This window comes from Leuresthes tenuis, unplaced genomic scaffold (assembly GCF_036924035.1).
Source record: "Leuresthes tenuis unplaced genomic scaffold, fLeuTen1.0.hap1 SCAF_63, whole genome shotgun sequence".
NCBI lineage: Eukaryota > Metazoa > Chordata > Actinopteri > Atheriniformes > Atherinopsidae > Leuresthes > Leuresthes tenuis.
Genome location: NW_027325417.1, coordinates 100 through 72,188, shown reverse-complemented (window position 1 = coordinate 72,188; position 72,089 = coordinate 100). Strand labels below are relative to the sequence as shown.

General features: G+C 42.0%; 6 non-coding genes across 6 annotated transcripts; 4 read left to right on the top strand and 2 right to left on the bottom strand.

Moving 5' to 3' along the window:
• Positions 1-5,021: 5,021 nt before the first annotated feature.
• LOC140285891 (U5 spliceosomal RNA) lies at positions 5,022-5,135 on the bottom strand. Its single transcript, XR_011910831.1, has one exon. It is a non-coding gene; the product is annotated as a U5 spliceosomal RNA (small nuclear RNA).
• A 43,444-nt stretch (positions 5,136-48,579) lies between these two features.
• Positions 48,580-48,693, bottom strand: LOC140285890 (U5 spliceosomal RNA). Its single transcript, XR_011910830.1, has one exon. It is a non-coding gene; the product is annotated as a U5 spliceosomal RNA (small nuclear RNA).
• A 12,820-nt stretch (positions 48,694-61,513) lies between these two features.
• Positions 61,514-61,627, top strand: LOC140285916 (U5 spliceosomal RNA). Its single transcript, XR_011910854.1, has one exon. It is a non-coding gene; the product is annotated as a U5 spliceosomal RNA (small nuclear RNA).
• A 295-nt stretch (positions 61,628-61,922) lies between these two features.
• LOC140285879 (U2 spliceosomal RNA) lies at positions 61,923-62,106 on the top strand. Its single transcript, XR_011910819.1, has one exon. It is a non-coding gene; the product is annotated as a U2 spliceosomal RNA (small nuclear RNA).
• Positions 62,107-69,351: 7,245 nt separating this feature from the next.
• LOC140285888 (U5 spliceosomal RNA) lies at positions 69,352-69,465 on the top strand. Its single transcript, XR_011910829.1, has one exon. It is a non-coding gene; the product is annotated as a U5 spliceosomal RNA (small nuclear RNA).
• A 316-nt stretch (positions 69,466-69,781) lies between these two features.
• On the top strand, positions 69,782-69,972 carry LOC140285876 (U2 spliceosomal RNA). The gene has a single exon (XR_011910817.1). It is a non-coding gene; the product is annotated as a U2 spliceosomal RNA (small nuclear RNA).
• Positions 69,973-72,089: the final 2,117 nt, after the last annotated feature.

Sequence of the window (72,089 nt, the reverse complement as noted above, 5' to 3'; positions counted from 1 at the left end):
CCGCCCTAAATTTTGTTGATATTTAGTCGGACATTCGCACCTTACCCGCTTTTGGAAAACTATGGCCTTCTTGCAGCCAAACACCTCTGATCTCGCTTTTGATGATGTAAGGTTGGGCATTCAGACCTTGCTTCACCTGCTTTTCACCAAATATAGTCGGACATTCACACCTTCTTGCAGCCGAACTCTTCCGCTTTTAGTGTTCTATGAGGCATTCACATATTTTTTTTCACCGTATTTTATAGATTATGGTTGGAAATTCTCACCCACTCTCATCCGAAGACCTCTCCTCCCGCTTTTGTTAATATTCGAACCTTTTCTTACCCGCTTTTTACAAATTATAGTCGAACATTCACACCTACTTGCAGCTGAATACTTCCGCTCCACCTTTTAGGTATGTATGGTTGGCATTTGCACCTCTTTTTATACTGATTGCTGAAGATTAAGTTGTACTTTCTCAAACTACAACATTTTTTTATTTGTTGAAACTTGATTTGAAGTGGATAAATAAGGAGGACAAACAGTTTTAAGTCAGGCTGATAGAAGGAATTAATTTTATAGCAAAATCTGTACTTCGTCATATGTCGAGAGATGCTTATTGCTGAAGAAGTTCTTTCTCATTCTACAAAGTACAACGTTGTTTATCGTTGAAACTTGATTAGACATGAATAAATATGAAGGACAAAGCAGTCTTAACTTGGTTTGAGTTAAGGAATTCGTTTTATAGGAGAATCCGAATTCGTGCATAACTCATAAAATAGAGCTTATTTTCGGATTCCTGAAGAATGATTCTGGCCTATCAACAAATGTGGGATCTAAACTCTAGTGCTTCCTCTAAAATAATTTCCTTTCTCAATTTAGAAATGTGTGGGTGTAAGTCACAACACCTGTGACACCAAAATGGCTTTCTTTTCTCTACACTCTGCACTATGAGCACACACACCAAATCAGAAAGGCTTTTTTCTCTCTTTTCTGCATTATGGACTGTGGGGACACAAAACCGCTCTCTCTCTTTTTTTTTTTATCGTGTGCCAGGGCGTTGTCTCATGTATTAGATTATGCTTAAGATACGAATGGGTTTATCAGTCACATCAGAATCCATACATACTGATCCTCCCGTAATAAAATGGTCGGATCTTATCAAACACACTTTGTTTCTTGTGACAATCAAGTCAGCAAAACAGCGTATACACGTCAAGACACTGAATCAAGTTTGCCACAAGAACTCATAAGTTTGGCAGTATTGCTCTGCCATCAGCAATGATACACCCATTTTATTTTCGTGAGACATGTGCAAGCACCTGTTCATCTACTGTTCTATCACTATGAATTAGTGATCTATTATCAATAAGGATACTTCTACAACTACTATCAAAGTATGTCCGGACTTCTTATGTTGTCAGTTGCTATATATGAATAAGTGGGTAGCTACTGACAAGCATTAAGCATGTCACACAGCCCAAACATATAACATTTCAGGACACACCACACAGTTAACAACCACAGTGAAGCGTGTCAAAGCCCAAACATGTAACATTCAACAGGACACTTACACAACACATTCAAATCAAACAGTCAGACAACATACAAGAACATATACCCCAGCCGGCATTGCTCCCTGCCTATTTTCGTACAGCACACTATGTGTGCACACACCTTTATTCACAAACTCTTCAACTTATACTCTTTTACCGAAGCTGCTACAGCTCGATTGGCCAAATACCCTTAGATCCTATTTCGGTGAATTTGACATCTGCCTTGTATGTAACAGATTAGCGGTTTAGCAGTTTTAATTTAGTTTGAGTGAAGGAATTCATTTTATAGCAAAATCCGAAATCGTGAAGAACTAAGCTTATTCTCGGATTCCTGAATCTTTAGATTTGCTCTTTCTTTTACTGCAAAGTACAATGTTGAGCAGCACTAATGAGTTGTTTCTATTTTTGGCAGGCTTTACCTTTGCGGGTGAAGCCCTTTCTGTCTGTGCAAAAGAAATCTTCTTACTGTGCAGAGTGACTTCTCTGAGTAGAGTCGCCTTACTTGTTGCGACTGTGCCGATGTTCGAAGCTGGAGTGCAAAGTTGTTGCTTGAATGGTGCTTGCTGGAGCGTGCGGGAGTGCAAAGTTATACCATTTAAAAGGGCTGAAGAGTGCTCAGTGCAGCGGGTGGGCGACACTCTGGCCACCTTGAAAACCGAGGTTACATCCACTACCAGGGGCAGCCCAAGTTCTGCCGCAAGTGTGGTGAGCATGGGCACCTGGTTGAGGCTTGTACCAATGTGGGAAGAGCAGAGAAATTGGGCAAACTTTTGGAGAGTGTCCAAATGGCAGGAAATCTAATCTCTGTGGAGAATTAAATCACCTCTTCAGAGATTGCCCTAAATCTTTTGCCAACAAATTAAAGACGGTAAAGCCACAGTCAAGCCAACAAAGAGAAGGACCAAAGGTGGCAGTTGGTGAACAAAGTGAAGAGGTTGACCCAATAAATTCAAACTTCCCGCCAAAAGCTTGGATTGGAAGTGAGGAGCAAAAAGGGGAGGGGCCTGTAGAGGCCTCACCACTCAGTGTTGAAGTCTGTGAGAATTCACAGGCAGAGGGTGGAGCTACGCTAAATGAGGAGGAAGAGCAGACAGGTGAGTCTAGTGAAGATACTCACCTCCCCGAAGGTCAACAGCCGAAGAGGACGGCATCTGAGCCTCTGATTCCCCAGTGGTATCAGAGAAGAGGGGAAGGGTTAGGTCCCTTTCAGACAGTTCTTCAGTGGAAGAACCTAGAGTCTTCCCCTCCGACTCACCAAATGAGGTCTCCTTTTTAACTTCAGCTCTGCACTCGACCCCCAGGGACTCAAAGTTAAATGCAACATTGCGTCAGAGGCCAACACCAAGAGTCCGAAAAGGAAATATAGATCACCCTACTCACTTTTCACCTAAAGAAATGAAGGAAGAGCTAGTTTCCCAAGAAATAACCTGTGTGTAATTTGTTTTGATAACTTAGAAAAACGAAAATGACATACCTACTTTCCTTTATGCTTTTAATGGTTCTCACCTTCTCAACACTAAATGTGAGAAGTGTGAAATCAAAGACAAGAGCCCAGAGTATTTTATCCTTCTTAGACTCCATAAAATCAGATGTGTTTTTAATACAAGAATGTGGACTACGTTTTTTAAAAAACCATAGACAATGGGAGGAAATGTGGCCCCATTTATCGATATGGAGTGGCTCAAATCAAAATAAAAATGATGGTGTGGCCATTCTAATTAAAAATCCGCATGTTCTGGTGAAAGGTAGCACAGTGGTGAGAGACGGACGGGCACTTTTAGCACACTTGAATTTTATGGGGCAAGACTTTAACCTCTTAAATATTTATGGTTTCAATGGAAAAAATGAAAGGTATGACCTTTTAGAAGATATACAGCTTTACATGCTAGGGCAAGTACCTTTAGTTGTAGGAGGGGATTTTAACTGTATCTTGAGCAGGAAAGATAGAAAAAGAGCAGGGGTAGATTTTAAAGTGGATAAGACTTCGATTTTACTTCAGGGCATATGCAGGGATTTTAAGCTTACTGACTGTTTTAAAACCATGCATCCCAGAGAGGAGGGCTTCACCTGGTTTAGTCATGATGGCACCAGAACCTCTCGCATTGATTATTTCTTTACTAGAGATTGCCCACCCACTGATGTTAGATTAACCCCTGTTTTCTTTTCAGACCACCTTATGCTCTCCTGCACCCTTTCACCCCCTTCTGGTGTGACGGTAGGAAGTGGTCTGTGGAAACTCAACTGTTCCCTGTTGGAGGATGAAATCATAGTCAGTCAGTACAGGGAATGTTATAAAGAGTGGCAGACCCTTCAAGACCTCTACGAAACACATGCACAATGGTGGGAAATGGTGAAGGAAACGACCCAGACTTTTTTTAAACAGCAAGGTAAACGTAAAAAAAGGAAAGAGAATAGATGTATGATGGGACTACATAAACGCTTACAGCGCTACTTTAAACTAAATCAGTGTGGCATAGACTTTAAAGAAGAAATCAAAGATGTCAAAAAGGAAATGTCAGTTTTAGCAGAAATAAAGAGTAAAGGAATTTTTGTAAGAAGCAGGGAGCAGGAAATTGAGGAAGGTGAAAAAGAAAGAAAGTTATAAATAAAAAGGAGTGTATTCAAAATCTAAAAAGAGAAGATGGGTTTTTAACAAAATCCACACAAGAGATGATTGAAACTGTACATACCTTTTATAGTAACATGTACAAAGAGAAACCAGTGCACTTGGAAACATCGGCAGAAATCTTAAAATTCGTTGACAAAACCGTAAAAGAGAATGCACACTTGACACAGAATTTTACTGCTTTAGAGTTAAAAAAAATGCCTAACAGGTTTTAAGAGAAGTCGAGCTCCGGGTTTAGACGGGCTTCCTGCAGAATTCTATCTGACCTATTGGGACCTTTTATCATCAGACATTTTAGATGTTTTTAAAGATTTTGAAAAACTCGACCGACTGCCTGACAGTTTTAGAGTGGGAATAGTGACTCTACTTTATAAAAAAAATGATAAGACTGACCTAAAGAATTGGAGGCCCATCACACTTTTAAACTTTGACTGTAAACTTTTTAGCAAGGTTTTAGCGACACGGATGTCCTCTGTTTTAGAGGAGGTAATTCACCCAGACCAAGCTTGTGCCATCTCAGGGAGACAACTCACCGACAGCCTCGTACTGATTCGAGACATCATTGATTACGCTAGAGACAGAAACACCCGGCTTGTCATCTTAAATTTAGACTTTGAAAAAGCATTTGATCGGGTCTCGCATCAATATCTCTTTCAGGTGTTGCAGCCATCGAAAAGGGCCCGATTGTTCCTACTTGGTGAGCTTTGCTTGGTTGAGACGCTTGCCCCCCCCCCCCTGCTCCTCGGCTGACCAAGTAGAAACAATCTATTCGATGGCTGCCTTGTCTTGTAAGGCGACTCTACTCAGAGAAGTCACTCTGCAAAGTAGCAAGATTTCTTTTGCACAGACAGAAAGGGCTTCACCCGCAAAGGTAAAGCCTGCCAATAATAGAAACAACTCATTAGTGCTGCTCTCCACGGAAGTCTTTAGTAAAAGGCGAAAGACTTGTATGTTATGAAGAGAAACCAGAGTACGATTATCCGTCACTGCGGGAGCAGGGCATCAGGCTAGTTGGTATAGCCACCTTCCCCATGGTGAGCTTTGCTTGGTTGAGACGCTTGCCCCCCCCCCCCCCCCTTGCTCCTCGGCTGACCAAGTAGGAACAATCGGGCCCTATTCGATGGCTGCCTTGTCTTTTACTCTATGCAAAAGACAAGGCAGCAACAAAAACACCACGAGAATCCCGTATTGAGGCTTTGTTCTGACCGCTCATTCGGTGTCGCGTTTCTTTCAAGCAATTCTCCCGGTTAGCCGACACTCGGCTCGCTCCCATAGCCGTGTTAAAGTCTACTTCGCATTCACTCTCTTTTCTCTGCAGACTCTTGGGATTTTATCTATAAAATGAATTCCTTCACTGAAACTATGTTAAAACTGCTTTGTCGTTCATATTTACCATGTCTAGAAAGATTTAAACAAAAAAAACAACGTTGTACTTTGCAGTAAAAGAAAGAGCAAATCTAAAGTTTCAGGAATCCGAGAATAAGCTTACTTTCATGAGTGCTTCACAATTTCGGATTTTGCTATAAAATGAATTCCTTCACTCAAACTAAATTAAAACTGCTAAACCGCTAATCTGTTACATGTAAGGCAGATGTCAAATTCACCGAAATAGGATCTAAGGGTATTCGGCCAATCGAGCTGTAGCAGCTTCGGTAAAAGAGTATAAGTTGAAGAGTTTGTGAATAAAGGTGTGCGCACACATAGTGTGCTGTACGAAAATAGGCAGGGAGCAAGGCCGGCTGGGGTATATGTTCTTGTATGTTGTCTGACTGTTTGATTTGAATGTGTTGTGTAAGTGTCCTGTTGAATGTTACATGTTTGGGCTTTGACACGCTTCACTGTGGTTGTTAACTGTGTGGTGTGTCCTGAAATGTTATATGTTTGGGCTGTGTGACATGCTTAATGCTTGTCAGTAGCTACCCACTTATTCATATATAGCAACTGACAACATAAGAAGTCCGGACATACTTTGATAGTAGTTGTAGAAGTATCCTTATTGATAATAGATCACTAATTCATAGTGATAGAACAGTAGATGAACAGGTGCTTGCACATGTCTCACGAAAATAAAATGGGTGTATCATTGCTGATGGCAGAGCAATACTGCCAAACTGCCAAAGTTCTTGTGGCAAACTTGATTCAGTGTCTTGACGTGTATACGCTGTTTCGCTGACTGGATTGTCACAAGAAACAAAGTGTGTTTGATAAGATCCGACCATTTTATTACGGGAGGATCAGTATGTATGGATTCTGATGTGACTGATAAACCCATTCGTATCTTAAGCATAATCTAATACATGAGACAACGCCCTGGCACACGATAAAAAAAAAAAAGAGAGAGAGCGGTTTTGTGTCCCCACAGTCCATAATGTAGAAAAGAGAGAAAAAAGCCTTTCTGATTTGGTGTGTGTGCTCATAGTGCAGAATGTAGAGAAAAGAAAGCCGTTTTGGTGTCACGGGTGTTGTGACTTACACACACACATTTCTAAATTGAGAAAGGAAATTATTTTAGAGGAAGCACTAGAGTTTAGATCCCACATTTGTTGATAGGCATTCATTTATTTCTTCACTTCTGATGAAGTTTCAACAATAAACAACAAACTTTATATTATGAGAAAGAACCAGAATCATTCTTCAGGAATCCGAAAATAAGCTCTATTTTATGAGTTATGCACGAATTCGGATTCTCCTATAAAACGAATTCCTTAACTCAAACCAAGTTAAGACTGCTTTGTCCTTCATATTTATTCATGTCTAATCAAGTTTCAACGATAAACAACGTTGTACTTTGTAGAATGAGAAAGAACTTCTTCAGCAATAAGCATCTCTCGACATATGACGAAATACAGATTTTGCTATAAAATTAATTCCTTCTATCAGCCTGACTTAAAACTGTTTGTCCTCCTTATTTATCCACTTCAAATCAAGTTTCAACAATTAAAAAAAATTTGTAGTTTGAGAAAGAACAACTTAATCTTCAGCAATCAGTATAAAAAGAGGTGCAAATGACAACCATACATACCTAAAAGGTGGAGCGGAAGTATTCAGCTGCAAGTAGGTGTGAATGTTCGACCATAATTTGTAAAAAGCGTGTAAGAAAAGGTTCGAATGCCCGACTATATATTAGCAAAAGCGGGAGGAGAGGTCTTCGGATGAGAGTGGGTGAGAATTTCCAACCATAATCTATAAAATACGGTGAAAAAAAATATGTGAATGCCTCATAGAACACTAAAAGCGGAAGTGTTCGGCTGCAAGAAGGTGTGAATGTCCGACTATATTTGGTGAAAAGCAGGTGAAGCAAGGTCTGAATGCCCAACCTTACATCATCAAAAGCGAGATCAGAGGTGTTTGGCTGCAAGAAGGCCATAGTTTGCCAAAAGCGGGTAAGGTGCGAATGACCGACTAAATATCAACAAAAGTGGGGGCGGAGGTCTTCGGATGCAAGTGGGTGTGAATATCCCACCATACAAGTATGGTGGAGAGGAAGCTGTGAATGGCCGACCATAGTAAAAGGCGGGTGAGAGAAGGTGCGAATGTCAAACCATACATAATCAAAAGAAGGAGCGGAGGTGTTCTGCTGTAAGACTTTCTGAATGTCCATCAATAATTGCTAGAAAACATGAAAGAAAATTTTCGAAAATCAAACCACACATGATCATAAGTGGGAGAGGAGGTGTTCAGCTGCAAGAAGGTGTGAATGTCCACCCATAATACCTGAAAAATGGGTAAAAAAAAGGTGCGAATGCCCAAACATACATCATCAAAAGCAGGAGTGGAAGTGTTCGGCTAAAAGAAGGTGTGAACGTCCAACCAAAGTTTGTAAAAAGCAGTTAAGAAAAGGTTCGAATATCCAACCATACATAATCAAAAGCGGGAGCAGAGCTGTTCGACTGCAAGTAGGTGTGAATGTCAGATCATAATTTGCAAAAAGCTGATGAGAAAGGGTGAGAATGCCCGACTATACACCATCAAATGCGGTAGCGGAGTTGTTCGGCTGTGAGTAGGTGTGAATCTCCAACCATAATTGCTGAAAAATGTGTTAGAAAAGGTAAAAATGCCGGTCCATACATAATCAAAATCGGGAGAGGTGGTGTTCAGCTGCAAGGTCTAAATGTCCATCAATAATTGCTAGAAAACATGAAAGAAAATTTTCGAAAATCAAACCACACATGATCATAAGTGGGAGAGGAGGTGTTCAGCTGCAAGAAGGTGTGAATGTCCACCCATAATACCTGAAAAATGGGTAAAAAAAAGGTGCGAATGCCCAACCATACATTATCAAAAGCAGGAGTGCATGTGTTCGGCTACAAGAAGGTGTGAACGTCCAACCAAAGTTTGTAAAAAGCAGTTAAGAAAAGGTTCGAATATCCAACCATACATAATCAAAAGCGGGAACAGAGCTGTTCGACTGCAAGTAGGTGTGAATGTCAGATCATAATTTGCAAAAAGCTGATGAGAAAGGGTGAGAATGCCCGACTATACACCATCAAATGCGGTAGCGGAGTTGTTCGGCTGTGAGTAGGTGTGAATCTCCAACCATAATTGCTGAAAAATGTGTTAGAAAAGGTAAAATGCCGGTCCATACATAATCAAAATCGTGAGAGGTGGTGTTCAGCTGCAAGGTCTAAATGTCCATCAATAATTGCTAGAAAACATGAAAGAAAATTTTCGAAAATCAAACCACACATGATCATAAGTGGGAGAGGAGGTGTTCAGCTGCAAGAAGGTGTGAATGTCCACCCATAATACCTGAATAATGGGTAAAAAAAAAGGTGCGAAAGCCCAACCATACATTATCAAAAGCAGGAGTGCATGTGTTCGGCTACAAGAAGGTGTGAACGTCCAACCAAAGTTTGTAAAAAGCAGTTAAGAAAAGGTTCGAATATCCAACCATACATAATCAAAAGCGGGAGCAGAGCTGTTCAACTGCAAATAGGTGTGAATGTCAGATCATAATTTGCAAAAAGCTGATGAGAAAGGGTGAGAATGCCCGACTATACACCATCAAATGCGGTAGCGGAGTTGTTCGGCTGTGAGTAGGTGTGAATCTCCGACCATAATTTCTGAAAAATGTGTTAGAAAAGGTAAGAATGCCGGTCCAGACATCATCAAAAGCGAGAGAGGTTGTGTTCGGCTGCAAGTAGGTGTGAATGTCCAGCCATAATTACTCGCAAACAGGTAAGAAAAGGTAGTATTGCCAGACCATATATGATCAAAACAGGGAGCGGAGGTGGTTCAGCTGCAAGAAGGTTTGAATGTCCGAATAAAGTTCAAATATATTAACAAAAGCGGGAGGAGAGGTCTTCGGATGAGAGTGGTTGAAAATTTCCAACCATAATGTATAAAATGCGGTGAAAAAAAGGTGTGATAGAACACTAAAAGGTGGAGCGGAAGTGTTCGGCTGCAAGAAGGTGTGTATGTCCGACTATATTTGGTGAAAAGCAGGTGAAGCAAGGTCTGAATTCCCAACCTTACATCATCAAAAGCGAGATCAGAGGTATTTGGCTGCAAGAAGGCCATAGTTTGCCAAAAGCGGGTAAGGTGCGAATGTCCGACTAAATATCAACAAAATTTGGGGCGGAGGTCTTCGGATGCAAGTGGGTGTGAATGTCCAACTATATTTGGTGAAAAGCAGGTGAAGCAAGGTCTGAATGCCCAACCTTACATCATCAAAAGCGAGATCAGAGGTGTTGGGCTGCAAGAAGGCCATAGTTTGCCAAAAGCGGGTAAGGTGCGAATGACCGACTAAATATCAACAAAAGTGGGGGCGGAGGTCTTCGGATGCAGGTGGGTGTGAATATCCCACCATACAAGTATGGTGGAGAGGAAGCTGTGAATGGCCGACCATTGTAAAAGGCGGGTGAGAGAAGGTGCGAATGTCAAACCATACATAATCAAAACAGGGAGCGGAGGTGTTCTGCTGTAAGAAGGTGTGAATGTCCAACCATAGTTGGTAAAAAGCGGGTAAGAAAAGGTTAAAATACCCGACTGTACACAATTAATGGCGGGAGCGGAGTTGTTCGGCTACTAAAAGGTGTGAAAGTCCGACCATGGTTTGTAAAAAGCGGGTAAGAAAAGGTGCGAATGCCCGACAATGTATGATCAAAAGAGGGAGTGGAGGTTTTCGGCTGCAAGAAGGTCTGAATGTCCAACCATAATTTGTAAAAACCGGGGAAGAAAAGGCTCGAAAGCCCGACTATACACCATCAAAAGTGGGAGCGGAGGTGTTCAGCTGCAAGACGGTCTGAATGTCCATCAATAATTGCTAGAAAACATGAAAGAAAGTTTTCGAATATCAAACTGCACATGATCATAAGCAGGAGAGGAGGTGTTCAGCTGCAAGAAGGTGTGAATGTCTACCCATAATTACTGAAAAATGGGTAAGAAAAGGTGCGAATGCCTAACCATACATCATCAAAAGAGGGAGCGGAGGTGTTCCGCTGTAAGACGGTGTGAATGTCCGACCATAGATGGTAAAAAGCAGGTAAGAAAAGGTTAAATTACCCGACTGTACACAATCAAAAGAGGGAGCGGAGTTGTTCAGCTAAGTGAAGGTGTGAAAGTCCGACCTTGGTTTGTAAAAAGCGGGTAAGAAAAGGTTCGTATGCCCGAATATACACCATCAAAAGCGGAAGCGGAGGTGTTCGGCTGCAAGATATTGTGAACGTCCGACCAAAGTTTGTAAAAAGCAGTTAAGAAAAGGTTTGAATATCTAACCAAACATAATCAAAAGCGGGAGCAGAGCTGTTCAACTGGAAGTAGGTGTGAATGTCAGATCATAATTTGCAAAAAGCTGATGAGAAAGGGTGAGAATGCCCGACTATACACCATTAAATTGCGGTAGGGGATTATTCGGCTGTGAGTAGGTGTGAATCTCCAACCATAATTGCTGAAAAATGTGTTAGAAAAGGTAAAAATGCCGGTCCATACATAATCAAAATCGGGAGAGGTGGTGTTCAGCTGCAAGAAGGTCTAAATGTCCATCAATAATTGCTAGAAAACATGAAAGAAAATTTTCGAAAATCAAACCACACATGATCATAAGTGGGAGAGGAGGTGTTCAGCTGCAGGAAGGTGTGAATGTCCACCCATAATACCTGAACAATGGGTAAAAAAAAGGTGCGAATGCCCAACCATACATCATCAAAAGCAGGAGTGCATGTGTTCGGCTACAAGAAGGTGTGAACGTCCAACCAAAGTTTGTAAAAAGCAGTTAAGAAAAGGTTCGAATATCCAACCATACATAATCAAAAGCGGGAGCAGAGCTGTTCAACTGGAAGTAGGTGTGAATGTCATATCATAATTTGCAAAAAGCTGATGAGAAAGGGTGAGAATGCCCGACTATACACCATCAAATGCGGGAGCGGAGTTGTTCGGCTGTGAGTAGGTGTGAATCTCCGACCATAATTGCTGAAAAATGTGTTAGAAAAGGTAAGAATGCCGGTCCATACATCATCAAAAGCGAGAGAGGTTTTGTTCGGCTGCAAGTAGGTGTGAATGTCCAGCCATAATTACTCACAAACGGGTAAGAAAAGGTAGTATTGCCAGACCATATATGATCAAAACAGGGAGCGGAGGTGGTTCAGCTGCAAGAAGGTTTGAATGTCCGAATAAAGTTCAAATATATTAACAAAAGCGGGAGGAGAGGTCTTCGGATGAGAGTGGTTGAAAATTTCCAACCATAATGTATAAAATGCGGTGAAAAAAAGGTGTGATAGAACACTAAAAGGTGGAGCGGAAGTGTTCGGCTGCAAGAAGGTGTGAATGTCCGACTATATTTGGTGAAAAGCAGGTGAAGCAAGGTCTGAATGCCCAACTTTACATCATCAAAAGCGAGATCAGAGGTGTTTGGCTGCAAGAAGGCCATAGTTTGCCAAAAGCGGGTAAGGTGCGAATGTCCGACTAAATATCAACAAAATTTGGGGCGGAGGTCTTCGGATGCAAGTGGGTGTGAATGTCCGACTATATTTGGTGAAAAGCAGGTGAAGCAAGGTCTGAATGCCCAACCTTACATCATCAAAAGCGAGATCAGAGGTGTTTGGCTGCAAGAAGGCCATAGTTTGCCAAAAGCGGGTAAGGTGCGAATGACCGACTAAATATCAACAAAAGTGGGGGCGGAGGTCTTCGGATGCAGGTGGGTGTGAATATCCCACCATACAAGTATGGTGGAGAGGAAGCTGTGAATGGCCGACCATAGTAAAAGGCGGGTGAGAGAAGGTGCGAATGTCAAACCATAGTTGGTAAAAAGCAGGTAAGAAAAGGTTAAATTACCCGACTGTACACAATCAAAAGAGGGAGCGGAGTTGTTCAGCTAAGTGAAGGTGTGAAAGTCCGACCTTGGTTTGTAAAAAGCGGGTAAGAAAAGGTTCGTATGCCCGAATATACACCATCAAAAGCGGAAGCGGAGGTGTTCGGCTGCAAGATATTGTGAACGTCCGACCAAAGTTTGTAAAAAGCAGTTAAGAAAAGGTTTGAATATCTAACCAAACATAATCAAAAGCGGGAGCAGAGCTGTTCAACTGGAAGTAGGTGTGAATGTCAGATCATAATTTGCAAAAAGCTGATGAGAAAGGGTGAGAATGCCCGACTATACACCATTAAATTGCGGTAGGGGATTATTCGGCTGTGAGTAGGTGTGAATCTCCAACCATAATTGCTGAAAAATGTGTTAGAAAAGGTAAAAATGCCGGTCCATACATAATCAAAATCGGGAGAGGTGGTGTTCAGCTGCAAGAAGGTCTAAATGTCCATCAATAATTGCTAGAAAACATGAAAGAAAATTTTCGAAAATCAAACCACACATGATCATAAGTGGGAGAGGAGGTGTTCAGCTGCAGGAAGGTGTGAATGTCCACCCATAATACCTGAACAATGGGTAAAAAAAAGGTGCGAATGCCCAACCATACATCATCAAAAGCAGGAGTGCATGTGTTCGGCTACAAGAAGGTGTGAACGTCCAACCAAAGTTTGTAAAAAGCAGTTAAGAAAAGGTTCGAATATCCAACCATACATAATCAAAAGCGGGAGCAGAGCTGTTCAACTGGAAGTAGGTGTGAATGTCAGATCATAATTTGCAAAAAGCTGATGAGAAAGGGTGAGAATGCCCGACTATACACCATCAAATGCGGGAGCGGAGTTGTTCGGCTGTGAGTAGGTGTGAATCTCCGACCATAATTGCTGAAAAATGTGTTAGAAAAGGTAAGAATGCCGGTCCATACATCATCAAAAGCGAGAGAGGTTTTGTTCGGCTGCAAGTAGGTGTGAATGTCCAGCCATAATTACTCACAAACGGGTAAGAAAAGGTAGTATTGCCAGACCATATATGATCAAAACAGGGAGCGGAGGTGGTTCAGCTGCAAGAAGGTTTGAATGTCCGAATAAAGTTCAAATATATTAACAAAAGCGGGAGGAGAGGTCTTCGGATGAGAGTGGTTGAAAATTTCCAACCATAATGTATAAAATGCGGTGAAAAAAAGGTGTGATAGAACACTAAAAGGTGGAGCGGAAGTGTTCGGCTGCAAGAAGGTGTGAATGTCCGACTATATTTGGTGAAAAGCAGGTGAAGCAAGGTCTGAATGCCCAACTTTACATCATCAAAAGCGAGAACAGAGGTGTTTGGCTGCAAGAAGGCCATAGTTTGCCAAAAGCGGGTAAGGTGCGAATGTCCGACTAAATATCAACAAAATTTGGGGCGGAGGTCTTCGGATGCAAGTGGGTGTGAATGTCCGACTATATTTGGTGAAAAGCAGGTGAAGCAAGGTCTGAATGCCCAACCTTACATCATCAAAAGCGAGATCAGAGGTGTTTGGCTGCAAGAAGGCCATAGTTTGCCAAAAGCGGGTAAGGTGCGAATGACCGACTAAATATCAACAAAAGTGGGGGCGGAGGTCTTCGGATGCAGGTGGGTGTGAATATCCCACCATACAAGTATGGTGGAGAGGAAGCTGTGAATGGCCGACCATAGTAAAAGGCGGGTGAGAGAAGGTGCGAATGTCAAACCATAGTTGGTAAAAAGCGGGTAAGAAAAGGTTAAAATACCCGACTGTACCCAATCAATAGCGGGAGCGGAGTTGTTCGGCTACTAAAAGGTGTGAAAGTCCGACCATGGTTTGTAAAAAGCGGGTAAGAAAAGGTGCGAATGCCCGACAATGTATGATCAAAAGAGGGAGTGGAGGTTTTCGGCTGCAAGAAGGTCTGAATGTCCAACCATAATTTGTAAAAACCGGGGAAGAAAAGGCTCGAAAGCCCGACTATACACCATCAAAGGTGGGAGCGGAGGTGTTCAGCTGCAACACGGTCTTAATGTCCATCAATAATTGCTAGAAAACATGAAAGAAAATTTTCGAATATCAAACTGCACATGATCATAAGCGGGAGAGGAGGTGTTCAGCTGCAAGAAGGTGTGAATGTCTACCCATAATTACTGAAAAATAGGTAAGAAAAGGTGCGAATGCCTAACCATACATCATCAAAAGAGGGAGCGGAGGTGTTCCGCTGTAAGACGGTGTGAATGTCCGACCATAGATGGTAAAAAGCGGGTAAGAAAAGGTTAAATTACCCGACTGTACACAATCAAAAGAGGGAGCGGAGTTGTTCAGCTAAGTGAAGGTGTGAAAGTCCGACCTTGGTTTGTAAAAAGCGGGTAAGAAAAGGTTCGTATGCCCGAATATATACACCATCAAAAGCGGAAGCGGAGGTGTTCGGCTGCAAGATATTGTGAACGTCCGACCAAAGTTTGTAAAAAGCAGTTAAGAAAAGGTTCGAATATCTAACCAAACATAATCAAAAGCGGGAGCAGAGCTGTTCAACTGGAAGTAGGTGTGAATGTCAGATCATAATTTGCAAAAAGCTGATGAGAAAGGGTGAGAATGCCCGACTATACATCATCAAATTGCGGTAGGGGATTATTCGGCTGTGAGTAGGTGTGAATCTCCAACCATAATTGCTGAAAAATGTGTTAGAAAAGGTAAAAATGCCGGTCCATACATAATCAAAATCGGGAGAGGTGGTGTTCAGCTGCAAGAAGGTCTAAATGTCCATCAATAATTGCTAGAAAACATGAAAGAAAATTTCCGAAAATCAAACCACACATGATCATAAGTGGGAGAGGAGGTGTTCAGCTGCAGGATTGTGTGAATGTCCACCCATAATACCTGAAAAATGGGTGAAAAAAAGGTGCGAATGCCCAACCATACATCATCAAAAGCAGGAGTGCATGTGTTCGGCTACAAGAAGGTGTGAACGTCCAACCAAAGTTTGTAAAAAGCAGTTAAGAAAAGGTTCGAATATCCAACCATACATAATCAAAAGCGGGAGCAGAGCTGTTCGACTGCAAGTAGGTGTGAATGTCAGATCATAATTTGCAAAAAGCTGATGAGAAAGGGTGAGAATGCCCGACTATACACCATCAAATGCGGTAGCGGAGTTGTTCGGCTGTGAGTAGGTGTGAATCTCCAACCATAATTGCTGAAAAATGTGTTAGAAAAGGTAAAAATGCCGGTCCATACATAATCAAAATCGGGAGAGGTGGTGTTCAGCTGCAAGGTCTAAATGTCCATCAATAATTGCTAGAAAACATGAAAGAAAATTTTCGAAAATCAAACCACACATGATCATAAGTGGGAGAGGAGGTGTTCAGCTGCAAGAAGGTGTGAATGTCCACCCATAATACCTGAAAAATGGGTAAAAAAAAAGGTGCGAATGCCCAACCATACATTATCAAAAGCAGGAGTGCATGTGTTCGGCTACAAGAAGGTGTGAACGTCCAACCAAAGTTTGTAAAAAGCAGTTAAGAAAAGGTTCGAATATCTAACCAAACATAATCAAAAGCGGGAGCAGAGCTGTTCAACTGGAAGTAGGTGTGAATGTCAGATCATAATTTGCAAAAAGCTGATGAGAAAGGGTGAGAATGCCCGACTATACATCATCAAATTGCGGTAGGGGATTATTCGGCTGTGAGTAGGTGTGAATCTCCAACCATAATTGCTGAAAAATGTGTTAGAAAAGGTAAAAATGCCGGTCCATACATAATCAAAATCGGGAGAGGTGGTGTTCAGCTGCAAGAAGGTCTAAATGTCCATCAATAATTGCTAGAAAACATGAAAGAAAATTTCCGAAAATCAAACCACACATGATCATAAGTGGGAGAGGAGGTGTTCAGCTGCAGGATTGTGTGAATGTCCACCCATAATACCTGAAAAATGGGTGAAAAAAAGGTGCGAATGCCCAACCATACATCATCAAAAGCAGGAGTGCATGTGTTCGGCTACAAGAAGGTGTGAACGTCCAACCAAAGTTTGTAAAAAGCAGTTAAGAAAAGGTTCGAATATCCAACCATACATAATCAAAAGCGGGAGCAGAGCTGTTCGACTGCAAGTAGGTGTGAATGTCAGATCATAATTTGCAAAAAGCTGATGAGAAAGGGTGAGAATGCCCGACTATACACCATCAAATGCGGTAGCGGAGTTGTTCGGCTGTGAGTAGGTGTGAATCTCCAACCATAATTGCTGAAAAATGTGTTAGAAAAGGTAAAAATGCCGGTCCATACATAATCAAAATCGGGAGAGGTGGTGTTCAGCTGCAAGGTCTAAATGTCCATCAATAATTGCTAGAAAACATGAAAGAAAATTTTCGAAAATCAAACCACACATGATCATAAGTGGGAGAGGAGGTGTTCAGCTGCAAGAAGGTGTGAATGTCCACCCATAATACCTGAAAAATGGGTAAAAAAAAAGGTGCGAATGCCCAACCATACATTATCAAAAGCAGGAGTGCATGTGTTCGGCTACAAGAAGGTGTGAACGTCCAACCAAAGTTTGTAAAAAGCAGTTAAGAAAAGGTTCGAATATCCAACCATACATAATCAAAAGTGGGAGCAGAGCTGTTCGACTGCAAGTAGGTGTGAATGTCAGATCATAATTTGCAAAAAGCTGATGAGAAAGGGTGAGAATGCCCGACTATACACCATCAAATGCGGTAGCGGAGTTGTTCGGCTGTGAGTAGGTGTGAATCTCCAACCATAATTGCTGAAAAATGTGTTAGAAAAGGTAAAAATGCCGGTCCATACATAATCAAAATCGGGAGAGGTGGTGTTCAGCTGCAAGGTCTAAATGTCCATCAATAATTGCTAGAAAACATGAAAGAAAATTTTCGAAAATCAAACCACACATGATCATAAGTGGGAGAGGAGGTGTTCAGCTGCAAGAAGGTGTGAATGTCCACCCATAATACCTGAAAAATGGGTAAAAAAAAAGGTGCGAATGACCAACCATACATTATCAAAAGCAGGAGTGCATGTGTTCGGCTACAAGAAGGTGTGAACGTCCAACCAAAGTTTGTAAAAAGCAGTTAAGAAAAGGTTCGAATATCCAACCATACATAATCAAAAGCGGGAGCAGAGCTGTTCGACTGCAAGTAGGTGTGAATGTCAGATCATAATTTGCAAAAAGCTGATGAGAAAGGGTGAGAATGCCCGACTATACACCATCAAATGCGGGAGCGGAGTTGTTCGGCTGTGAGTAGGTGTGAATCTCCGACCATAATTGCTGAAAAATGTGTTAGAAAAGGTAAGAATGCCGGTCCATACATCATCAAAAGCGAGAGAGGTTTTGTTCGGCTGCAAGTAGGTGTGAATGTCCAGCCATAATTACTCACAAACGGGTAAGAAAAGGTAGTATTGCCAGACCATATATGATCAAAACAGGGAGCGGAGGTGGTTCAGCTGCAAGAAGGTTTGAATGTCCGAATAAAGTTCAAATATATTAACAAAAGCGGGAGGAGAGGTCTTCGGATGAGAGTGGTTGAAAATTTCCAACCATAATGTATAAAATGCGGTGAAAAAAAGGTGTGATAGAACACTAAAAGGTGGAGCGGAAGTGTTCGGCTGCAAGAAGGTGTGAATGTCCGACTATATTTGGTGAAAAGCAGGTGAAGCAAGGTCTGAATGCCCAACCTTACATCATCAAAAGCGAGATCAGAGGTGTTTGGCTGCAAGAAGGCCATAGTTTGCCAAAAGCGGGTAAGGTGCGAATGACCGACTAAATATCAACAAAAGTGGGGGCGGAGGTCTTCGGATGCAGGTGGGTGTGAATATCCCACCATACAAGTATGGTGGAGAGGAAGCTGTGAATGGCCGACCATAGTAAAAGGCGGGTGAGAGAAGGTGCGAATGTCAAACCATAGTTGGTAAAAAGCAGGTAAGAAAAGGTTAAATTACCCGACTGTACACAATCAAAAGAGGGAGCGGAGTTGTTCAGCTAAGTGAAGGTGTGAAAGTCCGACCTTGGTTTGTAAAAAGCGGGTAAGAAAAGGTTCGTATGCCCGAATATACACCATCAAAAGCGGAAGCGGAGGTGTTCGGCTGCAAGATATTGTGAACGTCCGACCAAAGTTTGTAAAAAGCAGTTAAGAAAAGGTTTGAATATCTAACCAAACATAATCAAAAGCGGGAGCAGAGCTGTTCAACTGGAAGTAGGTGTGAATGTCAGATCATAATTTGCAAAAAGCTGATGAGAAAGGGTGAGAATGCCCGACTATACACCATTAAATTGCGGTAGGGGATTATTCGGCTGTGAGTAGGTGTGAATCTCCAACCATAATTGCTGAAAAATGTGTTAGAAAAGGTAAAAATGCCGGTCCATACATAATCAAAATCGGGAGAGGTGGTGTTCAGCTGCAAGAAGGTCTAAATGTCCATCAATAATTGCTAGAAAACATGAAAGAAAATTTTCGAAAATCAAACCACACATGATCATAAGTGGGAGAGGAGGTGTTCAGCTGCAGGAAGGTGTGAATGTCCACCCATAATACCTGAACAATGGGTAAAAAAAAGGTGCGAATGCCCAACCATACATCATCAAAAGCAGGAGTGCATGTGTTCGGCTACAAGAAGGTGTGAACGTCCAACCAAAGTTTGTAAAAAGCAGTTAAGAAAAGGTTCGAATATCCAACCATACATAATCAAAAGCGGGAGCAGAGCTGTTCAACTGGAAGTAGGTGTGAATGTCAGATCATAATTTGCAAAAAGCTGATGAGAAAGGGTGAGAATGCCCGACTATACACCATCAAATGCGGGAGCGGAGTTGTTCGGCTGTGAGTAGGTGTGAATCTCCGACCATAATTGCTGAAAAATGTGTTAGAAAAGGTAAGAATGCCGGTCCATACATCATCAAAAGCGAGAGAGGTTTTGTTCGGCTGCAAGTAGGTGTGAATGTCCAGCCATAATTACTCACAAACGGGTAAGAAAAGGTAGTATTGCCAGACCATATATGATCAAAACAGGGAGCGGAGGTGGTTCAGCTGCAAGAAGGTTTGAATGTCCGAATAAAGTTCAAATATATTAACAAAAGCGGGAGGAGAGGTCTTCGGATGAGAGTGGTTGAAAATTTCCAACCATAATGTATAAAATGCGGTGAAAAAAAGGTGTGATAGAACACTAAAAGGTGGAGCGGAAGTGTTCGGCTGCAAGAAGGTGTGAATGTCCGACTATATTTGGTGAAAAGCAGGTGAAGCAAGGTCTGAATGCCCAACTTTACATCATCAAAAGCGAGAACAGAGGTGTTTGGCTGCAAGAAGGCCATAGTTTGCCAAAAGCGGGTAAGGTGCGAATGTCCGACTAAATATCAACAAAATTTGGGGCGGAGGTCTTCGGATGCAAGTGGGTGTGAATGTCCGACTATATTTGGTGAAAAGCAGGTGAAGCAAGGTCTGAATGCCCAACCTTACATCATCAAAAGCGAGATCAGAGGTGTTTGGCTGCAAGAAGGCCATAGTTTGCCAAAAGCGGGTAAGGTGCGAATGACCGACTAAATATCAACAAAAGTGGGGGCGGAGGTCTTCGGATGCAGGTGGGTGTGAATATCCCACCATACAAGTATGGTGGAGAGGAAGCTGTGAATGGCCGACCATAGTAAAAGGCGGGTGAGAGAAGGTGCGAATGTCAAACCATAGTTGGTAAAAAGCGGGTAAGAAAAGGTTAAAATACCCGACTGTACCCAATCAATAGCGGGAGCGGAGTTGTTCGGCTACTAAAAGGTGTGAAAGTCCGACCATGGTTTGTAAAAAGCGGGTAAGAAAAGGTGCGAATGCCCGACAATGTATGATCAAAAGAGGGAGTGGAGGTTTTCGGCTGCAAGAAGGTCTGAATGTCCAACCATAATTTGTAAAAACCGGGGAAGAAAAGGCTCGAAAGCCCGACTATACACCATCAAAGGTGGGAGCGGAGGTGTTCAGCTGCAACACGGTCTTAATGTCCATCAATAATTGCTAGAAAACATGAAAGAAAATTTTCGAATATCAAACTGCACATGATCATAAGCGGGAGAGGAGGTGTTCAGCTGCAAGAAGGTGTGAATGTCTACCCATAATTACTGAAAAATAGGTAAGAAAAGGTGCGAATGCCTAACCATACATCATCAAAAGAGGGAGCGGAGGTGTTCCGCTGTAAGACGGTGTGAATGTCCGACCATAGATGGTAAAAAGCGGGTAAGAAAAGGTTAAATTACCCGACTGTACACAATCAAAAGAGGGAGCGGAGTTGTTCAGCTAAGTGAAGGTGTGAAAGTCCGACCTTGGTTTGTAAAAAGCGGGTAAGAAAAGGTTCGTATGCCCGAATATATACACCATCAAAAGCGGAAGCGGAGGTGTTCGGCTGCAAGATATTGTGAACGTCCGACCAAAGTTTGTAAAAAGCAGTTAAGAAAAGGTTCGAATATCTAACCAAACATAATCAAAAGCGGGAGCAGAGCTGTTCAACTGGAAGTAGGTGTGAATGTCAGATCATAATTTGCAAAAAGCTGATGAGAAAGGGTGAGAATGCCCGACTATACATCATCAAATTGCGGTAGGGGATTATTCGGCTGTGAGTAGGTGTGAATCTCCAACCATAATTGCTGAAAAATGTGTTAGAAAAGGTAAAAATGCCGGTCCATACATAATCAAAATCGGGAGAGGTGGTGTTCAGCTGCAAGAAGGTCTAAATGTCCATCAATAATTGCTAGAAAACATGAAAGAAAATTTCCGAAAATCAAACCACACATGATCATAAGTGGGAGAGGAGGTGTTCAGCTGCAGGATTGTGTGAATGTCCACCCATAATACCTGAAAAATGGGTGAAAAAAAGGTGCGAATGCCCAACCATACATCATCAAAAGCAGGAGTGCATGTGTTCGGCTACAAGAAGGTGTGAACGTCCAACCAAAGTTTGTAAAAAGCAGTTAAGAAAAGGTTCGAATATCCAACCATACATAATCAAAAGCGGGAGCAGAGCTGTTCGACTGCAAGTAGGTGTGAATGTCAGATCATAATTTGCAAAAAGCTGATGAGAAAGGGTGAGAATGCCCGACTATACACCATCAAATGCGGTAGCGGAGTTGTTCGGCTGTGAGTAGGTGTGAATCTCCAACCATAATTGCTGAAAAATGTGTTAGAAAAGGTAAAAATGCCGGTCCATACATAATCAAAATCGGGAGAGGTGGTGTTCAGCTGCAAGGTCTAAATGTCCATCAATAATTGCTAGAAAACATGAAAGAAAATTTTCGAAAATCAAACCACACATGATCATAAGTGGGAGAGGAGGTGTTCAGCTGCAAGAAGGTGTGAATGTCCACCCATAATACCTGAAAAATGGGTAAAAAAAAAGGTGCGAATGCCCAACCATACATTATCAAAAGCAGGAGTGCATGTGTTCGGCTACAAGAAGGTGTGAACGTCCAACCAAAGTTTGTAAAAAGCAGTTAAGAAAAGGTTCGAATATCTAACCAAACATAATCAAAAGCGGGAGCAGAGCTGTTCAACTGGAAGTAGGTGTGAATGTCAGATCATAATTTGCAAAAAGCTGATGAGAAAGGGTGAGAATGCCCGACTATACATCATCAAATTGCGGTAGGGGATTATTCGGCTGTGAGTAGGTGTGAATCTCCAACCATAATTGCTGAAAAATGTGTTAGAAAAGGTAAAAATGCCGGTCCATACATAATCAAAATCGGGAGAGGTGGTGTTCAGCTGCAAGAAGGTCTAAATGTCCATCAATAATTGCTAGAAAACATGAAAGAAAATTTCCGAAAATCAAACCACACATGATCATAAGTGGGAGAGGAGGTGTTCAGCTGCAGGATTGTGTGAATGTCCACCCATAATACCTGAAAAATGGGTGAAAAAAAGGTGCGAATGCCCAACCATACATCATCAAAAGCAGGAGTGCATGTGTTCGGCTACAAGAAGGTGTGAACGTCCAACCAAAGTTTGTAAAAAGCAGTTAAGAAAAGGTTCGAATATCCAACCATACATAATCAAAAGCGGGAGCAGAGCTGTTCGACTGCAAGTAGGTGTGAATGTCAGATCATAATTTGCAAAAAGCTGATGAGAAAGGGTGAGAATGCCCGACTATACACCATCAAATGCGGTAGCGGAGTTGTTCGGCTGTGAGTAGGTGTGAATCTCCAACCATAATTGCTGAAAAATGTGTTAGAAAAGGTAAAAATGCCGGTCCATACATAATCAAAATCGGGAGAGGTGGTGTTCAGCTGCAAGGTCTAAATGTCCATCAATAATTGCTAGAAAACATGAAAGAAAATTTTCGAAAATCAAACCACACATGATCATAAGTGGGAGAGGAGGTGTTCAGCTGCAAGAAGGTGTGAATGTCCACCCATAATACCTGAAAAATGGGTAAAAAAAAAGGTGCGAATGCCCAACCATACATTATCAAAAGCAGGAGTGCATGTGTTCGGCTACAAGAAGGTGTGAACGTCCAACCAAAGTTTGTAAAAAGCAGTTAAGAAAAGGTTCGAATATCCAACCATACATAATCAAAAGTGGGAGCAGAGCTGTTCGACTGCAAGTAGGTGTGAATGTCAGATCATAATTTGCAAAAAGCTGATGAGAAAGGGTGAGAATGCCCGACTATACACCATCAAATGCGGTAGCGGAGTTGTTCGGCTGTGAGTAGGTGTGAATCTCCAACCATAATTGCTGAAAAATGTGTTAGAAAAGGTAAAAATGCCGGTCCATACATAATCAAAATCGGGAGAGGTGGTGTTCAGCTGCAAGGTCTAAATGTCCATCAATAATTGCTAGAAAACATGAAAGAAAATTTTCGAAAATCAAACCACACATGATCATAAGTGGGAGAGGAGGTGTTCAGCTGCAAGAAGGTGTGAATGTCCACCCATAATACCTGAAAAATGGGTAAAAAAAAAGGTGCGAATGACCAACCATACATTATCAAAAGCAGGAGTGCATGTGTTCGGCTACAAGAAGGTGTGAACGTCCAACCAAAGTTTGTAAAAAGCAGTTAAGAAAAGGTTCGAATATCCAACCATACATAATCAAAAGTGGGAGCAGAGCTGTTCGACTGCAAGTAGGTGTGAATGTCAGATCATAATTTGCAAAAAGCTGATGAGAAAGGGTGAGAATGCCCGACTATACACCATCAAATGCGGTAGCGGAGTTGTTCGGCTGTGAGTAGGTGTGAATCTCCAACCATAATTGCTGAAAAATGTGTTAGAAAAGGTAAAAATGCCGGTCCATACATAATCAAAATCGGGAGAGGTGGTGTTCAGCTGCAAGGTCTAAATGTCCATCAATAATTGCTAGAAAACATGAAAGAAAATTTTCGAAAATCAAACCACACATGATCATAAGTGGGAGAGGAGGTGTTCAGCTGCAAGAAGGTGTGAATGTCCACCCATAATACCTGAAAAATGGGTAAAAAAAAAGGTGCTAATGCCCAACCATACATTATCAAAAGCAGGAGTGCATGTGTTCGGCTACAAGAAGGTGTGAACGTCCAACCAAAGTTTGTAAAAAGCAGTTAAGAAAAGGTTCGAATATCCAACCATACATAATCAAAAGCGGGAGCAGAGCTGTTCAACTGCAAATAGGTGTGAATGTCAGATCATAATTTGCAAAAAGCTGATGAGAAAGGGTGAGAATGCCCGACTATACACCATCAAATGCGGGAGCGGAGTTGTTCGGCTGTGAGTAGGTGTGAATCTCCGACCATAATTGCTGAAAAATGTGTTAGAAAAGGTAAGAATGCCGGTCCAGACATCATCAAAAGCGAGAGAGGTTGTGTTCGGCTGCAAGTAGGTGTGAATGTCCAGCCATAATTACTCACAAACGGGTAAGAAAAGGTAGTATTGCCAGACCATATATGATCAAAACAGGGAGCGGAGGTGGTTCAGCTGCAAGAAGGTTTGAATGTCCGAATAAAGTTCAAATATATTAACAAAAGCGGGAGGAGAGGTCTTCGGATGAGAGTGGTTGAAAATTTCCAACCATAATGTATAAAATGCGGTGAAAAAAAGTTGTGATAGAACACTAAAAGGTGGAGCGGAAGTGTTCGGCTGCAAGAAGGTGTGAATGTCCGACTATATTTGGTGAAAAGCAGGTTGAAGCAAGGTCTGAATTCCCAACCTTACATCATCAAAAGCGAGATCAGAGGTGTTTGGCTGCAAGAAGGCCATAGTTTGCCAAAAGCGGGTAAGGTGCGAATGTCCGACTAAATATCAACAAAATTTGGGGCGGAGGTCTTCGGATGCAAGAAGGTGTGAATGTCCAACTATATTTGGTGAAAAGCAGGTGAAGCAAGGTCTGAATGCCCAACCTTACATCATCAAAAGCGAGATCAGAGGTGTTGGGCTGCAAGAAGGCCATAGTTTGCCAAAAGCGGGTAAGGTGCGAATGACCGACTAAATATCAACAAAAGTGGGGGCGGAGGTCTTCGGATGCAGGTGGGTGTGAATATCCCACCATACAAGTATGGTGGAGAGGAAGCTGTGAATGGCCGACCATAGTAAAAGGCGGGTGAGAGAAGGTGCGAATGTCAAACCATACATAATCAAAACAGGGAGCGGAGGTGTTCTGCTGTAAGAAGGTGTCAATGTCCAACCATAGTTGGTAAAAAGCGGGTAAGAAAAGGTTAAAATACCCGACTGTACACAATCAATAGCGGGAGCGGAGTTGTTCGGCTACTAAAAGGTGTGAAAGTCCGACCATGGTTTGTAAAAAGCGGGTAAGAAAAGGTTGCGAATGCCCGACAATGTATGATCAAAAGAGGGAGTGGAGGTTTTCGGCTGCAAGAAGGTCTGAATGTCCAACCATAATTTGTAAAAACCGGGGAAGAAAAGGCTCGAAAGCCCGACTATACACCATCAAAAGTGGGAGCGGAGGTGTTCAGCTGCAAGACGGTCTGAATGTCCATCAATAATTGCTAGAAAACATGAAAGAAAATTTTCGAATATCAAACTGCACATGATCATAAGCAGGAGAGGAGGTGTTCAGCTGCAAGAAGGTGTGAATGTCTACCCATAATTACTGAAAAATGGGTAAGAAAAGGTGCGAATGCCTAACCATACATCATCAAAAGAGGGAGCGGAGGTGTTCCGCTGTAAGACGGTGTGAATGTCCGACCATAGATGGTAAAAAGCGGGTAAGAAAAGGTTAAATTACCCGACTGTACACAATCAAAAGAGGGAGCGGAGTTGTTCAGCTAAGAGAAGGTGTGAAAGTCCGAAATTGGTTTGTAAAAAGCGGGTAAGAAAAGGTTCGTATGCCCGAATATACACCATCAAAAGCGGAAGCGGAGGTGTTCGGCTGCAAGATATTGTGAACGTCCGACCAAAGTTTGTAAAAAGCAGTTAAGAAAAGGTTCGAATATCTAACCAAACATAATCAAAAGCGGGAGCAGAGCTGTTCAACTGGAAGTAGGTGTGAATGTCAGATCATAATTTGCAAAAAGCTGATGAGAAAGGGTGAGAATGCCCGACTATACACCATCAAATGCGGTAGGGGATTATTCGGCTGTGAGTAGGTGTGAATCTCCAACCATAATTGCTGAAAAATGTGTTAGAAAAGGTAAAAATGCCGGTCCATACATAATCAAAATCGGGAGAGGTGGTGTTCAGCTGCAAGAAGGTCTAAATGTCCATCAATAATTGCTAGAAAACATGAAAGAAAATTTTCGAAAATCAAACCACACATGATCATAAGTGGGAGAGGAGGTGTTCAGCTGAAAGAAGGTGTGAATGTCCACCCATAATACCTGAAAAATGGGTAAAAAAAAAGGTGCGAATGCCCAACTATACACCATCAAAAGCGGAAGCGGAGGTGTTCAGCTGCAAGACGGTGTGAACGTCCAACCAAAGTTTGTAAAAAGCATTAAGAAAATGTTCGAATATCCAACCAAACATAATCAAAAGCGGGAGCAGAGCTGTTCGACTGCAAGTAGGTGTGAATATCAGATCATAATTTGCAAAAAGCTGATGAGAAAGGGTGAGAATGCCCGACTATACACTATCAAATGTGGGAGCGGAGGTGTTCGTCTGTGAGTAGGTGTGAATGTCCGACCATAATTACTGAAAAATGTGTTAGAAAAGGTAAGAATGCCGGACCATATATCATCAAAAGCGGGAGAGGTTGTGTTCGGCTGCAAGAAGGTGTGAATGTCCAGCCATAATTACTCACAAACGGGTAAGAAAAGGTACTATTGCCAGACCATATATGATCAAAACAGGGAGCGGAGGTGGTTCAGCTGCAAGAAGGTTTGAATGTCCGACTAAAGTTTGTAAAAAGCGGGTAAGACAAGGTGTGAATGCCCGACAATGTATGATCAAAAGAGGAGCGGAGGTTTTCGGCTGCAAGAAGGTCTGAATGTCCACCCATAATTACTGAAAAATGGGTAAGAAAAGGTGCGAAAGCCCAACCGCACATGATCATAAGTGGATGAGAAGGTGTTCGACTGCAAGTAGGTGTGAATGTAAGATCATAATTTGTAAAAAGCGGGTAAGAAAAGGTAAGAATTCCCAACCATAAATTATCAAAAGCGGCAGCAGAGTTTCGGCTGGTATTTATCAATGTCTAGATAGATTTCAACAAAAAACAACGTTGTACTTTGCAGTAAAAGAAAGTGCAAATCAAAAGTTTTAGGAATCCGAGAATAAGCTTATTTTCATGAGTTCTGCACGATTTCGGATTTTATGTATAAAATGAATTTCTTCACGCAAACTAAGTTAACACTGCTTTGTCCTTCATATGTACCCATTTCTACATATATTTCAAGCATAAACTTCCTCATATTACCCTGAATGAGAAAGAGCCACACTTGTGATTAAGCCATACCTCCCTTTTGAGGAGTTCTGCATGATTTGGGATTTTATCTATAAAATTAATTCCTTCACTCAAACTATGTTAAAACGGCTTTTACCTTCATATTTATCAATGTCTCGATAGAGTAGTAAAAGAAATAGCAAATCTAAAGTTTCAGGAATCCGAGAATAAGCTTACTTTCATGAGTTCTTCACGATTTCGGATTTTGCTATAAAATGAATTCCTTCACTCAAACTAAATTAAAACTGCTAAACCGCTAATCTGTTACATGTAAGGCAGATAATATGGGGCAATGCCGGCTGGGGTATATGTTCTTGTATGTTGTCTGACTGTTTGATTTGAATGTGTTGTGTAAGTGTCCTGTTGAATGTTACATGTTTGGGCTTTGACACGCTTCACTGTGGTTGTTAACTGTGTGGTGTGTCCTGAAATGTTATATGTTTGGGCTGTGTGACATGCTTAATGCTTGTCAGTAGCTACCCACTTATTCATATATAGCAACTGACAACGTAAGAAGTCCGGACATACTTTGATAGAGTAGTTGTAGAAGTATCCTTATTGATAATAGATAAACTAATTCATAGTGATAGAACAGTAGATGAACAGGTGCCTGCACATGTCTCACGAAAATAAAATGGATGTATGATTGCTGACGGCAGAGCAATACTGCCAAACTTATGAGTTCTTGTGGCAAACTTGATTCAGTGTCTTGACGTGTATACGCTGTTTCGCTGACTTGATTGTCACAAGAAACAAAGTGTGTTTGATAAGATCCGACCATTTTATTACGGGAGGATCAGTATGTATGGATTCTGATGTGACTGATAAACCCATTCGTATCTTAAGCATAATCTCATACGTGAGACAACGCCCTGGCACACAATCAAAAAAAAAAGAGAGAGCGGTTTTGTGTCCCCACAGTCCATAATGTAGAAAAGAGAGAAAAAAGCCTTTCTGATTTGGTGTGTGTGCTCATAGTGCAGAGTGTAGAGAAAAGAGAGAAAAGAAAACCGTTTTGGTGTCACGGGTGTTGTGACTTACACACACACATTTCTGAATTGAGAAAAGAAATTATTTAAGAGGAAACAGTAGAGTTTAGATCCCACATTTGTTGATAGGCATTCATTTATTTCTTCACTTCTGATGAAGTTTCAACAATAAACAACAAACTTTGTATTATGAGAAAGAACCAGACTCATTCTTCAGGAATCCGAAAATAAGCACGAATTCGGATTCTCCTATAAAACTAATTAATTAACTCAAACCAAGTTAAGACTGCTTTGTCCTTCATATTTATTCATGTCTAATCAAGTTTCAACGATAAACAACGTTGTACTTTGTAGAATGAGAAAGAACTTCTTCAGCAATAAGCATCTCTCGACATATGACGAAGTACAGATTTTGCTATAAAATTAATTTCTTCTATCAGCGTGACTTAAAACTGTTTGTCCTCCTTATTTATCCACTTCAAATCAAGTTTCAACAATTAAAAAAAAATTGTAGTTTGAGAAAGAACAACTTAATCTTCAGCAATACGTATAAAAAGAGGGTAACAAAAGGTGCAAATGCCAACCATACATCACTAAAAGGTGGAGCGGAAGTATTCAGCTGCAAGTAGGTGTGAATGTTCGACCATAATTTGTAAAAAGTGGGTAAGAAAAGGTTCGAATGCCCGACTAAATATTAACAAAAGCGGGAGGAGAGGTCTTCAGATGAGAGTGGGTGAGAATTTCCTACCATACAAGTATGGTGGAGAGGAAGCTGTGATTGGCCGACAATAGTAAAAAGCAGGTGAGAAAAGGTGCGAATGTCAAAACATACATGATCAAAACAGGGAGCGGAGGTGTTTGGCTGCGACAAGGTGTGAATGTCCACCCATAATTAATGAAAAACGGGCAACAAGTAGGTTCGAATGCCCAACCATACATCATCAAAAGCAGGAGTGGATGTGTTCGGCTTCAAGAAGGTATGAATGTCCATCAATAATTGCTATAAAACATGAAAGAAAATTTTCGAATATCAAACCGCACATAATCATAAGCGGGAGAGGAGGTGTTCCGCTGCAAGAAGGTGTGAATATCCACCCATAATTACTGAAAAATGGGTAAGAAAAGGTGCGAATGCCCAACCATACATCATCAAAAGCAGGAGTGGATGTGTTCGGCTACAAGAAGGTTTGAATGTCCGACCATAGTTTGTAAAAAGCGGGTAAGAACAGGTTTGTATGCCCGACTGTACACAATCAAAAGAGGGAGCGGAGTTGTTCAGCTACAAGAAGGTGTGAAAGTCCGACCATGGTTTGTAAAAAGCGGGTAAGAACAGGTTCGTATGCCCGAATATACACCATCAAATGCGGGAGCGGAGGTGTTCGGCTGTGAGTAGGTGTGAATCTCCAACCATAATTGCTGAAAAATGTGTTAGAAAAGGTAAGAATGCCGGTCCATACATCATCAAAAGCGGGAGAGGTGGTGTTCGGCTGCAAGTAGGTGTGAATGTCCAGCCATAATTACTCACAAATGGGTAAGAAAAGGTAGTATTGCCAGACCATACATGATCAAAACAGGGAGCGGAGGTGGTTAAGCTGCAAGAAGGTGTTAATGTCCGACTAAGGTTTGTAAAAAGCGGGTAAGAAAAGGTGCGAATGCCCGACAATGTATGATCAAAAGAGGGAGCGGATGTTTTCGGCTGAAAGAAGGTCTGAATGTCCAACCATAATTTGTAAAAACCGGGGAAGAAAAGGCTCGAAAGCCCGACTATACACCATCAAAAGCTGCAGCGGAGGTGTTCAGCTGCAAGAAGGTCTGAATGTCCATCAATAATTGCTAGAAAACATGAAAGAGAATTTTCGAATATCAAACCGCACATGATAATAAGCGGGAGAGGAGGTGTTCAGCTGCAAGAAGGTGTGAATGTCCACCCATAATTACTGAAAAATGGGTAAGAAAAGGTGCGAATTCCCAACCATACATCATCAAATGCACGAGTGGATGTGTTCGGCTACAAGAAGGTTTGAATGTCCAACCATAGTTTGTAAAAAGCGGGTAAGAAAAGGTTCGAATGCCCAAACATACACCATCAAAAGAGGGAGCGGAGGTGTTCCGCTGTAAGAAGGTGTGAATGTCCGATCATAGTTGGTAAAAAGCGGGTAAGAAAAGGTTAAAATACCCGACTGTACACAATCAATAGCGGGAGCGGAGTTGTTTGGCTACTAAAAGGTGTGAAAGTCCGACCCTGGTTTTAAAAAGCGGGTAAGAAAAGGTTCGAATGCCCGAACATACACCATCAAAAGAGGTAGCGGAGGTGTTCCGCTGTAAGACGGTGTGAATGTCCGATCATAGTTGGTAAAAAGCGGGTAAGAAAAGGTTAAAATACCCGACTGTACACAATCAAAAGAGGGAGCGGAGTTGTTCAGCTAAGAGAAGGTGTGAAAGTCCGACCATGGTTTGTAAAAAGCGGGTAAGAAAAGGTTCGTATGCCCGAATATTCACTATCAAAACCGGAAGCGTAGGTGTTCGGCTGCAAGAAGGTGTGAACGTCCAACCAAAGTTTGTGAAAAAGCAGTTAAGAAAAGGTTCGAATATCTAACCAAACATAATCAAAAGCGGGAGAAGAGCTGTTCGACTGCAACTAGGTGTGAATGTCAGAGAATAATTTGCAAAAAGCTGATGAGAAAGGGTGAGAAATCCCGACTATACACCATCAAATGCGGTAGCGGAGTTGTTCGGCTGTGAGTAGGTGTGATTCTCCAACCATAATTGCTGAAAAATGTGTTAGAAAAGGTAAGAATGCCAGTCCATACATCACCAAAAGCGGGAGAGGTGGTGTTCGGCTGCAAGTAGGTGTGAATGTCCATTAATAATTGCTTTAAAACATGAAAGAAAATTTTCGAATATCAAACCTTACATGATCATTAGCGGGAGAGGAGGTGTTCAGCTGCAAGAAGGTGTGAATATCCACCCATAATTACTGAAAAATGGGTAGGAAAAGATGCGAATGTCCAACCATAAATCATCAAAAGCAGGAGTGGAGTTGTTCAGCTACAAGAAGGTATGAAAGTCCAACCATGGTTTGTAAAAAGCGGGTAAGAGAAGGTTCGAATACCCGAATATATACCATCAAAAGCGGAAGCGGAGGTGTTCGGCTGCAAGAAGGTGTGAACGTCCGACCAAAGTTTGTAAAAAGCAGTTAAGAAAAGGTTTGAATATCCAACCGAACATAATCAAAAGCGGGAGCAGCGCTGTTCGACTGCAAGTAGGTGTGAATGTCTGATCATAATTGCTGAAAAATGTGATAGAAAAGACTAGAATGCCGGACAATACATCATCAAAAGCGGGAGAGGTGGTTTTTCGGCTGCAAGTAGGTGTGAATGTCCAGCCATAATTACTCACAAACGGGGGAAGAAAAGGTAGTATTTCCAGACCACACATGATCAAAACAGGGAATGGAGGTGGTTCAGCTGCAAGGTGTGAATGTCTGACTAAAGTTTGTAAAAACCGTGTAAGACAAGGGGCGAATGCCCGACAATGTATGATCAAAAGAGGGAGCGGAGGTTTTCGGCTGCAAGGTCTGAATGTCCAACCACAATTTGTAAAAATCGGGGAAGAAAAGGCTCGAAAGCCCGACTATACACCATCAAAAGCGGGAGCAGAGGTGTTCAGGTGCAAGAAGGTCTGAATGTCCGACCAAAAATTACTGAAAAATGGGTAAGAAAAGGTGCGAATGCCAAAACATACATCATCAAAAGCAGGAGCGGATGTGTTCGGCTACAAGAAGGTTTGAATGTCCAACCATAGTAAGTAATAGGCGGGTAAGAAAAGGCTCGAATGCCCGACTATATACCATCAAAAGCGGAAGCGGAGGTGTTCGGCTGCAAGACGGTGTGAACGTCCGACCAAAGTTTGTAAAAAGCAGTTAAGAAAATGTTCGAATATCCAACCAAACATAATCAAAAGCGGGAGCAGAGCTGTTCGACTGCAAGTAGGTGTGAATATCAGATCATAATTAGCAAAAAGCTGATGAGAAAGGGTGAGAATGCCAAACTATACCCTATCAAATGTGGGAGCGGAGGTGTTCGTCTGTGAGTAGGTGTGAATGTCCGACCATAATTGATGAAAAATGTGTTAGAAAAGGTAAGAATGCCGGACCATATATCATCAAAAGCGGGAGAGGTTGTGTTCGGCTGCAAGTAGGTGTGAATGTCCAGCCATAATTACTCACAAACGGGTAAGAAAAGGTACTATTGCCAGACCATATATGATCAAAACAGGGAGCGGAGGTGGTTCAGCTGCAAGAAGGTTTGAATGTCCGACTAAAGTTTGTAAAAAGCGGGTAAGACAAGGTGTGAATGCCCGACAATGTATGATCAAAAGAGGAGCGGAGGTTTTCGGCTGCAAGAAGGTCTGAATGTCCACCCATAATTACTGAAAAATGGGTAAGAAAAGGTGCGAAAGCCCAACCGCACATGATCATAAGTGGATGAGAAGGTGTTCGACTGCAAGTAGGTGTGAATGTAAGATCATAATTTGTAAAAAGCGGGTAAGAAAAGGTAAGAATGCCCAACCATAAATTATCAAAAGCGGCAGCAGAGTTTCGGCTCGTATTTATCAATGTCTAGATAGATTTCAACAAAAAACAACGTTGTACTTTGCAGTAAAAGAAAGTGCAAATCAAAAGTTTTAGGAATCCGAGAATAAGCTTATTTTCATGAGTTCTGCACGATTTCGGATTTTATGTATAAAATGAATTCCTTCACGCAAACTAAGTTAACACTGCTTTGTCCTTCATATGTACCCATTTCTACATATATTTCAAGCATAAACTTTCTCATACTACCCTGAATGAGAAAGAGCCAAACTTGTGATTAAGCCATACGACCCTTTTGAGGAGTTCTGCATGGTTTGGGATTTTATCTATAAAATTAATTCCTTCACTCAAACTATGTTAAAACGGCTTTTACCTTCATATTTATCAATGTCTCGATAGATTTAAACAAAAAAACAACGTTTTACTTTGCAATAAAAGAAAGAGCAAATCAAAAGTTTTAGGAATCCGAGAATAAGCTTATTTTCATGAGTTCTGCACGATTTCGGATTTTATGTATAAAATGAATTCATTCACTCAAACCAAGTTAAAACTGCTTTTTCCTTCATATTTATCAATGTCTAGATCGACTTCAACAAAGAACAACATTGTATTTTGCAGTAGAAGAAAGAGCAAAACTGAAGGATCAGGAATCCGAGAATAAGCTTCTTTTCATACGTTCTGCATGATTTGGGATTTTATGTATAAAATGAATTCCTTCACTCAAACTAAGTTAACACTGCTTTGTCCTTCATATGTACCCATTTCTACATATATTTCAAGCATAAACTTCCTCATACTACTCTGAATGAGAAAGAGCCACACTTGTGATTAAGCCATACCCCCCTTTTGAGGAGTTCTGCATGATTTGGGATTTTATCTATAAAATCAATTCCTTCACTCAAACTATGTTAAAACGGCTTTTACCTTCATATTTATCAATGTCTCGATAGATTTAAACAAAAAAAAACAACATTGTATTTTGCAGTAGAAGAAAGAGCAAAACTGAAGTTGCCTGAACTGATCAGGAATCCGAGAATAAGCTTATTTTCTTATGGGCAAGTGGGAACTGCTTTGTCCTACATATTTATCAATGTGTAGATGGATTTCAACTTCTTCAAAGTCCAATGTTTTTCTTTGTTGAAGTCGATCTAGACATTGATGAATATGGAAGGACAAAGCAGTTTTAACTTGGTTTGAGCAAAGCAATTCATTTTATAGCAAAATCCGAAATCGTGCAGAACTCATGAAAGCAGGCTTATACTCGGATTCCTGAAACTTTAGATTTGCTCTTTCTTTTACTGCAAAGTACAACGTTGTTTTTTTGTTTAAATCTTTGTAGACATGGTAAATATGAAGGACAAATCAGTTTTAACATAGTTTGAGTGAAGTAATGCATTTTATAAGCAAAATCCCAAATCATGCAGAACTCACGAAAAGCTTTTTCTCGCTTTTCACTGCTTTTTACAAACTTTGGTCGGACGTTCACACCTTCTTGCATCCGAACACCTCCGCTTCCGCTTTTGATGATGTATATTCGGGCATTCGAACCTTTTATTACCCGCTTTTTACAAACCATTGTCGGACTTTCACACCTTCTTGCAGCCGAACACCACCTCTACCGCTTTTGATGATGTAAGGTTCAGTATTCTTACCTTTTCTAACACATTTTTCAGCAATTATGGTCGGACATTCACACCTACTCACAGCTGGACACCTCCGCTCCCACTTTTGATCATACAATGTCGGGACATCGCTCCTTGTCTTACCAGCTTTTTACAAACTTTAGTCGAACATTCACACCTTCTTGCAGCTGAACACCTCCGCTCCCGCTTTTGATGATGTATAGTCGGGCTTTCAAGCCTTTTCTTAACCGGTTTTTACAAATTATGGTTGGACATTCAGACCTTGCAGCCGAACACCTACGCTCTCTCTTTTGATCATACATTGTCGGGCATTCGCACCTTGTCTTACCCGCTTTTTACAAACTATAGTCAGACATTCACACCTTGCAGCTGAACCTCCGCTCCCTGTTTTGATCATGTATGGTCTGGCAATACTACCTTTTCTTCCCCCGTTTGTGAGTAATTATGGCTGGACATTCACACCTACTTGCAGTCGAACAGCTCTGCTCCCGCTTTTGATTACGTTTGGTTGGATATTCGAACCTTTTCTTAACTGCTTTTTACAAACCATGGTCGGACTTTCACACCTTCTTGTAGCCGAACAACTCCGCTCCCGCTATTGATTTTGTACAGTCGGGTATTTTAACCTTTTATTACCCGCTTTTTACCAACTATGGTCGGACATTCACACCATCTTACAGCGGAACACCTCCGCTCCCACTTTTTATGGTGTATAGTCGGGCATTCGAACCTTTTCTTACCCGCTATTTACAAACTATGGTAGGACATTCAAACTTTCGTGTATCCGAAAACCTCCGCTCTCTCTTTTGATCATACATTGTCGGACATTCAGACCTTTTCTTACCCGCTTTTTACAAACCATGGTCGGACTGTCACACCTTCTTGTAGCCGAACACATCCGCTCCCGCTATTGATTGTGTACAGTCGGGTATATTAACCTTTTATTACCCGCTTTTTACCAAGTATGGTTGGACATTCACACCTTCGTACAGCGGAACACCTCCGCTCCCTCTTTTGATGGTGTATGTTCGGGCATTCAAACCTTTTCTTACCCGCTTTTTCCAAACTATGGTCGGCTATTCACAGCTTCCTCTCCACCATACTTGTATGGTGGGATATTCACACCCACTTGCATCCGAAGACCTCCGCCCCAAATTTTGTTGATATTTAGTCGGACATTCGCACCTTACCCGCTTTTGGCAAACTATGGCCTTCTTGCAGCCAAACAACTCTGATCTTGCTTTTGATGATGTAAGGTTGGGCATTCAGACCTTGCTTCACCTGCTTTTCACCAAATATAGTCGGACATTCACACCTTCTTGCAGCCGAACACTTCCGCTCCACCTTTTAGTGTTCTATCACACCTTTTTTTTCACAGCATTTTATACATTATGGTCGGAAATTTTCAACCACTCTCATCCGAAGACCTCTCCTCCCGCTTTTGTTAATATATTTGAACTTTATTTTACATTCAAACCTTCTTGCAGCTGAACCACCTCCGCTCCCTGTTTTGATCATATATGGTCTGGCTACTACCTTTTCTTACCCGTTTGTGAGTAATTATGGCTGGACATTCACACCTACTTGCAGTCGAACACAACCTCTCTCGCTTTTGATGATGTATGGACCGGCATTTTTACCTTTTCTAACACATTTTTCAGGAATTATGGTTTGAGATTCACACCTACTCACAGCCGAACAACTCCGCTTCCGCATTTGATGATGTATAGTCGGGCATTCTCACCCTTTCTCATCAGCTTTTTGCAAATTATGATCTGACATTCACACCTACTTGCAGTCAAACAGCTCTGCTCCCGCTTTTGATTATGTTTGGTTGGATATTCGAACCTTTTCTTAACTTCTTTTTACATATTTTGGTTGGACGTTCACACCTTCTTGTAGCCGAACACTTCCACTCCTGCTTTTGATGATGTATGGTTGGGCATTCACACATTTTTTTTGCCCATTTTTCAGGAATTATGAGTGGACATTCACACCTTGCAGCTGAACACCTCCTATCCCACCTATGATCATGTGCGGTTTGATTTTCGAAAAGTTTCTTTCATGTTTTCTAGCAATTATTGATGGACATGTAGACCTTCTTGCAGCTGAACACCTCCGCTCCCGCTTTTGATCATACATTGTAAGGCATTCGCACCTTGTCTTACCCACTTTTTACAAACTTTAGTCGAACAGTCACACCTTTTTGCAGCCGAACACCACCTCTCCCGCTTTTGATGATGTATGGTCCAGCATTCTTACCTTTTCTAACAAATTCTTCAGCAATTATGGTCGGAGATTCACACCTACTCAGAGCCGAACACCACCGCTCCCGCATTTGATGGTGTATAGTCGGGCATTCTCACCCTTTCTCATCAGCTTTTTACAAATTATGATCTGACATTCACACCTACTTGCAGTCGAACAGCTCTGCTCCCGCTTTTGATGATGTATGGTCCAGCATTCTTACCTTTTCTAACACATTCTTCAGCAATTATGGTCGGACATTCACACCTACTCAGAGCCGAACACCTCCGCTCCCGCATTTGATGATGTATAGTCGGGCATTCTCACCCTTTCTCATCAGCTTTTTACAAATTATGATCTGACATTCACACCTGCTTTTGATAATGTATTGTTAGGCATTCGCACCTTTTTTTTTACCCATTTTTCATGAATTATGGGTGGACATTCACACCTTCTTGCAGCCGAACACCTCCTCTCCCGCTTATGATCATGTGCGGTTTGATATTCGAAAATTTACTTTCTTGTTTTAAAGCAATTATTGATGGACATTCAAACCTTCTTTTTGATGGTGTATAGTCGGGCTTTCGAGCCTTTTCTTCCCGGTTTTTACAAACCATGGTCGGACTTTCACACCTTCTTGTAGCCGAACAACTCCGCTCCGGCTATTGATTGTGTACAGTCGGGTATTTTAACCTTTTCTTACCCGCTTTTTACCAACTATGGTCGGACATTCACACCGTCTTACAGCGGAACACCTCTGCTCCCGCTTTTGATGGTGTATAGTCGGGCATTCGAAGCTTTTCTTACCCGCTTTTTACAAACTATGGTGGGACATTCAAACCTTCTTGTATCCGAAAACCTCAGCTCTCTCTTTTGATCATACATTGTCGGACATTCGCACCTTTTCTTACCCGCTTTTTACAAACCATGGTCGGACTTTCACATCTTCTTGTAGCCGAACACATCCGCTCCCGCTATTGATTGTGTACAGTCGGGTATTTTAACCTTTTCTTACCCGCTTTTTACCAAGTATGTTTGGACATTCACACCTTCGTACAGCGGAACACCTCCGCTCCCTCTTTTGATGGTGTATGTTCGGGCATTCAAACCTTTTCTTACCCGCTTTTTCCAAACTATGGTCGGCTATTCACAGCTTCCTCTCCACCATACTTGTATAGTGGGATATTCACACCCACTTGCATCCGAAGACCTCCGCCCCAAATTTTGTTGATATTTAGTCGGACATTCGCACCTTCTTGCAGCCGAACACTTCCGCTCCACCTTTTAGTGTTCTATCACACCTTTTTTTTCACCGCATTTTATACATTATGGTTGAAAATTTTCAACCACTCTCATCCGAAGACCTCTCCTCCCGCTTTTGTTAATATATTTGAACTTTAGTTTGACATTCAAACCTTCTTGCAGCTGAACCACCTCCGCTCCCTGTTTTGATCATATATGGTCTGGCTACTACCTTTTCTTACCCGTTTGTGAGTAATTATGGCTGGACATTCACACCTACTTGCAGTCGAACACAACCTCTCTCGCTTTTGATGATGTATGGACCGGCATTTTTACCTTTTCTAACACATTCTTCAGCAATTATGGTCGGACATTCACACCTACTCAGAGCCGAACACCTCCGCTCCCGCATTTGATGATGTATAGTCGGGCATTCTCACCCTTTCTCATCAGCTTTTTACAAATTATGATCTGACATTCACACCTGCTTTTGATAATGTATTGTTAGGCATTCGCACCTTTTTTTTTACCCATTTTTCATGAATTATGGGTGGACATTCACACCTTCTTGCAGCCGAACACCTCCTCTCCCGCTTATGATCATGTGCGGTTTGATATTCGAAAATTTACTTTCTTGTTTTAAAGCAATTATTGATGGACATTCAAACCTTCTTTTTGATGGTGTATAGTCGGGCTTTCGAGCCTTTTCTTCCCGGTTTTTACAAACCATGGTCGGACTTTCACACCTTCTTGTAGCCGAACAACTCCGCTCCCGCTATTGATTGTGTACAGTCGGGTATTTTAACCTTTTCTTACCCGCTTTTTACCAACTATGGTCGGACATTCACACCGTCTTACAGCGGAACACCTCTGCTCCTGCTTTTGATGGTGTATAGTCGGGCATTCGAAGCTTTTCTTACCCGCTTTTTACAAACTATGGTGGGACATTCAAACCTTCTTGTATCCGAAAACCTCAGCTCTCTCTTTTGATCATACATTGTCGGACATTCGCACCTTTTCTTACCCGCTTTTTACAAACCATGGTCGGACTTTCACATCTTCTTGTAGCCGAACACATCCGCTCCCGCTATTGATTGTGTACAGTCGGGTATTTTAACCTTTTCTTACCCGCTTTTTACCAAGTATGGTTGGACATTCACACCTTCGTACAGCGGAACACCTCCGCTCCCTCTTTTGATGGTGTATGTTCGGGCATTCAAACCTTTTCTTACCCGCTTTTTCCAAACTATGGTCGGCTATTCACAGCTTCCTCTCCACCATACTTGTATAGTGGGATATTCACACCCACTTGCATCCGAAGACCTCCGCCCCAAATTTTGTTGATATTTAGTCGGACATTCGCACCTTACCCGCTTTTGGCAAACTATGGCCTTCTTGCAGCCAAACACCTCTGATCTCGCTTTTGATGATGTAAGGTTGGGCATTCAGACCTTGCTTCACCTGCTTTTCACCAAATATAGTCGGACATTCACACCTTCTTGCAGCCGAACACTTCCGCTCCACCTTTTAGTGTTCTATCACACCTTTTTTTCACCGCATTTTATACATTATGGTCGGAAATTTTCAACCACTCTCATCCGAAGACCTCTCCTCCCGCTTTTGTTAATATATTTGAACTTTAGTCGGACATTCAAACCTTCTTGCAGCTGAACCACCTCCGCTCCCTGTTTTGATCATATATGGTCTGGCAATACTACCTTTTCTTACCCGTTTGTGAGTAATTATGGCTGGACATTCACACCTACTTGCAGCCGAACACAACCTCTCTCGCTTTTGATGATGTATGGACCGGCATTTTTACCTTTTCTAACACATTTTTCAGCAATTATGGTCGGAGATTCACACCTACTCACAGCCGAACAACTCCGCTCCCGCATTTGATGGTGTATAGTCGGGCATTCTCACCCTTTCTCATCAGCTTTTTGCAAATTATGATCTGACATTCACACCTACTTGCAGTCGAACAGCTCTGCTCCCGCTTTTGATTATGTATGGTTGGATATTCGAACCTTTTCTTAACTTCTTTTTACATATTTTGATTGGACGTTCACACCTTCTTGTAGCCGAACACTTCCACTCCTGCTTTTGATGATGTATGGTTGGGCATTCACACCTTTTTTTTGCCCATTTTTCAGGAATTATGGGTGGACATTCACACCTTGCAGCTGAACACCTCCTATCCCACTTATGATCATGTGCGGTTTGATTTTCGAAAAGTTTCTTTCATGTTTTCTAGCAATTATTGATGGACATGTAGACCTTCTTGCAGCTGAACACCTCCGCTCCCGCTTTTGATCATACACTGTCAGGCATTCGCACCTTGTCTTACCCACTTTTTACAAACTTTAGTCGAACAGTCACACCTTTTTGCAGCCGAACACCACCTCTCCCGCTTTTGATGATGTATGGTCCAGCATTCTTACCTTTTCTAACAAATTCTTCAGCAATTATGGTCGGACATTCACACCTACTCAGAGCCGAACACCTCCGCTCCCGCATTTGATGGTGTATAGTCGGGCATTCTCACCCTTTCTCATCAGCTTTTTACAAATTATGATCTGACATTCACACCTGCTTTTGATAATGTATTGTTAGGCATTCGCACCTTTTTTTTACCCATTTTTCATAAATTATGGGTGGACATTCACACCTTCCTGCAGCCGAACACCTCCTCTCTCGCTTATGATCATGTGCGGTTTGATATTCGAAAATTTACTTTCTTGTTTTAAAGCAATTATTGATGGACATTCAAACCTTCTTTTTGATGGTGTATAGTCGGGCTTTCGAGCCTTTTCTTCCCGGTTTTTACAAACCATGGTCGGACTTTCACACCTTCTTGTAGCCGAACAACTCCGCTCCCGCTATTGATTGTGTACAGTCGGGTATTTTAACCTTTTCTTACCCGCTTTTTACCAACTATGGTCGGACATTCACACCGTCTTACAGCGGAACACCTCTGCTCCCGCTTTTGATGGTGTATAGTCGGGCATTCGAAGCTTTTCTTACCCGCTTTTTACAAACTATGGTGGGACATTCAAACCTTCTTGTATCCGAAAACCTCCGCTCTCTCTTTTGATCATACATTGTCGGACATTCACACCTTTTCTTACCCGCTTTTTACAAACCATGGTCGGACTTTCACATCTTCTTGTAGCCGAACACATCCGCTCCCGCTATTGATTGTGTACAGTCGGGTATTTTAACCTTTTCTTACCCGCTTTATACCAAGTATGGTCGGACATTCACACCTTCGTACAGCGGAACACCTCCGCTCCCTCTTTTGATGGTGTATGTTCGGGCATTCAAACCTTTTCTTACCCGCTTTTTCCAAACTATGGTCGGCTATTCACAGCTTCCTCTCCACCATACTTGTATAGTGGGATATTCACACCCACTTGCATCCGAAGACCTCCGCCCCAAATTTTGTTGATATTTAGTCGGACATTCGCACCTTACCCGCTTTTGGCAAACTATGGCCTTCTTGCAGCCAAACACCTCTGATCTCGCTTTTGATGATGTAAGGTTGGGCATTCAGACCTTGCTTCACCTGCTTTTCACCAAATATAGTCGGACATTCACACCTTCTTGCAGCCGAACACTTCCGCTCCACCTTTTAGTGTTCTATCACACCTTTTTTTCACCGCATTTTATACATTATGGTCGGAAATTTTCAACCACTCTCATCCGAAGACCTCTCCTCCCGCTTTTGTTAATATATTTGAACTTTAGTCGGACATTCAAACCTTCTTGCAGCTGAACCACCTCCGCTCCCTGTTTTGATCATATATGGTCTGGCAATACTACCTTTTCTTACCCGTTTGTGAGTAATTATGGCTGGACATTCACACCTACTTGCAGCCGAACACAACCTCTCTCGCTTTTGATGATGTATGGACCGGCATTTTTACCTTTTCTAACACATTTTTCAGCAATTATGGTCGGAGATTCACACCTACTCACAGCCGAACAACTCCGCTCCCGCATTTGATGGTGTATAGTCGGGCATTCTCACCCTTTCTCATCAGCTTTTTGCAAATTATGATCTGACATTCACACCTACTTGCAGTCGAACAGCTCTGCTCCCGCTTTTGATTATGTATGGTTGGATATTCGAACCTTTTCTTAACTTCTTTTTACATATTTTGATTGGACGTTCACACCTTCTTGTAGCCGAACACTTCCACTCCTGCTTTTGATGATGTATGGTTGGGCATTCACACCTTTTTTTTGCCCATTTTTCAGGAATTATGGGTGGACATTCACACCTTGCAGCTGAACACCTCCTATCCCACTTATGATCATGTGCGGTTTGATTTTCGAAAAGTTTCTTTCATGTTTTCTAGCAATTATTGATGGACATGTAGACCTTCTTGCAGCTGAACACCTCCGCTCCCGCTTTTGATCATACACTGTCAGGCATTCGCACCTTGTCTTACCCACTTTTTACAAACTTTAGTCGAACAGTCACACCTTTTTGCAGCCGAACACCACCTCTCCCGCTTTTGATAATGTATGGTCCAGCATTCTTACCTTTTCTAACACATTCTTCAGCAATTATGGTCGGACATTCACACCTACTCAGAGCCGAACACCTCCGCTCCCGCATTTGATGGTGTATAGTCGGGCATTCTCACCCTTTCTCATCAGCTTTTTACAAATTATGATCTGACATTCACACCTGCTTTTGATAATGTATTGTTAGGCATTCGCACCTTTTTTTTACCCATTTTTCATAAATTATGGGTGGACATTCACACCTTCCTGCAGCCGAACACCTCCTCTCTCGCTTATGATCATGTGCGGTTTGATATTCGAAAATTTACTTTCTTGTTTTAAAGCAATTATTGATGGACATTCAAACCTTCTTTTTGATGGTGTATAGTCGGGCTTTCGAGCCTTTTCTTCCCGGTTTTTACAAACCATGGTCGGACTTTCACACCTTCTTGTAGCCGAACAACTCCGCTCCCGCTATTGATTGTGTACAGTCGGGTATTTTAACCTTTTCTTACCCGCTTTTTACCAACTATGGTCGGACATTCACACCGTCTTACAGCGGAACACCTCTGCTCCCGCTTTTGATGGTGTATAGTCGGGCATTCGAAGCTTTTCTTACCCGCTTTTTACAAACTATGGTGGGACATTCAAACCTTCTTGTATCCGAAAACCTCCGCTCTCTCTTTTGATCATACATTGTCGGACATTCGCACCTTTTCTTACCCGCTTTTTACAAACCATGGTCGGACTTTCACATCTTCTTGTAGCCGAACACATCCGCTCCCGCTATTGATTGTGTACAGTCGGGTATTTTAACCTTTTCTTACCCGCTTTTTACCAAGTATGGTCGGACATTCACACCTTCGTACAGCGGAACACCTCCGCTCCCTCTTTTGATGGTGTATGTTCGGGCATTCAAACCTTTTCTTACCCGCTTTTTCCAAACTATGGTCGGCTATTCACAGCTTCCTCTCCACCATACTTGTATGGTGGAATATTCACACCCACTTGCATCCGAAGACCTCCGCCCCAAATTTTGTTGATATTTAGTCGGACATTCGCACCTTACCCGCTTTTGGCAAACTATGGCCTTCTTGCAGCCAAACACCTCTGATCTCGCTTTTGATGATGTAAGGTTGGGCATTCAGACCTTGCTTCACCTGCTTTTCACCAAATATAGTCGGACATTCACACCTTCTTGCAGCCGAACACTTCCGCTTTTAGTGTTCTATGAGGCATTCACATATTTTTTTTCACCGTATTTTATAGATTATGGTTGGAAATTCTCACCCACTCTCATCCGAAGACCTCTCCTCCCGCTTTTGTTAATATTCGAACCTTTTCTTACCCGCTTTTTACAAATTATAGTCGAACATTCACACCTACTTGCAGCTGAATACTTCCGCTCCACCTTTTAGGTATGTATGGTTGTCATTTGCACCTCTTTTTATACTGATTGCTGAAGATTAAGTTGTACTTTCTCAAACTACAACATTTTTTTATTTGTTGAAACTTGATTTGAAGTGGATAAATAAGGAGGACCAACAGTTTTAAGTCAGGCTGATAGAAGGAATTAATTTTATAGCAAAATCTGTACTTCGTCATATGTCGAGAGATGCTTATTGCTGAAGAAGTTCTTTCTCATTCTACAAAGTACAACGTTGTTTATCGTTGAAACTTGATTAGACATGAATAAATATGAAGGACAAAGCAGTCTTAACTTGGTTTGAGTTAAGGAATTCGTTTTATAGGAGAATCCGAATTCGTGCATAACTCATAAAATAGAGCTTATTTTCGGATTCCTGAAGAATGATTCTGGTTCTTTCTCATAATACAAAGTTTGTTGTTTATTGTTGAAACTTCATCAGAAGTGAAGAAATAAATGAATGCCTATCAACAAATGTGGGATCTAAACTCTAGTGCTTCCTCTAAAATAATTTCCTTTCTCAATTTAGAAATGTGTGTGTGTAAGTCACAACACCTGTGACACCAAAACGGCTTTCTTTTCTCTACACTCTGCACTATGAGCACACACACCAAATCAGAAAGGCTTTTTTCTCTCTTTTCTACATTATGGACTGTGGGGACACAAAACCGCTCTCTCTCTTTTTTTTTTTTATCGTGTGCCAGGGCGTTGTCTCATGTATTAGATTATGCTTAAGATACGAATGGGTTTATCAGTCACATCAGAATCCATACATACTGATCCTCCCGTAATAAAATGGTCGGATCTTATCAAACACACTTTGTTTCTTGTGACAATCAAGTCAGCAAAACAGCGTATACACGTCAAGACACTGAATCAAGTTTGCCACAAGAACTCATAAGTTTGGCAGTATTGCTCTGCCATCAGCAATGATACACCCATTTTATTTTCGTGAGACATGTGCAAGCACCTGTTCATCTACTGTTCTATCACTATGAATTAGTGATCTATTATCAATAAGGATACTTCTACAACTACTATCAAAGTATGTCCGGACTTCTTATGTTGTCAGTTGCTATATATGAATAAGTGGGTAGCTACTGACAAGCATTAAGCATGTCACACAGCCCAAACATATAACATTTCAGGACACACCACACAGTTAACAACCACAGTGAAGCGTGTCAAAGCCCAAACATGTAACATTCAACAGGACACTTACACAACACATTCAAATCAAACAGTCAGACAACATACAAGAACATATACCCCAGCCGGCATTGCTCCCTGCCTATTTTCGTACAGCACACTATGTGTGCGCACACCTTTATTCACAAACTCTTCAACTTATACTCTTTTACCGAAGCTGCTACAGCTCGATTGGCCAAATACCCTTAGATCCTATTTTGGTGAATTTGACATCTGCCTTGTATGTAACAGATTAGCGGTTTAGCAGTTTTAATTTAGTTTGAGTGAAGGAATTCATTTTATAGCAAAATCCGAAATCGTGAAGAACTAAGCTTATTCTCGGATTCCTGAATCTTTAGATTTGCTCTTTCTTTTACTGCAAAGTACAATGTTGAGCAGCACTAATGAGTTGTTTCTATTTTTGGCAGGCTTTACCTTTGCGGGTGAAGCCCTTTCTGTCTGTGCAAAAGAAATCTTCTTACTGTGCAGAGTGACTTCTCTGAGTAGAGTCGCCTTACTTGTTGCGACTGTGCCGATGTTCGAAGCTGGAGTGCAAAGTTGTTGCTTGAATGGTGCTTGCTGGAGCGTGCGGGAGTGCAAAGTTATACCATTTAAAAGGGCTGAAGAGTGCTCAGTGCAGCGGGTGGGCGACACTCTGGCCACCTTGAAAACCGAGGTTACATCCACTACCAGGGGCAGCCCAAGTTCTGCCGCAAGTGTGGTGAGCATGGGCACCTGGTTGAGGCTTGTACCAATGTGGGAAGAGCAGAGAAATTGGGCAAACTTTTGGAGAGTGTCCAAATGGCAGGAAATGTAATCTCTGTGGAGAATTAAATCACCTCTTCAGAGATTGCCCTAAATCTTTTGCCAACAAATTAAAGACGGTAAAGCCACAGTCAAGCCAACAAAGAGAAGGACCAAAGGTGGCAGTTGGTGAACAAAGTGAAGAGGTTGACCCAATAAATTCAAACTTCCCGCCAAAAGCTTGGATTGGAAGTGAGGAGCAAAAAGGGGAGGGGCCTGTAGAGGCCTCACCACTCAGTGTTGAAGTCTGTGAGAATTCACAGGCAGAGGGTGGAGCTACGCTAAATGAGGAGGAAGAGCAGACAGGTGAGTCTAGTGAAGATACTCACCTCCCCGAAGGTCAACAGCCGAAGAGGACGGCATCTGAGCCTCTGATTCCCCAGTGGTATCAGAGAAGAGGGGAAGGGTTAGGTCCCTTTCAGACAGTTCTTCAGTGGAAGAACCTAGAGTCTTCCCCTCCGACTGACCAAATGAGGTCTCCTTTTTAACTTCAGCTCTGCACTCGACCCCCAGGGACTCAAAGTTAAATGCAACATTGCGTCAGAGGCCAACACCGAGAGTCCGAAAAGGAAATATAGATCACCCTACTCACTTTTCACCTAAAGAAATGAAGGAAGAGCTAGTTTCCCAAGAAATAACCTGTGTGTAATTTGTTTTGATAACTTAGAAAAACGAAAATGACATACCTACTTTCCTTTATGCTTTTAATGGTTCTCACCTTCTCAACACTAAATGTGAGAATCAAAGACAAGAGCCCAGAGTATTTTATCCTTCTTAGACTCCATAAAATCAGATGTGTTTTTAATACAAGAATGTGGACTACCTTTTTTAAAAAACCATAGACAATGGGAGGAAATGTGGCCCCATTTATCGATATGGAGTGGCTCAAATCAAAATAAAAATGATGGTGTGGCCATTCTAATTAAAAATCCGCATGTTCTGGTGAAAGGTAGCACAGTGGTGAGAGACGGACGGGCACTTTTAGCACACTTGAATTTTATGGGGCAAGACTTTAACCTCTTAAATATTTATGGTTTCAATGGAAAAAATGAAAGGTATGACCTTTTAGAAGATATACAGCTTTACATGCTAGGGCAAGTACCTTTAGTTGTAGGAGGGGATTTTAACTGTATCTTGAGCAGGAAAGATAGAAAAAGAGCAGGGGTAGATTTTAAAGTGGATAAGACTTCGATTTTAAGCTTACTGACTGTTTTAAAACCATGCATCCCAGAGAGGAGGGCTTCACCTGGTTTAGTCATGATGGCACCAGAGCCTCTCGCATTGATTATTTCTTTACTAGAGATTGCCCACCCACTGATGTTAGATTAACCCCTGTTTTCTTTTCAGACCACCTTATGCTCTCCTGCACCCTTTCACCCCCTTCTGGTGTGACGGTAGGAAGTGGTCTGTGGAAACTCAACTGTTCCCTGTTGGAGGATGAAATCATAGTCAGTCAGTACAGGGAATGTTATAAAGAGTGGCAGACCCTTCAAGACCTCTACGAAACACATGCACAATGGTGGGAAATGGTGAAGGAAACGACCCAGACTTTTTTTAAACAGCAAGGTAAACGTAAAAAAAGGAAAGAGAATAGATGTATGATGGGACTACATAAACGCTTACAGCGCTACTTTAAACTAAATCAGTGTGGCATAGACTTTAAAGAAGAAATCAAAGATGTCAAAAAGGAAATGTCAGTTTTAGCAGAAATAAAGAGTAAAGGAATTTTTGTAAGAAGCAGGGAGCAGGAAATTGAGGAAGGTGAAAAAGAAAGAAAGTTATAAATAAAAAGGAGTGTATTCAAAATCTAAAAAGAGAAGATGGGTTTTTAACAAAATCCACACAAGAGATGATTGAAACTGTACATACCTTTTATAGTAACATGTACAAAGAGAAACCAGTGCACTTGGAAACATCGGCAGAAATCTTAAAATTCGTTGACAAAACCGTAAAAGAGAATGCACACTTGACACAGAATTTTACTGCTTTAGAGTTAAAAAAATGCCTAACAGGTTTTAAGAGAAGTCGAGCTCCGGGTTTAGACGGGCTTCCTGCAGAATTCTATCTGACCTATTGGGACCTTTTATCATCAGACATTTTAGATGTTTTTAAAGATTTTGAAAAACTCGACCGACTGCCTGACAGTTTTAGAGTGGGAATAGTGACTCTACTTTATAAAAAAAATGATAAGACTGACCTAAAGAATTGGAGGCCCATCACACTTTTAAACTTTGACTGTAAACTTTTTAGCAAGGTTTTAGCGACACGGATGTCCTCTGTTTTAGAGGAGGTAATTCACCCAGACCAAGCTTGTGCCATCTCAGGGAGACAACTCACCGACAGCCTCGTACTGATTCGAGACATCATTGATTACGCTAGAGACAGAAACACCCGGCTTGTCATCTTAAATTTAGACTTTGAAAAAGCATTTGATCGGGTCTCGCATCAATATCTCTTTCAGGTGTTGCAGCCATCGAAAAGGGCCCGATTGTTCCTACTTGGTGAGCTTTGCTTGGTTGAGACGCTTGCCCCCCCCCCCCTGCTCCTCGGCTGACCAAGTAGAAACAATCTATTCGATGGCTGCCTTGTCTTGTAAGGCGACTCTACTCAGAGAAGTCACTCTGCAAAGTAGCAAGATTTCTTTTGCACAGACAGAAAGGGCTTCACCCGCAAAGGTAAAGCCTGCCAATAATAGAAACAACTCATTAGTGCTGCTCTCCACGGAAGTCTTTAGTAAAAGGCGAAAGACTTGTATGTTATGAAGAGAAACCAGAGTACGATTATCCGTCACTGCGGGAGCAGGGCATCAGGCTAGTTGGTATAGCCACCTTCCCCATGGTGAGCTTTGCTTGGTTGAGACGCTTGCCCCCCCCCCCTTGCTCCTCGGCTGACCAAGTAGGAACAATCGGGCCCCATTCGATGGCTGCCTTGTCTTTTACTCTATGCAAAAGACAAGGCAGCAACAAAAACACCACGAGAATCCCGTATTGAGGCTTTGTTCTGACCGCTCATTCGGTGTCGCGTTTCTTTCAAGCAATTCTCCCGGTTAGCCGACACTCGGCTCGCTCCCATAGCCGTGTTAAAGTCTACTTCGCATTCACTCTCTTTTCTCTGCAGACTCTTGGGATTTTATCTATAAAATGAATTCCTTCACTCAAACTATGTTAAAACTGCTTTGTCATTCATATTTACCATGTCTAGAAAGATTTAAACAAAAAAAACAACGTTGTACTTTGCAGTAAAAGAAAGAGCAAATCTAAAGTTTCAGGAATCCGAGAATAAGCTTACTTTCATGAGTGCTTCACGATTTCGGATTTTGCTATAAAATGAATTCCTTCACTCAAACTAAATTAAAACTGCTAAACCGCTAATCTGTTACATGTAAGGCAGATGTCAAATTCACCGAAATAGGATCTAAGGGTATTCGGCCAATCGAGCTGTAGCAGCTTCGGTAAAAGAGTATAAGTTGAAGAGTTTGTGAATAAAGGTGTGCGCACACATAGTGTGCTGTACGAAAATAGGCAGGGAGCAATGCCGGCTGGGGTATATGTTCTTGTATGTTGTCTGACTGTTTGATTTGAATGTGTTGTGTAAGTGTCCTGTTGAATGTTACATGTTTGGGCTTTGACACGCTTCACTGTGGTTGTTAACTGTGTGGTGTGTCCTGAAATGTTATATGTTTGGGCTGTGTGACATGCTTAATGCTTGTCAGTAGCTACCCACTTATTCATATATAGCAACTGACAACATAAGAAGTCCGGACATACTTTGATAGTAGTTGTAGAAGTATCCTTATTGATAATAGATCACTAATTCATAGTGATAGAACAGTAGATGAACAGGTGCTTGCACATGTCTCACGAAAATAAAATGGGTGTATGATTGCTGATGGCACAGCAATACTGCCAAACTTATGAGTTCTTGTGGCAAACTTGATTCAGTGTCTTGACGTGTATACGCTGTTTCGCTGACTTGATTGTCACAAGAAACAAAGTGTGTTTGATAAGATCCGACCATTTTATTACGGGAGGATCAGTATGTATGGATTCTGATGTGACTGATAAACCCATTCGTATCTTAAGCATAATCTAATACATGAGACAACGCCCTGGCACACGATAAAAAAAAAAAAGAGAGAGAGCGGTTTTGTGTCCCCACAGTCCATAATGTAGAAAAGAGAGAAAAAAGCCTTTCTGATTTGGTGTGTTTGCTCATAGTGCAGAGTGTACAGAAAAGAAAGCCGTTTTGGTGTCACGGGTGTTGTGACTTACACACACACATTTCTAAATTGAGAAAGGAAATTATTTTAGAGGAAGCACTAGAGTTTAGATCCCACATTTGTTGATAGGCATTCATTTATTTCTTCACTTCTGATGAAGTTTCAACAATAAACAACAAACTTTGTAATATGAGAAAGAACCAGAATCATTCTTCAGGAATCCGAAAATAAGCTCTATTTTATGAGTTATGCTCGAATTCGGATTCTCCTATAAAACGAATTCCTTAACTCAAACCAAGTTAAGACTGCTTTGTCCTTCATATTTATTCATGTCTAATCAAGTTTCAACGATAAACAACGTTGTACTTTGTAGAATGAGAAAGAACTTCTTCAGCAATAAGCATCTCTCGACATATGACGAAGTACAGATTTTGCTATAAAATTAATTCCTTCTATCAGCCTTACTTAGAACTGTTTGTCCTCCTTATTTATCCACTTCAAATCAAGTTTCAACAAATAAAAAAATGTTGTAGTTTGAGAAAGTACAACTTAATCTTCAGCAATCAGTATAAAAAGAGGTGCAAATGCCAACCATACATACCTAAAAGGTGGAGCGGAAGTATTCAGCTGCAAGTAGGTGTGAATGTTCGACTATAATTTGTAAAAAGCGGGTAAGAAAAGGTTCGAATGCCCGACTATATATTAACAAAAGCGGGAGGAGAGGTCTTCGGATGAGAGTGGGTGAGAATTTCCAACCATAATCTATAAAATACAGTGAAAAAAAATATGTGAATGCCTCATAGAACACTAAAAGCGGAAGTGTTCGGCTGCAAGAAGGTGTGAATGTCCGACTATATTTGGTGAAAAGCAGGTGAAGCAAGGTCTGAATGCCCAACCTTACATCATCAAAAGCGAGATCAGAGGTGTTTGGCTGCAAGAAGGCCATAGTTTTCCAAAAGCGGGTAAGGTGCGAATGTCCGACTAAATATCAACAAAATTTGGGGCGGAGGTCTTCGGATGCAAGTGGGTGTGAATATTCCACCATACAAGTATGGTGGAGAGGAAGCTGTGAATAGCCGACCATAGTTTGGAAAAAGCGGGTAAGAAAAGGTTTGAATGCCCGAACATACACCATCAAAAGAGGGAGCGGAGGTGTTCCGCTGTACGAAGGTGTGAATGTCCGACCATAGTTGGTAAAAAGCGGGTAAGAAAAGGTTTGAATGCCCGAACATACACCATCAAAAGAGGGAGCGGAGGTGTTCCGCTGTACGAAGGTGTGAATGTCCGACCATACTTGGTAAAAAGCGGGTAAGAAAAGGTTAAAATACCCGACTGTACACAATCAATAGCGGGAGCGGATGTGTTCGGCTACAAGAAGATGTGAAAGTCCGACCATGGTTTGTAAAAAGCGGGTAAGAAAAGGTTCGAATGCCCGACTATACACCATCAAAAGCGGGAGCAGAGGTGTTCCGCTGTAAGACGGTGTGAATGTCCGACCATAGTTGGTAAAAAGCGGGTAAGAAAAGGTTAAAATACCCGACTGTACACAATCAATAGCGGGAGCGGAGTTGTTCGGCTACAAGAAGGTGTGAAAGTCCGACCATGGTTTGTAAAAACCGGGAAGAAAAGGCTCGAAAGCCCGACTATACACCATCAAAAAGAAGGTTTGAATGTCCATCAATAATTGCTTTAAAACAAGAAAGTAAATTTTCGAATATCAAACCGCACATGATCATAAGCGGGAGAGGAGGTGTTCGGCTGCAGGAAGGTGTGAATGTCCACCCATAATTCATGAAAAATGGGTAAAAAAAAGGTGCGAATGCCTAACAATACATTATCAAAAGCAGGTGTGAATGTCAGATCATAATTTGTAAAAAGCTGATGAGAAAGGGTGAGAATGCCCGACTATACACCATCAAATGCGGGAGCGGAGGTGTTCGGCTCTGAGTAGGTGTGAATGTCCGACCATAATTGCTGAAGAATGTGTTAGAAAAGGTAAGAATGCTGGACCATACATAATCAAAAGCGGGAGAGGTGGTGTTCGGCTGCAAAAAGGTGTGACTGTTCGACTAAAGTTTGTAAAAACTGGGTAAGACAAGGTGCGAATGCCTGACAATGTATGATCAAAAGCGGGAGCGGAGGTGTTCATCTGCAAGAAGGTCTACATGTCCATCAATAATTGCTAGAAAACATGAAAGAAACTTTTTGAAAATCAAACCGCACATGATCATAAGTGGGATAGGAGGTGTTCAGCTGCAAGGTGTGAATGTCCACCCATAATTCCTGAAAAATGGGCAAAAAAAAGGTGTGAATGCCCAACCATACATCATCAAAAGCAGGAGTGGAAGTGTTCGGCTACAAGAAGGTGTGAACGTCCAACCAAAATATGTAAAAAGAAGTTAAGAAAAGGTTCGAATATCCAACCAAACATAATCAAAAGCGGGAGCAGAGCGGTTCGACTGCAAGTAGGTGTGAATGTCAGATCATAATTTGCAAAAAGCTGATGAGAAAGGGTGAGAATGCCCGACTATACATCATCAAATGCGGGAGCGGAGTTGTTCGGCTGTGAGTAGGTGTGAATCTCCGACCATAATTGCTGAAAAATGTGTTAGAAAAGGTAAAAATGCCGGTCCATACATCATCAAAAGCGAGAGAGGTTGTGTTCGACTGCAAGTAGGTGTGAATGTCCAGCCATAATTGCTCACAAACGGGTAAGAAAAGGTAGTAGCCAGACCATATGTGATCAAAACAGGGAGAGGAGGTGGTTCAGCTGCAAGAAGGTTTGAATGTCAAACTAAAGTTCAAATATATTAACAAAAGCGGGAGGAGAGGTCTTCGGATGAGAGTGGTTGTTTGGCTGCAAGAAGGCCATAGTTTGCCAAAAGCGGGTAAGGTGCGAATGTCCAACTAAATATCAACAAAATTTGGGGCGGAGGTCTTCGGATGCAAGTGGGTGTGAATATCCCACCATACAAGTATGGTGGAGAGGAAGCTGTGAATAGCCGACCATAGTTTGGAAAAAGCGGGTAAGAAAAGGTTTGAATGCCCGAACATACACCATCAAAAGAGGGAGCGGAGGTGTTCCGCTGTACGAAGGTGTGAATGTCCAACCATACTTGGTAAAAAGCGGGTAAGAAAAGGTTAATATACCCGACTGTACACAATCAATAGCGGGAGCGGATGTGTTCGGCTACAAGAAGGTGTGACAGTCCGACCATGGTTTGTAAAAAGCGGGTAAGAAAAGGTGCGAATGTCCGACAATGTATGATCAAAAGAGAGAGCGGAGGTTTTCGGATACACGAAAGTTTGAATGTCCTACCATAGTTTGTAAATAGCGGGTAAGAAAAGGTTCGAATGCCCGACTATACACCATAAAAAGTGGGAGCGGAGGTGTTCCGCTGTAAGATGGTGTGAATGTCCGACCATAGTTGGTAAAAAGCGGGTAAGAACAGGTTAAAATACCCGACTGTACAAAATCAATAGCGGGAGCGGAGTTGTTCGGCTACAAGAAGGTGTGAAAGTCCGACCATGGTTTGTAAAAAGCAGTTAAGAAAAGGTTCGAATTTCCAACCAAACGTAATCAAAAGCGGGAGCAGAGCTGTTCGACTGCAAGTAGGTGTGAATGTCCAGCCATAATTACTCACAAACGGGGGAAGAAAAGGTAGTATTGCCAGACCATACATGATCAAAACAGGGAGCGGAGGTTCAGCTGCAAGGTGGGAATGTCTGACTATAGTTTGTAAAAAGCGGGTAAGACAAGGTGCGAATGCCCGACAATGTATGATCAAAAGAGAGAGCGGAGGTGTTCGGCTGCAAGGTCTGAATGTCCAACCATAATTTGTAAAAACCGGTTAAGAAAAGGCTTGAAAGCCCGACTATACATCATCAAAAGCGGGAGCGGAGGTGTTCAGCTGCAAGAAGGTGTGAATGTTCGACTAAAGTTTGTAAAAAGCTGGTAAGACAAGGAGCGATGTCCCGACATTGTATGATCAAAAGCGGGAGCGGAGGTGTCCAGCTGTGAGTAGGTGTGAATGTCCGACCATAATTGCTGAAAAATGTGTTAGAAAAGGTAAGAATACTGAACCATACATCATCAAAAGTGGTAGAGGTGGTGTTCGGCTGCAAGAAGGTGTGAAAGTCCGACAATGGTTTGTAAAAAGCGGGTAATAAAAGGTTCGAATGCCCGAATATACATCATCAAAAGCGGAAGCGGAGGTGTTCGGATGCAAGAAGGTGTGAACGTCCGACCAAAGTTTGTAAAAAGCAGTGAAAAGCGAGAAAAAGCTTTTCGTGAGTTCTGCATGATTTGGGATTTTGCTTATAAAATGCATTACTTCACTCAAACTATGTTAAAACTAATTTGTCCTTCATATTTACCATGTCTACAAAGATTTAAACAAAAAAACAACGTTGTACTTTGCAGTAAAAGAAAGAGCCAATCTAAAGTTTCAGGAATCCGAGTATAAGCCTGCTTTCATGAGTTCTGCACGATTTCGGATTTTGCTATAAAATGAATTGCTTTGCTCAAACCAAGTTAAAACTGATTTGTCCTTCCATATTCATCAATGTCTACATCGACTTCAACAAAGAAAAACATTGGACTTTGAAGAAGTTGAAATCCATCTACATATTGATAAATATGAAGGACAAAGCAGTTCCCACTTGTCCATAAGAAAATAAGCTTATTCTCGGATTCCTGATCAGTTCAGGAAACTTCAGTTTTGCTCTTTCTTCTACTGCAAAATACAATGTTTTTCTTTGTTGAAGTCGATCTAGACATTGATAAATATGAATGAAAAAGCAGTTTTAACTTGGTTTGAGTGAATGAATTCATTTTATACATACATTCCGAAACTCATGAAAATAAGCTTATTCTCGGATTCCTAAAACTTTTGATTGGCTCTTTCTTTTACTGCAAAGTACAACGTTGTTTTTTTGTTTAAATCTATCGAGACATTGATAAATATGAAGGTAAAAGCCGTTTTAACATAGTTTGAGTGAAGGAATTAATTTTATAGATAAAATCCCAAACCATGCAGAACTCCTCAAAAGGGGCGTATAGCTTATTCACAAGTGTGGCTCTTTCTCATTCAGGGTAGTATGAGGAAGTTTATGCTTGAAATATATGTAGAAATGGGTACATATGAAGGACAAAGCAGTGTTAACTTAGTTTGAGTGAAGGAATTCATTTTATACATAAAATCCCAAATCATGCAGAACGTATGAAAAGAAGCTTATTCTCGGATTCCTGATCCTTCAGTTTTGCTCTTTCTTCTACTGCAAAATACAATGTTGTTCTTTGTTGAAGTCGATCTAGACATTGATAAATATGATGGAAAAAGCAGTTTTAACTTGGTTTGAGTGAATGAATTCATTTTATACATAAAATCCGAAATCGTGCAGAACTCATGAAAATAAGCTTATTCTCGGATTCCTAAAACTTTTGATTTGCTCTTTCTTTTATTGCAAAGTACAACGTTGTTTTTTTGTTTAAATCTATCGAGACATTGATAAATATGAAGGTAAAAGCCGTTTTAACATAGTTTGAGTGAAGGAATTAATTTTATAGATAAAATCCCAAACCATGCAGAACTCCTCAAAAGGGTCGTATGGCTTAATCACAAGTTTGGCTCTTTCTCATTCAGGGTAGTATGAGAAAGTTTATGCTTGAAATATATGTAGAAATGGGTACATATGAAGGACAAAGCAGTGTTAACTTAGTTTGCGTGAAGGAATTCATTTTATACATAAAATCCGAAATCGTGCAGAACTCATGAAAATAAGCTTATTCTCGGATTCGGCAACGTTGTTTTTTGTTGAAATCTATCTAGACATTGATAAATACGAGCCGAAACTCTGCTGTCGCTTTTGATAATTTATGGTTGGGCATTCTTACCTTTTCTTACCCGCTTTTTACAAATTATGATCTTACATTCACACCTACTTGCAGTCGAACACCTTCTCATCCACTTATGATCATGTGCGGTCGGGCTTTCGCACCTTTTCTTAACCATTTTTCAGTAATTATGGGTGGACATTCAGACCTTCTTGCAGCCGAAAACCTCCGCTCCTCTTTTGATCATACATTGTCGGGCATTCACACCTTGTCTTACCCGCTTTTTACAAACTTTAGTCGGACATTCAAACCTTCTTGCAGCTGAACCACCTCCGCTCCCTGTTTTGATCATATATGGTCTGGCAATAGTACCTTTTCTTACCCGTTTGTAAGTAATTATGGCTGGACATTCACACCTACTTGCAGCCGAACACAACCTCTCCCGCTTTTGATGATATATGGTCCGGCATTCTTACCTTTTCTAACACATTTTTCAGCAATTATGGTCGGACATTCACACCTACTCACAGACGAACACCTCCGCTCCCACATTTGATAGTGTATAGTCGGGCATTCTCACCCTTTCTCAACAGCTTTTTGCAAATTATGATCTGATATTCACACCTACTTGCAGTCGAACAGCTCTTCTCCCGCTTTTGATTATGTTTGGTTGGATATTCGAACATTTTCTTAACTGCTTTTTACAAACTTTGGTCGGACGTTCACACCGTCTTGCAGCCGAACACCTCCGCTTCCGCTTTTGATGGTATATAGTCGGGCATTCGAGCCTTTTCTTACCTGCCTATTACTTACTATGGTTGGACATTCAAACCTTCTTGTAGCCGAACACATCCGCTCCTGCTTTTGATGATGTATGATTTGGCATTCGCACCTTTTCTTACCCATTTTTCAGTAATTTTTGGTCGGACATTCAGACCTTCTTGCACCTGAACACCTCTGCTCCCGCTTTTGATGGTGTATAGTCGGGCTTTCGAGCCTTTTCTTCCCCGATTTTTACAAATTGTGGTTTGACATTCAGACCTTGCAGCCGAAAACCTCCGCTCCCTCTTTTGATCATACATTGTCGGGCATTCGCCCCTTGTCTTACACGGTTTTTACAAACTTTAGTCAGACATTCACACCTTGCAGCTGAACCACCTCCATTCCCTGTTTTGATCATGTGTGGTCTGGAAATACTACCTTTTCTTCCCCCGTTTGTGAGTAATTATGGCTGGACATTCACACCTACTTGCAGCCGAAAAACCACCTCTCCCGCTTTTGATGATGTATTGTCCGGCATTCTAGTCTTTTCTATCACATTTTTCAGCAATTATGATCTGACATTCACACCTACTTGCAGTCGAACAGCTCTGCTCCCGCTTTTGATTATGTTCGGTTGGATATTCAAACCTTTTCTTAACTGCTTTTTACAAACTTTGGTCGGACGTTCACACCTTCTTGCAGCCGAACACCTCCGCTTCCGCTTTTGATGGTATATATTCGGGTATTCGAACCTTCTCTTACCCGCTTTTTACAAACCATGGTTGGACTTTCATACCTTCTTGTAGCTGAACAACTCCACTCCTGCTTTTGATGATTTATGGTTGGACATTCGCATCTTTTCCTACCCAATTTTCAGTAATTATGGGTGGATATTCACACCTTCTTGCAGCTGAACACCTCCTCTCCCGCTAATGATCATGTAAGGTTTGATATTCGAAAATTTTCTTTCATGTTTTAAAGCAATTATTAATGGACATTCACACCTACTTGCAGCCGAACACCACCTCTCCCGCTTTTGATGATGTATGGACCGGCATTCTTACCTTTTCTAACACATTTTTCAGCAATTATGGTTGGAGAATCACACCTACTCACAGCCGAACAACTCCGCTACCGCATTTGATGGTGTATAGTCGAGATTTCTCACCCTTTCTCATCAGCTTTTTGCAAATTATTCTCTGACATTCACACCTACTTGCAGTCGAACAGCTCTGCTCCCGCTTTTGATTATGTTTGGTTAGATATTCGAACCTTTTCTTAACTGCTTTTTCACAAACTTTGGTCGGACGTTCACACCTTCTTGCAGCGGAACACCTCCGCTACCTCTTTTGATGGTGTATGTTCGGGCATTCGAACCTTTTCTTACCCGCTTTTTAAAACCAGGGTCGGACTTTCACACCTTTTAGTAGCTGAACAACTCCGCTCCCGCTATTGATTGTGTACAGTCGGGTATTTTAACCTTTTCTTACCCGCTTTTTACCAACTATGGTCGGACATTCACACCTTCTTACAGCGGAACACCTCCGCTCCCTCTTTTGATGGTGTATGTTTGGGCATTCGAACCTTTTCTTACCCGCTTTTTACAAACTATGGTCGGACATTCAAACCTTCTTGTAGCCGAACACATCCACTCGTGCATTTGATGATGTATGGTTGGGAATTCGCACCTTTTCTTACCCATTTTTCAGTAATTATGGGTGGACATTCACACCTTCTTGCAGCTGAACACCTCCTCTCCCGCTTATTATCATGTGCGGTTTGATATTCTAAAATTCTCTTTCATGTTTTCTAGCAATTATTGATGGACATTCAGACCTTCTTGCAGCTGAACACCTCCGCTCCAGCTTTTGATGGTGTATAGTCGGGCTTTCGAGCCTTTTCTTCCCCGGTTTTTACAAATTATGGTTGGACATTCAGACCTTCTTTCAGCCGAAAACCTCCGCTCCCTCTTTTGATCATACATTGTCGGGCATTCGCACCTTTTCTTACCCGCTTTTTACAAACCTTAGTCGGACATTAACACCTTCTTGCAGCTTAACCACCTCCGCTCCCTGTTTTGATCATGTATGGTCTGGCAATACTACCTTTTCTTACCCATTTGTGAGTAATTATGGCTGGACATTCACACCTACTTGCAGCCGAACACCACCTCTCCCGCTTTTGATGATGTATGGACCGGCATTCTTACCTTTTCTAACACATTTTTCAGCAATTATGGTTGGAGATTCACACCTACTCACAGCCGAACACCTCCGCTCCCGCATTTGATGGTGTATATTCGGGCATACGAACCTGTTCTTACCCGCTTTTTACAAACCATGGTCGGACTTTCACACCTTCTTGTAGCTGAACAACTCCGCTCCCTCTTTTGATTGTGTACAGTCGGGCATACAAACCTGTTCTTACCCGCTTTTTACAAACTATGGTCGGACATACAAACCTTCTTGTAGCCGAACACATCCACTCCTGCTTTTGATGATGTATGGTTGGGCATTCAAACCTACTTGTTGCCCGTTTTTCAGTAATTATGGGTGGACATTCACACCTTGTCGCAGCCAAACACCTCCGCTCCCTGTTTTGATCATGTATGTTTTGACATTCGCACCTTTTCTCACCTGCTTTTTACTATTGTCGGCCAATCACAGCTTCCTCTCCACCATACTTGTATGGTAGGAAATTCTCACCCACTCTCATCCGAAGACCTCTCCTCCCGCTTTTGTTAATATTTAGTCGGGCATTCGAACCTTTTCTTACCCACTTTTTACAAATTATGGTCGAACATTCACACCTACTTGCAGCTGAATACTTCCGCTCCACCTTTTAGTGATGTATGGTTGGCATTTGCACCTTTTGTTACCCTCTTTTTATACTTATTGCTGAAGATTAAGTTGTTCTTTCTCAAACTACAATTTTTTTTTAATTGTTGAAACTTGATTTGAAGTGGATAAATAAGGAGGACAAACAGTTTTAAGTCACGCTGATAGAAGAAATTTATTTTATAGCAAAATCTGTATTTCGTCATATGTCGAGAGATGCTTATTGCTGAAGAAGTTCTTTCTCATTCTACAAAGTACAACGTTGTTTATCGTTGAAACTTGATTAGACATGAATAAATATAAAGGACAAAGCAGTCTTAACTTGGTTTGAGTTAATTAATTCGTTTTATAGGAGAATCCGAATTCGTGCTTATTTTCGGATTCCTGAAGAATGAGTCTGGTTCTTTCTCATAATACAAAGTTTGTTGTTTATTGTTGAAACTTCATCAGAAGTGAAGAAATAAATGAATGCCTATCAACAAATGTGGTATCTAAACTCTACTGCTTCCTCTAAAATAATTTCTTTTCTCAATTCAGAAATGTGTGTGTGTAAGTCACAACACCCGTGACACCAAAACGGCTTTCTTTTCTCTCTTTTCTCTACACTCTGCACTATGAGCACACACACCAAATCAGAAAGGCTTTTTTCTCTCTTTTCTACATTATGGACTGTGGGGACACAAAACCGCTCTCTCTTTTTTTTTTTAATCGTGTGCCAGGGCGTTGTCTGACGTATTAGATTGTGCTTAAGATACGAATGGGTTTATCAGTCACATCAGAATCCATACATACTGATCCTCCCGTAATAAAATGGTCGGATCTTATCAAACACACTTTGTTTCTTGTGACAATCAAGTCAGCGAAACAGCGTATACACGTCAAGACACTGAATCAAGTTTGCCACAAGAGCTCATAAGTTTGGCAGTATTGCTCTGCCATCAGCAATGATACACCCATTTTATTTTCGTGAGACATGTGCAAGCACCTGTTCATCTACTGTTCTATCACTATGAATTAGTGATCTATTATCAATAAGGATACTTCTACAACTACTATCAAAGTATGTCCGGACTTCTTATGTTGTCAGTTGCTATATATGAATAAGTGGGTAGCTACTGACAAGCATTAAGCATGTCACACAGCCCAAACATATAACATTTCAGGACACACCACACAGTTAACAACCACAGTGAAGTGTCAAAGCCCAAACATTCAACAGGACACTTACACAACACATTCAAATCAAACAGTCAGACAACATACAAGAACATATACCCCAGCCGGCATTGCTCCCTGCCTATTTTCCTACAGCTCACTATGTGTGCGCACACCTTTATTCACAAACTCTTCAACTTATACTCTTTTACCAAAGCTGCTACAGCTCGATTGGCCGAATACCCTTAGATCCTATTTCGGTGAATTTGACATCTGCCTTACATGTAACAGATTAGCGGTTTAGCAGTTTTAATTTAGTTTGAGTGAAGGAATTCATTTTATAGCAAAATCCGAAATCGTGAAGAACTCATGAAAGTAAGCTTATTCTCGGATTCCTGAAACTTTAGATTTGCTCTTTCTTTTACTGCAAAGTCATGGTAAGACATGGTAAATATGAAGGACAAAGCAGTTTTAACATAGTTTGAGTGAAGGAATTCATTTTATAGATAAAATCCCAAGAGTCTGCTGAGAAAAGAGAGTGAATGTGAAGTAGACTTTAACACGGCTCTGGGAGCGAGCCGAGTGTGGGCTAACCGGGAGAATTGCTTGAAAGAAACGCGACACCGAATGAGCGGTCAGAACAAAGCCTCAATACGGTGTTCCCGTGGTGTTTTTGTTGCTGCCTTGTCGATTGCACAGGGGCAAGCGTTTCAACCAAGCAACGCTCACCATGGGGAAGGTGGCTATGGCAACTAGCCTGATGCCCTGCTCCCGCAGTGACGGATAATCGTACTCTGGTTTCTCTTCATAACATACAAGTCTTTCTCCTTTTACTAAAGACTTTCGTGGAGAGCAGCACTAATGAGTTGTTTCTATTTTTGGCAGGCTTTACCTTTGCGGGTGAAGCCCTTTCTGTCTGTGCAAAAGAAATCTTGTTACTGTGCAGAGTGACTTCTCTGAGTAGAGTCGTCTTACTTGTTGCGATTGTGCCGATGTTCGAAGCTGGAGTGCAAAGTTGTTGCTTGAATGGTGCTTGCTGGAGCATGCGGGAGTGCAAAGTTATACCATTTAAAAGGGCTGAAGAGTTCTCAGTGGAGGTGCAACGTGACACTCTGGCCAACTATGGCCATAAAAAGAACACTGCTACAAGTGCGCATTGTGCCAGCAAGGGCCCTCGGACCTGAAACAGTGGACAGTTATCGCTTCTCGGCCTTTTGGCTAAGATCAAGTGTAGTATCTGTTCTTATCAGTTTAATATGTCCTCTATACGAGGACTACATATTAAATGGATTTTTAAGAATAGGAGTTGAAAAAGAAGCTTGCTCCGTTCACTCCAAGCATCGACCCAGTACTGCAGTGCCGCTGGGAACGGTGCGCTCTTCTCTGCTCTTGTGAAAAAGCAAACAGCGGTGCAGGATGGAAGTTTCAGGGAGCCCAAGATGAAACTTTCTTTTAATCTGCTGAGAAAAGAGAGCGAATGCGAAGTAGACTTTAACACAGCTCTGGGAGCGAGCCGAGTGTGGGCTAACCGGGAGAATTGCTTGAAAGAAACGCGACACCGAATGAGTGGTCAGAACAAAGCCTCAATACGGTGTTCCCGTGGTGTTTGTGGCTGCCTTGTCTTTTGCACAGAGTAAAAGACAAGGCAGCCATCGAATAGGGCCCGATTGTTCCTACTTGGTCAGCCGAGGAGCAAGGGGGGGGAGCAAGCGTCTCAACCAAGCAAATCTCACCAAGTAGGAACAATCGGGCCCTATTCGATGGCTGCAACACCTGAAAGAGATATTGATGCGAGACCCGATCAAAAGCTTTTTCAAAGTCTAAATTTAAGATGACAAGCCGGGTGTTTCTGTCTCTAGCGTAATCAATGATGTCTCGAATCAGTACGAGGCTGTCGGTGAGTTGTCTCTCTGAGATGGCACAAGCCTGGTCTGGGTGAATTACCTCCTCTAAAACAGAGGACATCCGTGTCGTTAAAACCTTGCTAAAAAGTTTACAGTCAAAGTTTAAAAGTGTGATGGGCCTCCAATTCTTTAGGTCAGTCTTATCATTTTTATCAGAAGTGAAGAAATAAATGAATGCCTATCAACAAATGTGGGATCTAAACTCTAGTGCTTCCTCTAAAATAATTTCCTTTCTCAATTTAGAAATGTGTGTGTGTAAGTCACAACACCCGTGACACCAAAACGGCTTTCTTTTCTCTACACTCTGCACTATGAGCACACACACCAAATCAGAAAGGGTTTTTTCTCTCTTTTCTACATTATGGACTGTGGGGACACAAAACCGCTCTCTCTTTTTTTTTTAATCGTGTGCCAGGGCGTTGTCTGACGTATTAGATTGTGCTTAAGATACGAATGGGTTTATCAGTCACATCAGAATCCATACATACTGATCCTCCCGTAATAAAATGGTCGGATCTTATCAAACACACATTGTTTCTTGTGACAATCAAGTCAGCGAAACAGCGTATACACGTCAAGACACTGAATCAAGTTTGCCACAAGAACTCATAAGTTTGGCAGTATTGCTCTGCCGTCAGCAATCATACATCCATTTCATTTTCGTGAGACATGTGTAGGCACCTGTTCATCTACTGTTCTATCACTATGAATTAGTTTATCTATTATCAATAAGGATACTTCTACAACTACTCTATCAAAGTATGTCCGGACTTCTTACGTTGTCAGTTGCTATATATGAATAAGTGGGTAGCTACTGACACGCATTAAGCATGTCACACAGCCCAAACATATAACATTTCAGGACACACCACACAGTTAACAACCACAGTGAAGCGTGTCAAAGCCCAAACATGTAACATTCAACAGGACACTGTTGTTGAAGTCGATCTAGACATTGATAAATATGAAGGAAAAAGCAGTTTTAACTTGGTTTGAGTGAATGAATTCATTTTATACATAAAATCCGAAATCGTGCAGAACTCATGAAAATAAGCTTATTCTCGGATTCCTAAAACTTTTGATTGGCTCTTTCTTTTACTGCAAAGTACAACGTTGTTTTTTTTGTTTAAATCTATCGACACATTGATAAATATGAAGGTAAAAGCCGTTTTAACATAGTTTGAGTGAAGGAATTGATTTTATAGATAAAATCCCAAATCATGCAGAACTCCTCAAAAGGGGCGTATAGCTTAATCACAAGTGTGGTTCTTTCTCATTCAGGGTAGTTTGAGGAAGTTTATGCTTGAAATATATGTAGAAATGGGTACATATGAAGGACAAAGCAGTGTTAACTTAGTTTGAGTGAAGGAATTCATTTTATACATAAAATCCCAAATCATGCAGAACGTATGAAAAGAAGCTTATTCTCGGATTCCTGATCCTTCAGTTTCGCTCTTTCTTCTACTGCAAAATACAATGTTGTTCTTTGTTGAAGTCGATCTAGACATTGATAAATATGAAGGAAAAGGCAGTTTTAACTTGGTTTGAGTGAATGAATTCATTTTATACATAAAATCCGAAATCGTGCAGAACTCATGAAAATAAGCTTATTCTCGGATTCCTAAAACTTTTGATTTGCTCTTTCTTTTATTGCAAAGTACAACGTTGTTTTTTTGTTTAAATCTATCGAGACATTGATAAATATGAAGGTAAAAGCCGTTTTAACATAGTTTGAGTGAAGGAATTAATTTTATAGATAAAATCCCAAATCATGCAGAACTCCTCAAAAGGGAGTTATGGCTTAATCACAAGTGTGGCTCTTTCTCATTCAGGGTAATATGAGGAAGTTTATGCTTGAAATATATGTAGAAATGGGTACATATGAAGGACAAAGCAGTGTTAACTTAGTTTGCGTGAAGAAATTCATTTTATACATAAAATCTGAAATCGTGCAGAACTCATGAAAATAAGCTTATTCTCGGATTCCTAAAACTTTTGATTTGCACTTTCTTTTACTGCAAAGTACAACGTTGTTTTTTGTTGAAATCTATCTATACATTGATTGCATTCACACCTACTTACAGTCGAACACCTTCTCATCCACTTATGATCATGTGCGGTTGGGCTTTCGCACCTTTTCTTACCCTTTTTTCAGTAATTATGGGTGGATATTCAGACCTTCTTGCAGCCGAAAACCTCCGCTCCTCTTTTGATCATACATTGTCGGGCATTCACACCTTGTCTTACCCGCTTTTTACAAACTTTAGTCGGACATTCAAACCTTCTTGCAGCTGAACCACCTCCGCTCCCTGTTTTGATCATATATGGTCTGGCAATAGTACCTTTTCTTACCCGTTTGTGAGTAATTATGGCTGGACATTCACACCTTCTTGCAGCCGAACACAACCTCTCCCGCTTTTGATGATATATGGTCCGGCCTTCTTACCTTTTCTAACACATTTTTCAGCAATTATGGTTGGAGAATCACACCTACTCACAGCCGAACAACTCCGCTACCGCATTTGATGGTGTATAGTCGGGATTTCTCACCCTTTCTCATCAGCTTTTTGCAAATTATTCTCTGACATTCACACCTAATTGCAGTCGAACAGCTCTGCTCCCGCTTTTGATTATGTTTGGTTAGATATTCGAACCTTTTCTTAACTGCTTTTTTACAAACTTTGGTCGGACGTTCACACCTTCTTGCAGCCGAACACCTACACTTCCGGTTTTGATAGTGTATATTCGGGCATACGAACCTTTTCTTACCCGCTTTTTACAAACCATGGTCGGACTTTCACACCTTCTCTTAGCTGAACAACTCCGATCCCTCTTTTGATTGTGTACAGTCGGGTATTTTAACCTTTTCTTACCCGCTTTTTACCAACTATGATCGGACATTCACACCGTCTTACAGCGGAACACCTCCGCTCCCTCTTTTGATGGTGTATGTTAGGGCATTCGAACCTTTTCTTACCCGCTTTTTACAAACCAGGGTCGGACTTTCACACCTTTTAGTAGCCGAACAACTCCGCTCCCGCTATTGATTGTGTACAGTTGGGTATTTTAACCTTTTCTTACCCACTTTTTACCAACTATGGTCGGACATTCACACCGTCTTACAGCGGAACACCTCCTCTCCCGCTTATGATCATGTACGGTTTGATATTCGAAAATTTACTTTCTTGTTTTAAAGCAATTATTGATTGACATTCAAACCTTCTTTTTAATGGTGTATAGTCGGGCTTTCGAGCCTTTTCTTCCCGGTTTTTACAAACAATGGTCGGACTTTCACACCTTCTTGTAGCCGAACAACTCCGCTCCTGCTATTGATTGTGTACAGTCGGGTATTTTAACCTTTTCTTACCCGCTTTTTACCATCTATGGTCGGACATTCACATCGTCTTACAGCGGAACACCTCTGCTCCCGCTTTTGATGGTGTATAGTCGGGCATTCGAACCTTTTCTTACCCGCTTTTTACAAACTATGGTGTGACATTCAAACCTTCTTGTATCCGAAAACCTCCGTTCTCTCTTTTGATCATACATTGTCGGACATTCGCACCTTTTCTTACCCGCTTTTTACAAACCATGGTCGGACTTTCACACCTTCTTGTAGCCGAACACATCCTCTCCCGCTATTGATTGTGTACAGTCGGGTATTTTAACCTTTTCTTACCCGCTTTTTACCAACTATGGTCGGACATTCACACCTTCGTACAGCGGAACACCTCCGCTCCCTCTTTTGATGGTGTATGTTCGGGTATTCAAACCTTTTCTTACCCGCATTTTCCAAACTATGGTCGGCTATTCACAGCTTCCTCTCCACCATACTTGTATGGTTGGATATTCACACCCACTTGCATCCGAAGACCTCTGCCCCAAATTTTTTTGATATTTAGTCGGACATTCGCACCTTACCCGCTTTTGGCAAACTATGGCCTTCTTGCAGCCAAACACCTCTGATCTCGCATTTGATGATGTAAGGTTTGGTATTCAGACCTTGCTTCACCTGCTTTTCACCAAATATAGTCGGACATTCACACCTTCTTGCAGCCGAACACTTCCGCTCCACCTTTTAGTGTTCTATCACACCTTTTTTTCACCGCATTTTATACATTATGGTCGGAAATTTTCAACCACTCTCATCCGAAGACCTCTCCTCCCGCTTTCTTTAATATATTTGAACTTTAGTCGGACATTCAAACCTTCTTGCAGCTGAACCACCTCCGCTCCCTGTTTTGATCATATATGGTCTGGCAATACTACCTTTTCTTACCCGTTTGTGAGTAATTATGGCTGGACATTCACACCTACTTGCAGCCGAACACAACCCCTCTCGCTTTTGATGATGTATGGACCGGCATTTTTACCTTTTCTAACACAATTTTCAGCAATTATGGTCGGAGATTCACACCTACTCACAGCCGAACAACTCCGCTCCCGCATTTGATGATGTATAGTCGGGCATTCTCACCCGTTCTCATCAGCTTTTTGCAAATTATGATCTGACATTCACACCTACTTGCAGTCGAAAAGCTCTGCTCCCGCTTTTGATTATGTTTGGTTGGATATTCGAACCTTTTCTTAACTTCTTTTTACATATTTTGGTTGGACGTTCACACCTTCTTGTAGCCGAACACTTCCACTCCTGCTTTTGATGATGTATGGTTGGGCATTCACACCTTTTTTTTGCCCATTTTTCAGGAATTATGGGTGGACATTCACACCTTGCAGCTGAACACCTCCTATCCCACTTATGATCATGTGCGGTTTGATTTTCGAAAAGTTTCTTTCATGTTTTCTAGCAATTATTGATGGTCATGTAGACCTTCTTGCAGCTGAACACCTCCGCTCCCGCTTTTGATCATACATTGTCAGGCATTCGCACCTTGTCTTACCCACTTTTTACAAACTTTAGTCGAACAGTCACACCTACTTGCAGCCGAACACAACCTCTCTCACTTTTGATGATGTATGGACCGGCATTCTTACCTGTTCTAACACATTTTTCAGCAATTATGGTCGGAGATTCACACCTACTCACAGCCGAACAACTCCGCTCCCGCATTTGATGGTGTATAGTCGGGCATTCTCACCCTTTCTCATCAGCTTTTTGCAAATTATGATCTGACATTCACACCTACTTGCAGTCGAACAGCTCCACTCCTGCTTTTGATTATGTTTGGTTGGATATTCGAACCTTTTCTTAACTGCTTTTTACAAATTTTGGTTGGACGTTCACACCTTCTTGTAGCCGAACACATGCACTCCTGCTTTTGATGATGTATGGTTGGGCATTCGCACCTTTTTTTTACCCATTTTTCAGGTATTATGGGTGGACATTCACACCTTCTTGCAGCTGAACACCTCCTCTCCCACTTATGATCATGTGTGGTTTGATTTTCGAAAATTTTCTTTCATGTTTTCTAGCAATTATTGATGGACATTTAGACCTTCTTGCAGCTGAACACCACCTCTCCCGATTTTGATGATGTATGGACCGGCATTTTTACCTTTTCTAACACATTTTTCAGCAATTATGGTTGGAGATTCACACCTACTCACAGCCGAACAACTAGGCTACCGCATTTGATGGTGTATGGTCGGGATTTCTCACCCTTTCTCATCAGCTTTTTGCAAATTATTCTCTGACATTCACACCTACTTGCAGTCGAACAGCTCTGCTCCCGCTTTTGATTATGTTTTTTTAGATATTCAAACCTTTTCTTACCCGCATTTTCCAAACTATGGTCGGCTATTCACAGCTTCCTCTCCACCATACTTGTATGGTTGGATATTCACACCCACTTGCATCCGAAGACCTCTGCCCCAAATTTTTTTGATATTTAGTCGGACATTCGCACCTTACCCGCTTTTGGCAAACTATGGCCTTCTTGCAGCCAAACACCTCTGATCTCGCATTTGATGATGTAAGGTTTGGCATTCAGACCTTGCTTCACCTGCTTTTCACCAAATATAGTCGGACATTCACACCTTCTTGCAGCCGAACACTTCCGCTCCACCTTTTAGTGTTCTATCACACCTTTTTTTCACCGCATTTTATACATTATGGTCGGAAATTTTGACATCTGCCTTACATGTAACAGATTAGCGGTTTAGCAGTTTTAATTTAGTTTGAGTGAAGGAATTCATTTTATAGCAAAATCCGAAATCGTGAAGAACTCATGAAAGTAAGCTTATTCTCGGATTCCTGAAACTTTAGATTTGCTATTTCTTTTACTGCAAAGTACAACGTTGGTTTTTTTGTTTAAATCTTTCAAGACATGGTAAATATGAAGGACAAAGCAGTTTTAACATAGTTTGAGTGAAGGAATTCATTTTATTGATAAAATCCCAAGAGTCTGCTGAGAAAAGAGAGTGAATGCGAAGTAGACTTTAACACGGCTCTGGGAGCGAGCCGAGTGCGGGCTAACCGGGAGAATTGCTTGAAAGAAACGCGACACCGAATGAGCGGTCAGAACAAAGCCTCAATACGGTTTTCCCGTGGTGTTTTTGTTGCTGCCTTGTCTTTTGCACAGAGTAAAAGACAAGGCAGCCATCGAATAGGGCCCGATTGTTCCTACTTGGTCAGCCGAGGAGCAAGGAGGGGGGGGGGGGGGGGGGGGGGGGGGGGGGGGGGGGGAACCAAGCAAAGCTCACCATGGTGAAGGTGGCTATGCCAACTAGCCTGATGCCCTGCTCCCGCAGTGACGAATAATCGTACTCTGGTTTCTCTTCATAACGTACAAGTCTTTCGCCTTTTACTAAAGACTTCTGTGGAGAGCAGCACTAATGAGTTGTTTCTATTTTTGGCAGGCTTTACCTTTGCGGGTGAAGCCCTTTCTGTCTGTGCAAAAGAAATCTTGTTACTGTGCAGAGTGACTTCTCTGAGTAGAGTCGCCTTACTTGTTGCGACTGTGCCGATGTTCGAAGCTGGAGTGCAAAGTTGTTGCTTGAATGGTGCTTGCTGGAGCGTGCGGGAGTGCAAAGTTATACCATTTAAAAGGGCTGAAGAGTGCTCAGTGCAGCAGGTGGGCGGAGGTGCAAAGTGACACTCTGGCCACCTATGGCCATAAAAAGAACAGGGGTGTTAGCGGACAAGTGCGCATTGTGCCAGGAAGGGCCCTCGGACGTGAACCAGTGGACAGTTGTCGCTTCTCGGCCTTTTGGCTAAGATCAAGTGTAGTATCTGTTCTTATCAGTTTAATATCTGATATGTCCTCTATACGAGGACTACATATTAAATGGATTTTTAGCAATAGGAGTTGAAAAATTAGCTTGCTCCGTTCACTCCAACTATTGACCCCGTACTGCAGTGCCGCTGGGAACGGTGCGCTCTTCTCTACTCTTGTGAAAAAGCAAACAGCGGTGCAGGATGCAAGTTTCAGGGAGCCCAAGATGAAACTTTCTTTTAGTCTGCTGAGAAAAGAGAGTGAATGCGAAGTAGACTTTAACACGGCTCTGGGAGCGAGCCGAGTGCGGGCTAACCGGGAGAATTGCTTGAAAGAAATGCCATACCAAATGAGCGGTCAGAACAAAGCCTCAATACAGTGTTCCCGTTGTGTTTTTGTTGCTGCCGCTGTTTGCTTTTTCACAAGAGCGCACCTGTTGAGGGGGGGCCTGGGGGGGCCTGGGTGATGGTGGGTCTCAGGCCCGGGCTGCTGCGACTGGTGTGACCGGGTGGTTTGTTTGTTTGTTTTTTGTTGTTGTTTGTTTGTTTTTTGTAGAGGTCCTCCGGAGTGGGGTTGGGTTGAGTGGGGTGGGGCGGGATGGGTACCTTCTGGGGGTACAGTAGCTCCCAGAATATGGTCGCTGCAGGCCCAGAGCCTGGTGGACATCAGGCCCTCCTGTCCTGTGTTGGCTCCCTGGTAGCGGGGATGCCTATTGCAGCCAGTCCCTGGCTGCCCCCAGTGTATATCCCCATACCCCTCTCCCTTCTGGCTCCTGTACACAGCACACACTCACACATGAAGGGTTTTGGGGGCGTGTGTGTTCGGTGGGGTGTAGTGGACTCTGCAGTAGTTGCACTCTGCAGTTCCCACCCCTGTTTTAATTACACCTTAGACATTACTACTTATCAAACACACTCACACACACACATTAGGTCTTAGGGGCTGGTTACACTGAGTGGCATCTGGTGGGCGGGGCTCTTTGGGTATGTGTTTGGCTGCCCCTCAATTTTAATTGCTCACTATTAGAAAATATTGAAGAGCCAGAAGGGTGAGGGGAGGGGTCTTCTTCGCACACCCCTGCTTCCTGGTTGCTGCTCGGGGCGGGAGGGGCCAGGAGGATTAATTAATTGTTCTGCTGGTTTGGGGTCTGTGGTGGCTGGGGGGCTGCTGGCCCCCTGGTGTGCCCGCTGCACTACACCCCAGCGGAGTCGAGGGAGGGAGGACGTGTGGATGTATGGGACATGAAAGTGTGTGTGGTAATGATTGGGCCTGGATCTTGGACTTGCTGTCGCCTGGCCTGCCTGTTCTTCTCCCGATGGGGGGGGCGGCGTGGCCTCTCTCCGCTGCTCGCGACTTCACCCACCTGTGGGCACGTCTTGACTCCCAGGGCACTTGGCCAGGGGTGCTGGGGCAGGCGCTGACCCACTGTGTGGCTGTCTGGGGCGCTTGGCCCTACTGGGTATTGGGTGGGGCCTCTGCCGGGGGGTTTGGGGGCGCTCGGGCTCCTGGGGCCCGGATCCAGTGCACGGCCCATGTCTGGGCGGCTGGGGCCTGGCGACGTCGGTGGGCTGTTGCCCCTGGCTCCCGGAGGGCCTCTGCCCTATGCTTATGGGGGCTCTTTCCGGGGGCTTCCTCTGCAGTCTTCTGGGTGGATGCGTGGTTGCCCCTGCGGTGGGCTTCCTGGGTTCTGTGCTCTGTGGGGGCTGCTGGTGGCCTGGGTCTTGTGGCCCTCTCTGCCTGCTTCTGATTGCTTGGGGGGGCTGTGGATTGTGGCCCTGTACGCTTATACACTCATAACTAAGCACGGTTATCATGTAGGTCCTGTGCCATGGGTGTTGCATGTTCTCACACACACACAACCACATTCATTAGTCCAGTAGCATGGTCGCTAAGCAGTTGATGTATTATCATGTCGTCTCAGGTCATCTATATCCACAGCTGTGTTGTATGCGATGTATGTTCTGTTTTTCTCTTCTTTCCTCTTCTTCTTTCCTTGTCCCCCGGTCCGGTTCAGTTCTATTACATGTCATATATTGTAAACAGAAATAAATAAATGGGCATCAAGGGGAGCTTTACATTTATAAAACTTCCCTTGGCAAAGCAAATCTGTTTGGCATCAAAGGTATTCAGACTACAATTCTGCTGCCATAATGCTGAACACGATAAGGGGAAAAAAAAAAAAGTAAAAAAGACAGTTCTGCCGAAAGCCAGGGACTAGACCTGTTCTAAGTTCTGTACTTTTTAAAAGGGAGCCAACACAGGACAGGAGGGCCTGATGTCCACCAG